The sequence below is a fragment of the Lottia gigantea genome (genome assembly GCF_000327385.1).
Source record: "Lottia gigantea unplaced genomic scaffold LOTGIsca_149, whole genome shotgun sequence".
Classification (NCBI taxonomy): domain Eukaryota; kingdom Metazoa; phylum Mollusca; class Gastropoda; family Lottiidae; genus Lottia; species Lottia gigantea.
The window spans coordinates 399906-469683 of NW_008707778.1; the positions used below are offsets into that span (position 1 = coordinate 399906).

Sequence of the window (69778 nt, forward strand, 5' to 3'; positions counted from 1 at the left end):
AACATGTCAGTGACATCATGTAAGCCTAATTTTATATCAGTTATGTCATGTCAGTAACATCGTGTAACCCTCATTCTATATCTATTATGACATGTCAGTGACATCAAAAGCTATCAGAGACTAGGTAATAGACAGCAAGTTTCAAATAGCTGACTACTATCAACAATAGCTATCAGAGACTAGGTAATAGACAGCAAGTTTCAAATAGCTGACTACTATCAACAAAAGCTATCAGAGACTAGGTAATAGACAGCAAGTATCAAATAGCTGACAACTATCAACAATAGCTATCAGAGACTAGGTAATAGACAGCAAGTTTCAAATAGCTGACTACTATCAACAATAGCTATCAGAGACTAGGTAATAGACAGCAAGTATCAAATAGCTGACAACTATCAACAATAGCTATCAGAGACTAGGTAATAGACAGCAAGTTTCAAATAGCTGACAACTATCAACAATAGCTATCAGAGACTAGGTAATAGACAGCAAGTATCAAATAGCTGACAACTATCAACAATAGCTATCAGAGACTAGGTAATAGACATCAAGTATCAAATAGCTGACAACTATCAACAATAGCTATCAGAGACTAGGTAATAGACAGCAAGTTTCAAATAGCTGACAACTATCAACAATAGCTATCAGAGACTAGGTAATAGACAGCAAGTATCAAATAATGTCAGTGACATCATGTAACCCTCATTATATATCTATTATGACATGTCAGTGACATCGTGTAACCCTCATTGTATATCTATTATAACATGTCAGTGACATGGTGTAACCCTCATTATATATCTATTATGACATGTCAGTAACATCGTGTAACCCTCATTTTATACCTCTATAACATGTCAGTGACATCGTGTAACCCTCATTCTAAATCTATTATGACTTGTCAGTGACATCGTGTAACCCTCATTATATATCTATTATGACATGTCAGTGACATTGTGTAACCCTCATTATATATCTATTATGACATGTCAGTGACATCGTGTAATCCTCACTTTATACCTTTTATGTCAGTGGCATCATGCTATCCCCACTTTGCACCTATTATGATATGTCATTTGCATTATGCCATCCTTACTTTATACCCATTATGACATGTCAGTGATGTCATGCAACCTTCACTCTATATCTATTATGACATGTCAGTGATGTCATGCAACCTTCACTCTATATCTATTATGACATGTCAGTGATGTCATGCAACCCTCAATCTACGCCTATCATGTCAAGTCTTTATCTTCATGCCACCCTCACTTTATACCTATTATGACTGTCAATGACATTGTGTAACCCTCGCTTTATACCTATTACAACATGTCAGTGAAGTCATGCCATGCTCACTATATCTATATGACATGCCGGTGACGTCATGCCACCCTCACTCTATATCTATTATGACATTGTTTACTATCAGTGACTATATTAATCCAGTGAGTAGGTGTATAGTAGTAATATACATTTATTCAGCCAAGGCCAGCTAGTACTTCTGCTATAGTAGTACATTTTTAAGTTGGAGTATGAAAGTAGAGTTAAAAGTAAATGTTATAGAGATTAGGATGATTGAAAAGAAGCCAGTTACTATTGTTATTCAACATTTAACAGAAGGCACTGACACAGAGTTAAAGTAATATGTTTGTTTTTAAGAAGAATTTAGAAACATTTAAAAGCATTCAAGAAATACTATATAGAATCTGTAAAGTGGGAGTATGTACTGTTTTGATTTCGAAGTTGTGGAAAAAGTTAAAAATAAATCAGAAACAAGAATTACTCCCTTTGGATTGGAAGACAGGGTTTAAGTCATATTTTAAGGCGGAGAACACACTTCACCTTTAAAGACCATCAAGCCATCACTGACGTATATGAAAAGAAATGATTGTAGAAGAAAGGGCTCATTGGTCTGGAAGAATCTAAATACCAGAAACATAGAATAAAATGTCTAGCCTATAAACTAATCAGTGTGTAAACCAGGATGTAAGATTGTAGAAGAAAGAGCTCATTGGACAGGAGAAATCTAATACCAGAAACATAGAATAAAAAGTTTGGCCTATAAACAAGTCAGTGTGTATTCCAGGATGTAAAAAAGAGAGCTCACTGGACAGAAGGAATCTAAAAACAAGAAACATAGAATAAAAATTCTAGCCTATAAACAAGTCAGTGTGTATACCAGGATGTAGAAAGTATTGATCGGTTCGTTGGTCTAACTTCAGTCATAACATGAAGGTATCGGTGACTGACTAGTATTGTAGGCGGGACCATACATAGGTTATTAACTCTCTTGGTATAATTAACCAAGTTTCCACAAGATATCGGTGAGCTCACTCAGTCTAGATGTCTCTTGATTTAAGAGCTTGCACTGAAACTCATAGACTTAAAGGGGCAGTCTGCATCTTTTTTAATATTTAAACATTGTAAATTTTACACGAAAATTTTACTAAAATATCATTGTTTTGACTTGATCAACCTGAATTTGTTTTAAAAGGGTTAATTAAAAATGAAGTGTGTTAATTGTTAATTATACTTTTAAAGGGCAGTTTGTAAAATTTCATCATTAAAAACCTCACATGTTATGTTTTACATGTTAAGATTTCTCAAATATTCTATTTACTTCTGTATTTATTTGATCAACCTGAATTTTTTTTCAAAAAGAAGTGTTTAAATTTTTTTTAAATTATTCTTGAAGCAAAGTTCGTTAGTCATTTATGTACATCTGAAACACTTTCATTGCGCCAATTTTAAGTCCTGTTATGGGCAATTGTCTCTACTGTTGTAAAGAAATGTCCTCAATTGCTCACATCATAGCAAGCCATTGTTAGAGTTTCTAGCATAAAAGTGTATGAAATAGTAGGATGTAAACCTTTAATTTATTTTGTATAAAATATGGATTCATTAATTTAATTAAAATAAAGCCTTTCACTTCCTCAATTGAAATGAAATGAAATGAATCTTAACAGAATTTGAATTGCTCCATTGAATTGAGGAAGTTGTTATATAATGAATTAGAATTTGTTATGGTTAGCTTCAGTATCTTAATTATTGTGGAGTCTGTTGCTTCATCAAGAACACTAGTCCTGATGTCACTCCAAGACTATTTCCACTGATGACAACTATGGGTGTAGCACATACCATGAAATTGAGTTACTTAAAGATATTGTAAAGTTGTTTTCTGAACTTTTTGTGTGTATCAGGAACACTGATAGCATGAATATGCAACATTCTAATTTTCAGTGGGTCTTGCAATTAACTTACATATATGAAGTCACTATCACAAAAGTTGCTAATAATTATCAGCAGCAATTGTGATAGTGACATCATGTATAGTTTAGCATTTTATTGGATAGGCTTACCATCCGTTTGTCTCATAAACAGGAATTGAAAGGATTATGTGAATTTCATATGTGGTTAAATATAAGTCATTAGAACGACACTGAGGTAGAAAACTTGTTAGATGACTATTGAGATAAAAGCATCAGAAAACAAATAAAAACAAAGTTGTAATCAAGTGAATTAGTTTGATCTGATAGGAATGTATAGATTAGAATTTAAATGTAGTTTGAATTATATGACTGAATTGTCAGTTAAACAGCTGTTAGTTATTGATTGTGCACTAGTTTTATAGACCTATCATCTGTTTTAGAAGGTCAGGGTCAAGGTCAATTATTATCCATGCTATTTTATCATAAATTCATGCTTTCATTTTCAAATTAAAAAAAAAAATGGAAATGGTTCTTCAATACCAAATTAAAGCCAAAGGGATACAGTTGCCTAAATATTGGTTTAACTTGAAAAGATTTCATTTACCAATTTCACCGAAATCACTGAAAAAATAGCTTATGAAATGTCCCATCATTATCACCATATATTCAGAAAATGGGGCAAAAAATCATTATTTGACAGTTTATTTAAGCATATGGATAATCCAGGTTACATGATTTTGAGTTTTGTGAATGGGGGAAACAGTTTTGAATCATTAATTATTTGACAACTCTAAAGACATTTGGAGTTAATAAGATTTTATTGTATTTTTTGTCCCCTGTTTGATGTAGATATGTACCTTATCTTGGTATTTATACATTGTTAAGAGGTTTTCTAGAATGAAAACATCGATTTGCACCATTGAAATTTGCGTTCAAACCTCTGTGGTTCTAGTTCTTGCAATTCCATTAAAACTAAGCGTTTTATGATGTCCCTTTTGTGATGATGTGATGCCCCTGTTTCATGGAAAAGTAATTATACATCCAAACCATTTGGTATGACTAAACATAAAAGTCAATATGTACCATATTTCACAATAAAATCTATATTTCAGAATGGTCTAAGAATGATGAATAAAGAGAAATCTGTCGTACTGGTTAAGAAAAATGGTCAAAATTTGTTAATGTCTAGTTAAATTGTAAGTTCATATATCATCTATGTCATTGAACCCTTCACATTTGGCTTATGCCACTTTCCTTCCAAACTATACCTTATTGTGTACTGTATTTCTTAAAAACTCTTAGCAGTTGGAAATCAAATAGTAGGCTAATACTGCTTTTCTTGCACTACATGATGAAAATTCAATTTCAATTATTTAGATATTATTGATATACAGTAGAAAAAATGGAAGAGGTAAATTTGTTTAATGCTGTCATCACTTAGAAATATAACCAAAGGTTGATTCTAATAACTGTTGTTACCACGGAAACTTTAAAGCTTTTCACAGTTTGGAGATCAAAACGCTAAAATGGAACTAAGAAATTATTAATTCATTTCGAAATAGTAGTCAATTATCATGTATCTGTTTTTTTAGGTTGTAAATAACAATGGTTTGGTTCCATCAAGACACAGTTCTCTTTATTTCGAATTTCTTCCTTGGACCCACAACATAAAATGATGGGACATCAAAGTCCCAGCTCTCTGGAGCAACAGACAACTACACAGCAGTTCCACAGCACGGAAAGTCAAGACCAGATATTCAGAGTAGAAAGTGTTTCAGAAAGCAGTAATCAGCCTCCAAAGGAACAGTTTTCGCACTTAGAACATCAGTCTCAAAATCCAACATTTTTGATTCAACCTGTTGGAGCTCAACCAAAACCCCTGAATCAAGATTCTGTGGAGACAGAATCATTTGGAAGCAAGCGTCGGGATATGATAGCTCCACGACTCCAGCATCCTACATTTAGTGATATTCGTGGACCAGGATTGTCGGATATGAAAAGTAAAATGAGGTCGGAATCCTTGCCAGAGCCACTGGCAATTAAACGTGAGAAATCTCTACTGTGGACCCGTGAAAGTGAAGAGAGTTACTTTGCCGATAAGTTTTCTGACACATCATCCAGTAACGTAGAGGGCAGTAGTAGCAGTCGAGAAATGTCACCCTTTACAGGGTTTGAGGAATGCACCCAATCTCCTAGTCTGGAACTTTTAGTACCCCCTCGACAACAGTCTTCTGGAAATTCAGACAGTGACGAAAAGGAGGTGAAAATAAAATCAGAACAGTTTGAAGCACCTGAGGAGGAGAGGCCCTCTCATCATGCTGCAAAATTCAAAAAGAGACTTCATGAGCGATATGTGTCTGACATGCAGCAAGATTTCCCAACATCTGGACAATCCTTAGAGACTTTTCCAATGCAATGTCCTACATCGCCTGCTCCCTATCCTAGATCACCACCATATGTTCGTGATTCATCTTCAGAAACAGAGTTTGCCAACATTCGTCGACAGCCAAGTGACTCTCGTTCGGACACCCCTGATGATGTGTTCATGGAGCCTTCACCACCATCCATGGGAATCAAAAGATCGAAGCCACCTTGCCTTCAGCAGAATGAACCTTTGGATCTCAGTACTAGTCTAATCCCTGGATTACCGCCTGCTCCTCAGGTTCAGGAACAAGAGTTAAGTCCCTCAGCAACGAAGCAATTTTCTCCTATGACGTATAGGTCCCCACATCGAATTCCTTACTCTCCTCATGGAATCCTTTCCCCACAATCACCTTTATGTTCAGTTCCTGAGGGCGGCAGGATTTTTACCTTCAGCATGCCCAGTCCGTATGAAGGACCACATTCAGATTCTGATCTCCTGTCCCCCAGTCCAATGTCTCCAAGATTTTTCACTTTTCCGCCTCAGAGTAACATTTTGACCCCGATGTCAGAGGTCAATCGGCTAGCTGTCTCACCACGTGCTCTATATCCGACCAGTCCACTACAATATTCACAATTTCGTGCCAAACATTTGGGACAGAGAATCAAGGAGGAACCAAAGTCAGGGATGTTTGAAAAGCGTTCTTTATCAGAGTCAGATGTGACCCATTTCTGTCCTGTGTGTGGACAAGTGTTTCCTTCGTTCGATAATCTGGCTAAACATATGGCTAAACATTTGCCCACAGAAACAATCCGGTCAGCTGATAATAATAAAATACATTATTGTAAAGTCTGTAATCGGTCGTTTTCACGAAGTGACATGCTGACCAGACACATGCGTCTTCACACTGGATTAAAGCCTTATGAATGTGGAGATTGTGGTCAGGTATTCAGTCGCAGTGATCATCTAAACACTCATAAACGAACTCATACAGGAGAGAAACCTTACCGGTGCCCACAATGTCCGTATGCTGCATGCCGTCGCGACATGATAACACGTCATATGCGGACGCACAACAAGCGCTCAACAAGGCGTGGACGATTCTTGGCTGTGCCTGATACTGAAGCTGAGATACGAAAAAGTTCAATTTCGAGTACGGACACAACAGATTCTCAACATTCTACAAGAACTTGTTCGGCTTCAAGCATGGATAGCATAGACTCGGAATCTGGACATTCTAAACTTAGTCGTAAAGACGTTGTGAATATAGTAGAACCCATGGCGTCTCAAACTCCTTGGGTTTATCGAGGTGAACACAGTGAAATGGGAGATGTACATGAAATGCAGTCGCATAATTTACCCAGTGAAAGACCTTTTGATCCTTTTATGGGATACAGGAAATCTAGGAACTGGTCAACAACGAGCTACGAAAGTGTCGAGTCAGAAGATCACTCTCAACGAGATGCGTTCGTAGATGATGCCTTTACAGATTTATCAGAGCCAGTGACTGGAAGTCGTCCTCTTACTCCAGCCATTGATGCCGAGAGTTTGAAAAAATGTACCATTAGTTCTGACAATCCTACAAATTAATGTAACTTTAGCTAGATATATTTGAATTTTCAAGTTTTTAGAAATTAGCTTATTCATTCCAGTTTTGATGTGTTTCATAAAATTCTTAACTCTGTGATACTGATTTTATTGTCAAATTGTTTTTAAAACTGAAAAAAAACATCATACACATTTTAAATGAAATTATTTTTGCCTGTAACTTTTTTACTTTATGGGTCCAAATTCAAGACTGTATTCAAGGCAATTTGGTATTTAGGTCTCTAAAAGGTTTAGTTTTTTAAAAGTTTAAAAAAAAAATCATGTATTATTTTTGCACTGTTTTTGACCAAGTATCCAAGGTCCATTTTAATCAAGTTCTGCAAATTTGTTCATCAATTTGACTTCATTTTATACCTAATGGTATAAGTTTGTTTTTTATTCCATAATTTAGTGCTGCAAAAGTTCTATTCATATTTCACAACAACTAAAATTCAGGTGATTTTAACGTCCAGATTTCTTATTAGATAATCACATAATAGCAACCAATCAGATAACTTTAATGTCTGGAATTATGATTTTTAAAAGGAATACTACCTCTAAGAATGGACATCAAATTTGGATTCTGGAATTAGGAAATTACTTTAAGAATTTAGTTGTTGTGTAATATGGCCCTGAACTTGTGATTATAATTATAAAATACATCATAATGTTTTGTTTGTATATATATATTTACTATGTGTGGAATATTTTGTTCTAGTGAAAACTTTAGTCATTTTTTAGTTTTGATGGTTTCTTGCCTCTAAATACTTTTCTTGGACAACAAAGAATTTTTCGGACATAATAATTTAGTGCTAGGTATTTCCAATCATGCCACATTTTGATAATAATATTGTGATAAAAAGGATATAATACAAGTATTGTTTCTATTTAATTGTAAATGAACCAATATCAGAAAGCTGAAATTGATCTCTTTCAGCTGTTAAATCAATTATTTTAATAACTGTATCACTTTTGGTTGTGAAGATCAGTATTTCGAGGCTCAGAATAATAAATCCAAACCATCAAGATGATTGTTATTATTCCAACTTATTATTTGGAATTGGGTCGTTTTGAGTGTGTCTCTGGAATAATTTGAATCTTAAATATGTTTAAAAAGGCTGCTTGCTTTGAGATAAATCTGAATCGTAAGGTGAATGTTATAAGAAACAGGGGCTTGGATTTAATTCTCAAAAACTACATATGTGAGCCCTGCGGTCATCTCCAGGAAGTCAAGATGTTAAAGAATACAATATTCTGATTGGCTTAATTCTCAATTTCTCTATTCAAAAACTATTCTGATTGGCTAAAATTAATGAAATCAAAATAAATTTTTATTAACTAATCTGATGAAGTTTACAAAGATTGCCCCCGAATATGACTAGATGAAAGAATTTGTCTTAAGCCAATGTTTTCGAGATGCAGTCAAGCAGACTTATATATTGGTACCAGTATTGTAAAGACAAATGTTTTTATTATTTGTTAAAAAAGGGAGGGGTAGTTGATTTTCCCACCTCTCTCAATATATAAATATATATATATATCATGTGTTATTTGTTATTCTATATTTAATATGTTGGAAAATAAAAGTGCTCTTTATCTTTTCTCTAAGAGTAAGGGTCTGCATAAAATCTTTTGATCAAAATTTGTGGTATTTGGAAAGGCATCTTCACCGTGTCAAGCTTTTATGACTGCAATTGACAGCTTTTTTGTGCAGCCAAGCATAGCCTCGACAGAAAGACTGTAAAATTATTGCTACTTGTTTACAGACTTTCTATTGTGGGCTCTGATTCAGTGGTGTACAATCCAATCAAATTGCTTCATTTACAAACTTCTGTGATACAAGAATACTATAGTGACTGTTGCAGTTAAGGTATCGTAAAGTTAGTAATAGCTTGACAAAGTGAAGATGATGGAAAAGGTGAATATTTGACACACATCCATGTACAATTCTATTTCATTTTTAGGTAGAATAAATAGTAACTGAAACTTGTGTGTAATTGTGGTATTCAGATTTAAACTATTTTGAAATGAAATGGACAGCTCATGTTTATGTTTGAAACACGGCTAGGTGTGAAAAATACCTACAGTGCTTAATTACCACAAATTTTGATTATAAATAAAGATATTGTCCCAATTATCTTTGTGAAATTATTAGTATGTTTTGATGTGATCAAATATAATTTGGTAATTAAGTAAGAAACAAAATCTATTAATTATGTTGAAGCTTCCATGTCAGTCCAAATTATATATCTAAAAACAAAATGAGTTGACATGAACAGTTCTGTAAATTGTCTTATATTTGTTATACCAACTGAAAGAGCTCAATCTCAGCTCCCTTGATACAGATTGCTGAGATTGAGCTCTATCAGATAAATCCTGACTTGTTTTTAAGTTGATCTAAAATATTAAATATCAAGATCACTAAAATGAAACTTTGTAATTTTTTGGCTCTGAAAAAAAAAAAAAAAAAAAAAACATTTTTTAAATATTATTTTGTTAAGAAAATGGTTACAATAATTAAAATAAAGCTTGTCAGGTTTTGTTTGAAGTTTGCTCACAGCAATGTTATAGTAATCTCACTTTCCCAATTTGTGCTATTTTTTCAAGAGAGTCTATTTGACAAAGTTCCCGGTGACTCAATTAAACTTCCAGAAAATTGTTTTATAAATAAAATATATTTTAATTTTTTAAGTTAAGATTTAAGTAGCTGTATGGGTAATTTTACTGGCTTAAAAAATTGAAAAAAGATGAAAAAAGAATTTATGAATCTATTGGATTTATACGGAAGCGTATTAAGGCCATTCATTTTTTTTTTTTTTGAATTTTCAAGTTAGTATGTTGAATTTTCAAGTTAGTATGTTGAATTTTCAAGTTAGTATGTAAAATTTTCAAGGAAAAATCTACTACCTTTGGAACTCTCAAAAAATAGCTTATTTCATAGTACTTTGTTTTATTTCTTTCCAAGCCAATATAAGACACCATATTATAATATTTTGAATCATTTTGTCATTCATTATTTCATTCATATTTCATGAATTCACTTCGCCTTTGAATAATTGACTGTTTCCTTCCTTGGAAGATTTTTTCCTGCTATTTTCTGTATAGTTGCAGATATTAGTGCTATAATTTAAAATAATGATCTGCCACAAAAAATAGGTATTTCTTATAATTTTAATTAGTTAGACATCCCAATAGAGAAACAGTTTATAAACAACACTTTAACGGTTGAGTGCATACTAATCCTCATGCTTCTTACCTCAGACTTTAAAATGGAATAGTCAAGATAAGATCTCATTAGTCTAACTAATGGGATGTCTAACTAATGGGATATAACCTTTTAATGAAATCAAGCTGTTTACAATCTGATAAAAATGTAGATTGAAATGTTTGGTTTTCTGATTTTGCTGTAGGTTACTACTCACCATCCACGATCTGAAGAAATACTTCTGAACATATGCAGTCAATTTTTTAGTTTATTTTCCATAAACACCACTGAGAGTGAACTAACACTACAGTCAAATTTTATGATGAATTTTTCAGAATTACTGACATAGTGTACAAATCAGAGAAAGTAACTTGAACATATCTTCTACAGCAATTTTGTCAGATTATTTGATGATTACAAGTGGTGTCATCCTTAATGAAAGAATTCTTGACAATCTTACTATGGGAATTTCTTATTAACCTTGAAAAAATACAGCCTTACTGATAAATTTAAGCTTAAGATTTTTGAGAATTTTACTCAGAGTGACTGTTTATATAGTTGTTGACAATGTATTGATTATGAATTTGTACGGTGAATTGGGTCTGGGTTGGGTTCCAGTAGATGTGGCTTTGAATTTCTAAATTTTTCTGCCTTTGTGAGATTTTTTCCTGAATAGCTTAACTAAGATAGATTTCAAAAAGGAATACTGTTTCTTAGAATTTAGATTTTCAAACTTGGCTAATAAGAGTATAGATTCATTTTTGGACCCAACCAGTCCTCTCTAATAATCTGATAAATCCATTGTAATGAAACTATTGTAATTATCCTTAAAACTACATATTTATCTGAAAGTGATTCTAAGCGTTTTTCAATATTATTGTTGTTTCATGGATTGGATTTATGATATACAAGAATTCTGATGTATAGTTATGACACCAGGTACATCCACTAATAAATATAGACTCATCTTGGCCAAGTTATGAATTGAAATTGTATGTTCATTTTAAGAGTTTGTAAGATAGAGTCTGTCAAAACTTCTAGTACAGAAATCTGATAGGTTAATTATATGAAATTTTGAATGAGGTTGAATGATGAACTAGTCTTGACACCAGACATCACTGAACTTAGACAAAGTTACACTTAATGATAGAGTAACCAATCAGATACATTTAACAGGAAAATCACAGTTTAATTTTCTTTAGAATGAGTCTTGATTTTAAGTTTAATTTCAACTGAGATATTTCTTTCATCATTTTGTAAATTAAGGCCAGAAGTAAGTTTAAATGATCAAAGGGAAACTACTCCATAATTGGATGTCAAGTTATCAGTTGGGCACATTGTCATAGCAAGATGTTTCGAACCTTAGCCACCAAATTGATTAGTAAACAACAATCCAACTCTTGAATCCCAATAAACCTACTGATAGTTCACAAAATGATATTGACAAGAAAATTCATAGTTCGGCCCTCATATATAAATATTTATTTGGTAAAAAATAAGATTTTGAATTATTTTGGTCAAAATGTAAATAAAATTATATTTTGTTTGTTTTTGTATTTATTTTGTATTTATTTTGTAATTGATTTTGATTTGAAAAATGATTATATTTTTGTTTTTGTTCGTTTTATTTTGAATTGGTATGTCCATTATAATATTATTTTGCAGATGTCATTGAATACTGTCATTTTGTAATTAAGCATGTATTATTCTTATCATTATTATTATTGGATTTTTTGAAGCAAGTTCAGTTTGAAAATGAACATTTTTAAAGTTTGAATAAAGAAATTGATATTTTAAATTATTTTTACTATAGAATGCTGAAAAAATTTGGTTTGGAATTTAGAATTTTTTCTTGTGAAAGAAAAGGAAAATAGATATTGAAACTTTTTTATAACCAAATTACAAATGAATATTTTAATGAAAATTGAAAATCTTTTTTGAGTTAAGAAAAAGAATAAAAATGATTTACTTACATGTTGGGAATGAATAAATCTAAAAATAGCAAAATATCCAAAATCAAAACACAGTATTTTTATTGAATGGAAAATTTGTCATATTCAAACTGAGCCAGGGATTCATCTGTTGTTTTCTTTTGATTATTTTGACTCATGGCGAATGTTAATAATGTTATTTTGTATTAAATTTGTACGGTGATAATAAATTTCCCAGTGATTTTAAATACTTTTCATATTGGTTTCATATTGGGCTCATATTTACATGCAGTCTGGAAACCAACAAAGGGAAAAATAAAGCTTAAAATAAAATTTGTTCTTTTATTTCATAAAAAGCTAGATTATTGCTGGCATATGTCATGATTGAATATTTGTACATGCCAGAGATTTGGTCACCAATGTCCAGTGATACGTGTTTCATGATGAAATTTTCAGAGCTGTTAGATGACAAGCAACAGCAACAGTAGAACTGAGGGTAAAAATATGGGGTAGATTGTCTAAATGGGCGGACAACTGGTAGGGTTGAGATTCCAAATGTGGCACAAACCTTCAGTGGAGGTTGTCTTAAAGAAAAAAAATTGAAAAGATAAATTGATTATGTGATTCAAAATGACGTACCGATTGTTCCTTGTAATGAAAGTTGAATAAAGCCTATTACCTTGTTAACAATCAAGAGGAAATTTTTTGTTTGACAGAACATTGTCTAGTTATATTAATGCCACAAGGTGTGGAAAACAAAGACCTATTCCTAAGCTATTATTGAAATCCAAATAAAATAATAAGGTGCAAAAAATAAGAACCTAAAAATATATATCATTTCATGGTGATAATTTTCTTCCTGCAATTTACTAACCCCATTTACAGTCAGTCAAACAATATTATTAACACATTAAAAAAAGGGGAATAAGGAAACAATTGCATCAATCCTTTGACGCCTTTTTGGGTAAAAATTTCAATATACAAGCATGCTTTTGAAAGAAAATATAATCTAAATTCATATTTTTGGGAACTTGTGCTGATTGAAAACGTTATTTAATCATGTGTCAATTTGCCCAATGACCCATTGTATAATTCATGCCTGGGGCGATTCTGCAGACGTGGCCGAAAAATACAATAAGCGTCTGGATGATGGTGTGTAAAATCACGAGTACTTGCCCTTTAATAGATGACGCTAGTGTCTTTTTTAATCAACGTCATCACTTTTCTTTACCATACTGCATCAAGACAGACAACATGCCTCTCGTAAGTTTTCATTTATTCCAATCTTTAGATTATTTTTCGATGAAATTTATCTGGGAAGATGATTCTGAGAACAGATAATGTTTCGATCATATTGAAGCATTTAATAGTCTCGCTCAATATATTTTTTTTTTTGTCAAATAAAATGACGAAATTGTGGGACTGACTCAGAGTAGACTGACTTTTTAAATTTAAGTTTATGTCTTCGAAACTATTCCGATTTATTGATCATGGCTAATTATGATTTAATTGTTATGCTATACTTTGTGTAACCGTCTTCTAACGCTGTAGAAAATGGGCCATATCCCATTAAATCTGACAAAGCTGACAAAATTACACCCTTTTCTAGTCGTGGTAAACAATAACTTTAACTACTTAACTTTAAGAGTGAATAACATAACATACACAACAGTTGGAAATTGGAAAAGAGTGGCCAAATATGCCCCTATCCTGGAAATATTTCCCTCATCACACACACATTGTAAATTTTAATTAGCCCAATCGGGGGAAAAAAATAGATGTGAAAGTCTATTCATTTATTTTAGACTTTCACTCATGGAGATATTCAGTTATCTATATGACTTAATATTATGTATATAAGTAAAAGTATGGTTTTCTATTGTATATTTTGTAGCCATCCGGAAGTTCAACAAGTGTAGGTTCTGGAGGTAGAACTGCAGCCTCAGCTAAATCGCTATCTCCCAGAAGCGGTGGAACTGTGGCTAGACAAAGGTATGTAGCATGATGATTGAGTATCTTCACAGTTTACAGATTTTGTCTCAATTTATACCTTGACCACAATAGGGAGCCATGGTGGCGCAGTGAGTTTAGATGCTTGCTTGCTAACCTGATGGTCCAGGGTTCAATCCCGACATAGGTTGAGATAATTCCTTCAGATTTTTCAACCCAGTTTCTCAGTGAGTCATGCAGGTAAGAGGGACTGACATGGATAAAGCGTCATAGAAGCCTGCATGTGCTGCAGACTGCATGTTAAGGTCGAAGAACTTGACAGTTGGAAATCTAAAAATACCGCTGTCTTGGCAAAATTTCCCTCATTGCACCCTGCAATAGCTCTTTATAGGAAATCATGAGGCGCTTCCTCAGCATATTGTCCCAATTCAGTGGCAAGGGACACTTATTTAGTGTTTTTGATTTTTTAGCATTGGGTCTTGAAGATTAATACTCAAAGGTTAGGTCGCCTCCAAACATTGTATGGGTTTGCATTTATTTTAAATGGCTCAGTCAAATGCTTAATTACTACAAATTTATTTTTTTAGGAAACCAGGAGGCACTCCCTCAGCAGGTTCCCGTAAAACAGCAGGTAGTAGCGCTGGTATGTGGAAATTTTACACAGAAGATTCTCCAGGTATCAAAGTGTAAGTATTTCTAAAGTGAATTCTACCTCATTGGATGTCCGAAAATTTTAATTCTTAATACCTGACCAGTAAGAATATATATTCATCAGTGGACTTACCTAGTGCTGTAAATAGAGGATAAATCCATACAATAAGGGATTCTGTTGTTTACTAATGACCACTGATGATTGAATATCCTTATTGGCCATGGTTAAGAAGTTAATTTTATGTTCAATTCAGGTAGTATTCCTTTAATGTGTGTTTTGATCTTTGGACTGCAGGAATGTATACTGCAATTTAAGACAGATATATCTAGTACCCTTTTTGTTATCACTATGTAAATTTTGTGGTTAATTTTATCATTGAAAATGGCTGCAATATTCTATAACATGGTTTTCTGATAAGTGGTGCAAATAGCTAAAATTGAGTTAAAAAAATAAAATAAATATAATTGAGGCTAATCAACTGGAAAATATACATGACTAATGTCTTTTCTTGATTCTGTTTTTCAGGGGTCCAGTTCCAGTCTTAGTCATGAGTTTGTTTTTCATCGCTTCTGTTTTTATGTTACACATTTGGGGTAAATACACTCGGTCATAGACCTACAGACTTATTGATTTTAAACGTTCGAAACAAGCAAAAAATATTGACTGAAATTTTATGTGTATTGGTGGAAGGCTATCTATTGGACTTTTCCCAATGAAATGAAGTGGAATTGGAAAAAAGGAATGGTATTCTTAAAAATGGTTTGAATTTAGTTCTTGAGCATTGTATTGGTGGGGGGAGGGGGAATGGTGAACTTGTACTCTGCTATAAATGCTGGTTTTCTATTAAATTTACAGAGTTAGTTAAGGATAATAATTTGGGAAAGGTAAAGGGTGGCAATACAATCATGATTTTTGTTAAAAGCTCATTTTTTTTTTTGTGGATAGAATACTTTCGAAACTTCATTAAATCACTTAAAAATTGTACATTTCAAAATCTTTGTCATAATGTTGTTATATTTTGTCTTTTCATTTATGACAAATTTTATGCAAAAAAAAAATATTTATACATGCTGGTGTTTTAATCATACAGTCCCAAATTTTCAGGCATTTGCCTTTGACATTCTAGTACATATGTCGAAACCCATGTTGGAGATTTGATGGTAATTCCAGTGTAGTTCTCGCTTAGATTGGCAGGTGACTTTTACAATTAATGGTGATGTCCAATAAGTTAATATCCTTCCAAAAAAGTGTTTGAAGGGTGAGCCTAGTGCCCATACACGGCTATTTGAAACATTCATGGAAAGCCAACCATAGGCATTTGTGCTCATCCTGGTGTGATTTTGCCATACACACAAAGACAACAGGGAAATGTTTCGTTTTAAATGTAAATTCACTGAACATTATATTTCTATGTACCCAAAGACATTCTAGGGCAAATGGCATACAGCTGAAAGTTTATTTTGCATATTTATAAAATTTAAAGAAAAAATTTGATTCAAACCTCAATGTAGTCAGAGAGTAGTAATGAATAGTAACTAAATATTGCATATGGTACATAATGTCTTTCCTAAAAAAGTGAATAAAATTGTTAGTCATGTAGTTGGGAAACGCTCCCAGCAGTCCTCAAATTTATTTTCCTGACCCATTATAATTCCAATAGTAAGAACCGTTTTAAACTGGAAGGAATTTGTAACTGTCCACATTTTAAACATATGTGTTTTCTTACTGGAGACAAAACTAAACTTGTCCTTATCACAATTCTACACAAATTTTCTAGCCGTTGGGGATTTTCTTTCTCAAATTTCAGAAAAGCTATCATATCTTTTGTTACAGGTTCCTCAATAGTTTTGTTAAATTCAATCCATTGGCTGGAATCAAATTCAAAACCAACCAGAACCAATTTTTTGACAAATTCATGATGTATAATGCCACTATCCAACAATAAGGTGCTAATTGGTATTTTAAATCTATGTGGTAGGAGCCCAGCGTCCAATAGATTTTCAGCTAGAGTCAAATTTCCTTTAGTCAGAAGAACAAAGGTCATGACAGTCATGTCTACACCGCAGATGTTAGGACGTTTAATGTTCACCATTGCACCAGCTTTAATCAACTTCCGAGAAACACTGATGTGATCATTTTCTATCGCTGACAGTAAGGGGGAATATCCAGTCAGATTTGTAGAATTGACATCTGCTTCGTGCCTGATTAATGTCTTGACAACGTCCTCGTGACCCTGTGATGCCGCGATGTATAGAGGTGTACATTTATTTTTATCAGATATATTCACCCTTGCACCGTGCTTCAGTAAAATTTTCACCACCATATTGTCTCCCGTCCGACTAGCTTCACAAAGGGGCAGACAACCTTTAAAATGGGAGTATCTGTAATTGATGTCAGGCCCTTTCTGTAAAAGGTCTGATAATTTTTCTCTGATATAAATTCTGTCTTCAGGATCATCATACTGAGTCCAATCTAGTCGACAAATGTAAAATATTTTCTTTAAAACTTTTTTTATCTTGTGATCTAATTCCTGAGCCATGTTCTGAAAGATAAAATGATACGGTAAAATATAATGTGAATTTGCCACAGAATTCAATAAAAGGTGGTGGGGGTATTTCTTTCAATATCATCACTGACATCAGTATAAATCAGTAGTAGACTCTCCTTAAGACTAGGTGTTAAGATGGCACAATAATTTTTGGCCCAGTGTGTGTTAAAGATCCTATGAAAGTTGGAAATCAAAAAAAGAGAAAGTTAGAGCCACTGTCCTGACAAAATTTCCCTCATTGCACACTTCATGGATTAGCTCATTAGTTGCAGAACAGCCCAGTTACAGAAAACTTTCTAGCCTAATGAAAATATTAAATATTATGAAAACCAAATAAGAGACTATTTGAAATGGTAAAATCTTACACTTGTCAAAGACTTACTAAAATCATAAAGTTATAGGTAGAAGTTATCATAACCCTATGACTAAAATGAAAACAAAATCAAACGTCCAAAAGGTAAATAAATATGAAAATTATTATCTCCCCCTGATTTCTAGATTTTATACCTTCCCCTTTTTAATGAAAACGAAGTAAAACTTTAATGAAACTTGTCTTTTTATTGAACAACGCGCCTGAAATTCTTAAAGACAGATTCGAAAATTCACTGTTTTTTTCATATTCCAATCATTTTGTATTTCAAATTTGTAATTTCGTGAAACTATTTGTTATTGAATCTTGTTTTTGTACGCAACCAGTTTTTGCAGACGCTTGTCAACAAAATACATCAACATTGCGAAGAAGGTCATTTTTGTGTTCATTCCAGTTTTGATGTAAGTAAATTAATTCTAAATGTTCAACGCAAATCAGAAAATCCCATAAAATTTAATTTGTTCAGTTTATGAAGGGTAGATAATATAGGCTAATTAATTTGCACTAAAATTTTTAGGCCTACTACAGACTATAGTTTTAGTCTTAGTGAAGTGTCCAAACCGGTTCAGAAAATTATGATCGGTAGTCGATAGTTGTGTACAGTATGATGATTTAGAGGGGCATTCTATATTTTTTTCAACTATTTTTTTTATGTGGTTTGGAGCTTGAAATACATAAAACAGCATGCCAATTGCCAACATGTAGATGGAGATGTCCCTTACCTTGTGTAAAAGTTCCAAATTAAAATATCTAAGCGTTCTTACACATAACAGGTATGGTCTTGTAATGTATTAGCGGTGTAAACAATTATAGGGGTATTTTGTGATTGGTCAGTTTGTGACTACATGGCGAAACGTCATCGGTCTAAGGGCACCATGTTTTGGTTGACAACACAACATGCTTCCACCATTTTTTTCATTATTTCTATGAAACTGATACATATTGAAATTCCGTGGCATCACATCACACTGAGCTCAGGACAACTTTATTGTGAACAATCATCATTTTTTAAACACCCACATCTCTCTATGTCGACGTATATTGTCCGCACCCCTGTCCTTCCATCGGTCCGTCAGTCAACATTTGCTTGTAAACGCTCTAAAAACTAGATTTTTTGATAGAATCAAATGAAATTTGGTATGTGTATACATATTCATAAAACAAAGATCAAGAACGAATTTGAGCTATTTTTGACTGTTAGAAGCAGAGTTATTGCCCTTACCCGATTTTGATGAAACTTCAAATGGATGTTACTGGACCTAAATCGAAAGGTTTGAAAAAGTTTACTTTACTTCTGATTAAATTTAAGGCTTTTTCAAGATTTAGGCCTCTTAGCTATTTTCGACCGTTAGAAGCAGAGTTATTGCCCTTGCACCAAAATCTTGAATATTTAACATCCACATGCCGTGGTGGGCGTATATGGCTGTGGTGCACTATCTTTATGTTTCATAATCATGCATGGCAGATTCTGACCACCATACATTCTTGGAAATAACTTAATTATCAGAGTTCTGTAGAAAATGGCTACCCTCAACAACATGACTTATTATTAAAAACAACTGATGATTAAAAATTAATTTATTGCATGAATACAATGACTGAGGATTGGACTCATTGAAAAATCATTGATTCAATTTGATAGGAAAGTGCCATATTTGTTTATATCTGGTACAGGTAATATATTACACAATCACAATGTAAGTGGTTTGAACCCTCCAGACTAAATTTTTACTGTACTAGCAGATATTTGATTATGAGAATGGATTCTAATTGGACTACGGTACCAATTGTTTTCACAGTGTGTACGTATCCGAAAGTGAAGAATTGCAGGTCAGTATCTGAAATACTCTGTTCACTTAAAAGTCACATCATGTAATAGCCCTGTTCATTTTATAGAAATTCTCAAATTTGAGAAAGCCTGGTCAACTTATAGAAACTATACAAAGGATATACATATATTAACACGTATAACAAGTCTACTTCTGCATGTTGACATGTGCAGAAGGTTTTGTTGACAAATGGTGAAGAATTTTTGATCAGAAATATAAAGATCAGCCTTTGTTTGTGTACTTCTCAGGTTGTTACATATAAATTATGGATTTTTATCATTTTAGCAAAATTCACAAAATCACAAAATAAATTTTCAGTCGAAAATATGTTTAGTTAAATGGTTTCATTGGTCCAATCAAAATAGAGTTCTTTTAATCTTAGATATGTAAAATAACACCTCATAATTGGGTAGTTGCTATTTTCCAGAACAGTAAAAATGGATTCCACAAGATTTATTAAGATTTATTTTATCAAATGTGACATAACACTTGGATTTTTCACTTTGAAACTTTCATGAATGGTAAGGGCCATCTTTCTCTACATGTTGGCATAAAGTAATGTATTTTACGATCAAGACCACAAAAACTCATTGAAAAAACCTTTCTAGCACTTTTAGTTAGCCTAAAGCTGTAAAGGGATATTGTTTTTAACAGAGTTATTTGTTTTTAAGTTATTTGTTGACTAAGGAAACTGTAGACTGTAACACAAAATTTATATTTATAAGACATGTCCAATATAACCAACGCCATAGAGACACTTTATCATTTTTTGACTAACTTTTGGTCAGAGGCTTGGTAAGGATTTTACTGATGAAGAAGCAGAGAGGGGGAGGGGGGGAGTAGTGTTTCTTCCTTGGAGAACCGTTTTGAGGATCAGAAGGGGGGTTGGGAGTTTTTCTTTATTTTCTGTTATTTTTTTTTATCATACTAAGGATTAACGATTCTCTTGAGCATTTGAACTGTTCTTCTTCCCAAACTGTTCTTACTCCCTACACTAAAGATTAGATGATTTTTATGAAAAGGGATGTTTTCTAAATATTTGTTTGGTCAGTCCGTAGAGCTCAATTTCAGTTGATATCACATTGCTGAATATTTAACCACGAAAAGCTTTTAATGTCACAAATAATGAAACTACATAATCCACTAATCCATAACACTACACAATCCAGTGATTTGATTGATTGTTTGTTAGCTTCATTTAGTCAGAGGTTAATCTAAAATAGGTATACATGTATTTATAAAAATAACACTTTTCTGTCATTACCATGCCCACATGTTTTCAAGTAATGTAAGGGTGTGTAGGGAGAAGGGAAGTACATTCGGAATGATGTTTACTTTTGTGACGAAATTTGTTCACTCATCTGCAGGCAATTTTTAGACTTTATTTTGTTCTTATTCTACAGGCTACAATTCTTGACAATAATGTTTATCAACTTTTTTTTTGGAAAAGGTAGAGCTTGGCTAATGTTTAGGCCTAGGATCAAACGAATACCACTTTGAGAAATGCTGATCTTGATAGGCTTAGTAATTTCCTTCTGTTAATCATTCACTTTATCCCTGTTTCTAGGCTATTTGGATATTTCAAGATATATCAAGTAAATTGGTGCATACCCCAATAAAAATATGCATTTTACGCTTTTAGAACGGGTTTGTTGAAATATTATACCCCTTTTACACTAGGCCTCGATAAAGAGAACTGGCCTGGATCGGTGCCTGGCTCCGATCAAGACGTCTGTTTACACTGGCGTTCTGTGATCTGGGCCAGGCCCACTTTAAACGGAAATAAGTGTGTGCTCTCTAATTAAAATTATTACAAATGGCCCACGAGGAGTCAAACTGGTAGACAATAACAATAATTTTCGATTGATTCTGGGTATTTTGTTAAATAAATACAAAATACCGGATCTATTATTATGGTCGAGAATATCTCAATTTCTTTTTATAATTTTTTCAATTTCTCCTGGCACTGTTTATCAGTCCTCCGAGGGTAACCTTTCTCAGCCAGAAGATCCGAGAGATTATCATACACCTTGTGTATCCGTCCAACTGGGACTGTATTCGTTCATCTCCCCACAAGGTGATGAAATCTCTCGTTTCTTCTGTCGTCCACCCTTTACCTCTGTCGGAGGATGTTTTATTTATTTGTAGATTTATAATGGCCGCCGATACGGAAGTTGTAAACCCTGCACATGCGCAGAAGAATTTTTAAACAGAGCCAAGCACGCATTCGTTTTACACTAGTAAAATTTAAGTGGGCCAGGCACCGAACCAGACCTGGCCCACATCTTATTGCGGTGCCAGGCCGTGCTAAAATTGGCTCGCTTTATTCCATTTACAATACTAAAATTGAAGTAGGCCAGGCACCAATCAGAGCCTGGCCCACTTTATTGGAGCCGATAAAAAAATATACATTTTGCACTTTTAGAATTTAGGATTGGTTTGTTGATATCTTATACATTAATATATTATAAATTGGTGCATACTCCCATTTAAGATAAGCTTATACATTTTGCACTAGTTTGTTGATATCTTATAGATTAAAAGGGCAGTAACAGTATGCAAATTTATCATTATCATGTTTATTTTACTTAAATCACCACAAAATTTTTTAACAGCTTTCCAAAAAGCTTAACAAACTTAAAAAGTTTAACGCCTGTTTTTTTTTTCAGTGAAAAGTTTCAGATACATTAAGGGACACACATTTCTCTAGATTTTGGTGTATACTTTTAATCCACTTGAGCAAAAAATTTTTAAACCTTAAAAAAAGGAAGCCCTCTTTATTTGAGGTAGGCATTTATATGAAAACTACTGTAAGTTGTAAATTTCTATTCAATTTGATCATTGAATCATAATATTAAAATAATTTTACTCTGTCAGCCATTTAGTTTTGATATTTTTAATTTTGCTTATTTATCATAATTCATTTAGAATATAACTGTAGCATAAATAAAGTTTATTTGTGGCTAGTGAAACTATGCTGTGCACTTGAAAGACACCTTAATAGTTCAAGACTAGTAAGCTGATGCATCTGGCCTGACAAAATTTCCTTCATCGCATACTGCATGTCATTGCCTCTCTTCAATTGCTCAATCTGGAGTCACGTCACTTGACTGCTTATTATAGATAAGATAAGATGAGATTTATAAAATAGTAATTAATACTCAGTAGTTTTGATCCTGAGGATCCTTGGTCCTTACGACCAGAGTGTTAAGATAAAAAAAAAAAAGCTAATAATACATGTAGTAACTTCAATGGACACTTTAAGAAAGGAACAATACAATCTTAGGTTCCCAAGAATCGTTTCTACCAGATCGTCTTTGACCATTGATCTTTCCCACATTTTGCTGCCCATTTACAGCTAGATGGACTGGAATTGTCAACACTCTAACCAGTTGTGCTACAGAACCTCATTATCAATTTGTGCCATATACTATTACACTGAGTACTACTCTAGTACCAGTAATGATTAGTGAACCATAGGTGAACCAGTTCATTCAACCCATAACCTGAATCAGGTCATTGAAACCCTGACCGTAAACACGTATTGACCTACAAAATGCATCCAATATAAATAACTTTTATTGATTGTATTTATATAAGGTTTGAATGACATTTAGAATTGGAGAACACATAAAATAAAAACGACACAAGGAAATATATTATGGCATAACACATTTCGTTACTGTTACTATATTGTACTGTTACTTTGTTATCAAAGAAATGTGTTACCATAACATATTCCTTGTGTTATTTGGTATAGATGATATTTATATTCTGTATTGTTCTTATTGTTGACTAGCTTGAACTTGAATCAATTGATAATTAATTGTTTGTTTAGAATAATGTGATAATTCAGAAATTTGAGTAGCAAGGCTTGTTCAAAAGTATGTCTTGGTCTTATTTGATCATATTACTGTTTTGTTACGTAATTATCATTGCGTGATTAGATTATATGAAAAGTTTGCCATTTTCAGGGCTTAATTCAGGTCTTAAATATGAGCTTATGAGAATAGTCTTCAGAAGTACTAGAAATGTACAAAAATCGCAAAATTCCTTCAAATATGCCTCAAACTAGGCATTTCACTTTCTACAAATTTCTATGTCTAAAGAAAACACTAATAATTCTGGACACAAAGATTTTTTGAAAAAAATATTCAAATTTATTTTAAAAAGATATTCAAATTTATTTAAAAGAAATGTTCAAATATATTAAAAAACTATATTTAAATTTATTTGAATTTATTAAAAAAAAATTTCAGATTTATCAAAACAAATTGTTTAATTTTTTTTAGATGATTATGTATGTATGAAGACTGATATTGAGTAGATTTTCAAGATGCGTGTCAAAATACAAACCATCAAGAGATTAGTGTATGGAGGTTTGGGATTAGGAGGAGTTTATTATACAGCAGTATTCCTTGATAACCGACAGGTATGCTTTTAAATTCATCTCCCATTCCCTTTTATGGCCTTTTGATTTTTTTCTCCAATTTCACAGGAATCAACTTAGTTTAAATGCTCTTTTACCAGCTGATAGAGATCAAGTATCAGTCATCTAGTCTGTTTAACACCCTCAATATTGAACCCCTTTATATTGAACTCTTCCACACATGCATGCCTTGTATAAATGTGAACTGTTTATGTATGATTGGAAGATAAGAAGAGGTGTTTTTTCATCCAGTTTGTTATAAAGATGACACTTTTAATTTGCTCCATCCTGAAAAATACATCTAATTTATAGCCTTTCAAATATGTATTTATAGCATATATTAGCTAAAGAAAAGATCCTATCAAAACCCCTACCAGCTTATCTACCTCCCAGGGATGAACTCCACAAAGCTCTACAAACAGAAGAGTTTGATGTTTTAGTAATAGGAGGCGGAGCAACAGGGTGTGGGGTGGCTCTTGATGCAGTAAGTCGAGGTAAGTAAACAGAAAAGTTTGATGTTTTAGTAATAGGATGTGTAGCAACAGAGTGTGGGGTGGCACTTGATGCAGTAAGTCGAGGTAAGTAAACAGAAAAGTTTGATGTCTTAGTAATAGGATGTGTAGCAACAGAGTGTGGGGTGGCTCTTGATGCAGTAAGTCGAGGTAAGTAAACAGAAAAGTTTGATGTTTTAGTAATAGGATGTGTAGCAACAGAGTGTGGGGTGGCACTTGATGCAGTAAGTCGAGGTAAGTAAACAGAAAAGTTTGATGTTTTAGTAATAGGATGTGTAGCAACAGAGTGTGGGGTGGCACTTGATGCAGTAAGTCGAGGTAAGTAAACAGAAAAGTTTGATGTCTTAGTAATAGGATGTGTAGCAACAGAGTGTGGGGTGGCACTTGATGCAGTAAGTCGAGGTAAGTAAACAGAAAAGTTTGATGTTTTAGTAATAGGAGGCAGAGCTACATGGTGTGAGGTGGCACTCAATCTTATTAAAATTAAATTACAATTTTGTTGAATAATTTTTATACGCCCACATCTCTTTATGTGGATGTATATTTTTGGCACCCCTGTCGGTCCGTCAACATTTGCATGTAAACGCATTTTTGATGAAATCAAATGAAATTCGGTATGTGTATACATATTCATAAAACGAAGATCAAGTTCGAATTGAGCTATTTTCGACCGTTAGAGTTATTGCCCTTGCCCCAAAATCTTGAATATTTACCATCCGCATGCCTTGGTGGGCGTATATGGCTGTGGTCCGCTATCTTTATTTACCTGAGCTCCAGTCAATAAGTGGGATAATACTAGGATAACTACTTAGGTTCACAGTCCTTTCTTCCAGCTGGTCTTTGACAAACAGATCTGGCATTGATCTTTCCTTTACAGATTGGTCAACTTGAATATTTTAGGTTTGAAGACAGGTTTAGTAGAGAAGTTTGACTATTCTAGTGGAACTAGTAGTAGAAGTACCAAACTGATCCATGGAGGTGTTCGTTATTTACAAAAAGCTGTGTTTGGTCTGGATTATGAACAGGTTTTTGCTACTGTATATTTGTGACTATAAGCCAACTACATTAACATTGTTCATTGTATAATTTTATAATATGAATTATGTGTGCCAATTTTAAATTGTGTGCACTTTTAAATATAGCCAAATATACATTATATACATATATTTTGATACATGTTTTTATATTTCATTCAAATTGGATGCCATGTTGTAACATTACGTATTGGTTTCATTAGTCCACATAGCTTTTAATCCAAAATCCAAGCCAGAGGGCTGATTTTAGATTTGCAATTCGGTTGTTCTTAGTTGGATATAGTCGTCTATATTGATAGAGATCAATGAAATTCTGATCATTTACAAGAGACTATAACTGCTAACAATGCTTTTCAACAATTTCTAATGTAGAGACAGCCATTGATGTCACAATTACAATAATATACATATATTTGAAATAAAAGTAACCATAATATTTCTATTTCGTATCCAATTTCAGTATCGAATGGTGAAAGAAGCATTGAAAGAAAGAGCTAACTTGATCCAGATAGCTCCTCATTTAGCTTACCCTTTCCCTATCATGTTACCAGTTTACAAGTGAGTCAATTTTTATATAGCTCCTCATTTAGCTTAACCTTTCCCTATCATGTTACCAGTTTACAAGTGAGTCAATTTTTATATAGCTCCTCATTTAGCTTAACCTTTCCCTATCATGTTACCAGTTTACAAGTGAGTCAATTTTTATATAGCTCCTCATTTAGCTTAACCTTTCCCTATCATGTTACCAGTTTACAAGTGAGTCAAACTTTATATAGCTCCTTATTTAGCTTAACCTTTCCTTATCATGTTACCAGTTTACAAGTGAGTCAAACTTTATATAGCTCCTTATTTAGCTTAACCTTTCCCTATCATGTTACCAGTTTACAAGTGAGTCAATTTTTATATAGCTCCTCATTTAGCTTAACCTTTCCCTATCATGTTACCAGTTTACAAGTGAGTTAAACTTTATATGGCTCCTTATTTAGCTTAACCTTTCCCTATCATGTTACCAGTTTACAAGTGAGTCAATTTTTATATAGCTCCTCATTTAGCTTAACCTTTCCCTATCATGTTACCAGTTTACAAGTGAGTCAATTTTTATATAGCTCCTCATTTAGCTTAACCTTTCCCTATCATGTTACCAGTTTACAAGTGAGTCAAACTTTATATAGCTCCTTATTTGGCTTACCCTTTCCTTATCATGTTACCAGTTTACAAGTGAGTCAAACTTTATATAGCTTCTCATTTGGCTTACCCTTTCCTTATCATGTTACCAGTTTACAAATGAGTAAAACTTTATATAGCTCCTCATTTAGCTTACCCTTTCTCTATCATGTTACCAGTTTACAAGTGAGTCAATTTTTATATAGCTCCTCATTTAGCTTAACCTTTCCCTATCATGTTACCAGTTTACAAGTGAGTCAAACTTTATATAGCTCCCCATTTAGCTTAACCTTTCCCTATCATGTTACCAGTTTACAAGTGAGTCAAACTTTATATAGCTTCTTATTTGGCTTACCCTTTCCTTATCATGTTACCAGTTTACAAGTGAGTAAAACTTTATATAGCTTCTCATTCAGCTTACCCTTTCACTGTCATGTTACCAGTTTACAAATGAGTCAAACTTTATATAGCTCCTCATTTGGCTTACCCTTTCCTTATCATGTTACCAGTTTACAAGTGAGTCAAACTTTATATAGCTTCTCATTTAGCTTACCCTTTCACTGTCATGTTATCAGTTTACAAGTGAGTCAAACTTTATATAGCTCCTCATTTGGCTTACCCTTTCCTTATCATGTTACCAGTTTACAAGTGAGTCAAACTATATATAGCTTCTCATTTAGCTTACCCTTTCACTGTCATGTTACCAGTTTACAAGTGAGTCAAACTTTATATAGCTTCTTATTTGGCTTACCCTTTCCTTATCATGTTACCAGTTTACAAGTGAGTAAAACTTTATATAGCTTCTCATTTAGCTTACCCTTTCACTGTCATGTTACCAGTTTACAAATGAGTCAAACTTTATATAGCTCCTCATTTGGCTTACCCTTTCCTTATCATGTTACCAGTTTACAAGTGAGTCAAACTTTATATAGCTTCTCATTTAGCTTACCCTTTCTCTATCATGTTACCAGTTTACAAGTGAGTCAAACTTTATATATCTTTTCATCTAGCTTACCCTTTCTCTATCATGTTACCAGTTTACAAATGAGTCAAACTTTATATAGCTCCTCATTTGGCTCACCCTTTCCCTATCATGTTATCAGTTTACAAGTGAGTCAAACTTTATATATCTTTTCATCTAGCTTACCCTTTCACTGTCATGTTATCAGTTTACAAGTGAGTCAAACTATATATAGTTCATAGTTGAACCAACCCCAGAAATTACCAGGCTGAAATTGTAAACATCATGCCAATCACAGTTCTGAAAATCCATCTTAAAAAGGTTTTGAACAAAACTAATTTCCTGAAAATGAAATATGGAATGAAATTGTTCAAAATTCATGGGAAATGTGCGAATTTTTTATTTTGGTTTTATTTTGTAGGTGGTGGCAAGTGCCATATTACTGGGCTGGAATCAAAATGTATGATCTGGTGGCTGGAAGAGAGAATCTCAAATCTAGTTATTATTTATCGAAATCTAAGGCACTGGAGTTATTTCCCATGTTAAAAACTGAGAAGCTGGTTGGAGCCCTTGTTTATTATGATGGTGAGTTGCAGCTGCCGGTGTCTGATAGATCTTTGTCAAAAATGGTCTGGTCTATTGTTATATTCTAGAGGATACAGCCAAATCAAAAGCCTTGGAGTTGGGGGTTCATTCAAAGCAGAATTAGAAATAATACTTTTTGAACCCTGATCATTGATGTAGGTCAGATGAGCTGACATGGAAAAAGCTTAATAGGACATAAAAAAGGGCTGTTCACAAGAAAGATTCTATGACAGTTGGAAATCAAATAGAGTAGACTTATTGTGGTGTCTTCATTGGAATTTGTTCTAAGTAAAAAATCCTCCTGTCCTGGCAGAATTTCTATTATTGCTCACTTTAACAACACTGATGCAGGATATACAAAATAATTAGCTCTTTGGGACAAAACACATGGATGAAAACACCTGAACAGTAATTTTTTATATGTATCAGGGACACTGAAACGTTTTACACCATTTCGTTTTCAATCAGATGTCTGTAGTTTTCGTAATTCCACTAAATCAAGCGATTTATAACGTCACTCTCGCAAAAGATCCTTTTAATTCATTAGAACTTTTGTGATTGTGACATGATAGAAAGCTTAGTTTTTAAAGAGAATCGTAAGAACCACCTGATCGGAATGGTGCAAATTAATAATATCAATGTCTGTGATACACATAGAAAATATAGACCTAACAATCCCTGTACCAATAAAAACAAAATGGTGTGTATTTATTATAGGTCAGCATGATGATGCTAGAATGTGTTTAGCACTAGCTCTGACAGCTGTTAAAATGGGAGGAAAACTCACTAACCATACAGAATGTATTGAAATACTGAAGCAAGATGATGGCACCGGCATTCCGAAAGTTTGTGGGGCAAAAGTTCGAGATATACAAACAGGTGAGAGAAGTTTTGTTTAGATTTAGTTTGGACGGATATTTGGTTAAGAACTGTATCAACCCTTGTTTTTGATGTTTTTGATGTGCAAACCATCTTGAGTCAGCTTACAGAGCTCTGTCAACACTTGTTTTTGATGTACAATCCATCTTGTGTCAGCTTACAGAGCTCTGTCAATACTTGTTTTTGATGTACAATCCATCTTGAGTCGGCTTACAAGGGCTGTGTCAACACTTGTTTTTGATGTGCAATCCATCTTGAGTCAGCTTACAAGAGCTGTGTCAACAATTATTTTTAATGTGCAATCCATCTTGAAGAATCACTGATTCACTTGTATCAGGCATTCATTTCATGGATATAAACATGGCAAGAATAAGCCAATTAATTTCATTATAATATTATTCTGTTATCATCTGAGAGATACAGTAGTGAACAGCTAGTACTATTTAAATAGCATTCTAAAAAGTGACTGAGATTGATTGGGAAATGTAAACATTTAGACCACTATACATGTATGCCTTTTTATATGCCCACATCTCTCTATGAGGACGTATATTGTTGGCACCCATGTCCTTCGGTCGGTCCCTTGGTCTGTCGATCCGTCCATCCCTCAACATTTGCTTGTTAACGCTCTAAAAACTAGATTATTTGATGGAATCAAATGAAATTCATTATGCGTATACATATTTATAAAACGAAGATCAGGTTTGAATTTGAGCTATTTTCGACTGCTAGAAACAGAGTTATTGCCCTTGCCCCAAAATCTTGAATATGCTATTACTCTCTTAGTTTTCAACCGATTTTGATGAAACTTAAAATGGATGTTATTGGACCTAAATGGGAAGGTTTTAGAAAGTTCAGTTTACTTCTGATTAAATTTTCAAGATTTAGGCCTCTTACGTCAGTTTTGAGGAGTTATCGCCCTTTAACCTCTATACAGTAAGTGCTTCTATCAACATCAATTGCTCGTAAACACTCTATAAACTAGATTTTTTAATGGAATCAAATGAAATTCGGTATGTGTAGACATATTCATAAAACGAAGATCAAGTTCAAAGAGTTATTGCCCTTGCCCCAAATATTTACCATCCGCATGCTGTGGTGGGTGTATATGGCTGTGATCCACTATCTTTAGATATTAAAATGTTGTTTGCAGGCAAAGTGTTTGATATAAAGGCTAAGTGTGTGATTAATGCTACAGGACCTTACACTGACTCTATCAGACAAATGGGAGATCCAGATGTGAAGTATATTTGTCAGCCCAGTTCAGGGGTTCATATAGTCTTACCTGACTATTATAGGTAGGTCAAGTCAAACAAGATGTTTTTCTAGAAAGATTTCTGAGCTATCACCCCTAAAAGGTATTGTAACAAGATTTCTAAACTTTATGTGTATCAGGCACAAGTCACTAATAGCATTGATTTCCATTTTCTGTCAGAAGTTCCTGTGGTCTGTTAGCATGATGTATTGGTGAATATATTTATATTGTTTCCCAAATTGTGTTTTGATACTCGGCGATACTCTCTGATTCCAAAAAAAAATTAGTGAATAATATCAAAAATTTTTCTTTACTGAAATTGAAATCTACTATCAACTACAAATATACAAAATATCACAGTTACAAAGTAATGAATTAATGAATATTTTATTTGAAGTTAAAATGTTAATTGTTATCCTATTACACCATGATAAGAAATGAATGTTGTTTTTTCAGCCCAGAGAGTATGGGTTTATTAGATCCCTCAACAAGTGATGGCCGCATTATTTTCTTTTTGCCCTGGCAGAAGGTTACTATAGCAGGTAGATAAAATCATGTCCCTTGGTACACAATATTTTAAAAAAATGATCTTAGTACTAGGATATCCTAGAAAGAATGTTAGATATTAAGACTCTAGGACATCCTAGTACTAAGATTGTTTCTAGTATATGTGGCCTGGGAAGTTTCACTTAGAAATGTGTCAAGTTGTTAATTGAAAATCTGGACCTTTCATGCCACAAGCATGTGATTTATCCAATAATAGCGATTGATAGATTTTAGGCTTTAAATTGAACTGTCATCAGGGCAGTAGTGACTCATTTAGTAAGACTTGCTATCTGACCTAAGGGACCTAAAGTTCTAAACTTGTTTTCCCCATTGCCCCCTGAAAAAATGTGTCTATTTGTTTGGATGTGAAGTGGAGCCATCAAGTACTACAGGCTGCCTTTAATTAGTTGAAAATGGAAAAAGAATAAGTTAATGCAGCTTATTTTCCTTATTGCACACTTCATTGTGTCTCATCTTCATTAGCCTTAGGAGAAGTGAGAATATTAGATCTCCTGTTTAGTGAAAAGCACACAAATTTTGGAAAATCAGTTTCAATAAATTCAAAGCCTGTAAATTTCAGGAACCACTGATAACCCGTGTGCTGTGACAGACTTCCCCCAACCTACAGAGAAGGAGATACAGTTTATTTTGAATGAAGTGAGAAATTATCTGCATCCAGATGTCGAAGGTAAACTAGCATGTTTTATCCAATCATCATTCTGTGATACAAGAAAGGTGGCTATTGCAGTCAAGATATAAGTTCGTAATTGTGAAGATGAATCAAGAATTTGTTCCATTCATTAGTGAGATAAATTCAGCATTTACAGAGCTGCTGAGATTCTGAAATTTGTATGTGATTTGTCATGTGTGTCATGATATGAAACTCTTTAAAAATTGGATAAAAACCTTCGTATTTTTAGAATATTTTTGTATTTTTTTAATGTTAGTTCGTCGAGGAGATGTACTATCAGCGTGGAGTGGTATGAGACCTCTAGTAGCCGACCCTAATAAATCAGATACTCAGTCTATAGCCAGAAATCATATTATAGAGGTCTTCAAAGATAACCTCATAACTATAGCAGGTAAGACTGATATTATTTTATGGATCACATTGTGTAATTTTTTTTCAACATAGTTTCCTGCTATTAGTGATGTAAACTAGTGTCCAAAAGAAACGATACCAACTTATTTTCAAAATTGTTTTTTACTAAGTGAATTGTCTAATATGAAAACATGCCAATTTGTATTGCACATCCCAAACACAGCATAGTCGATAAAAATACCGGGAACACGTGATCACTTCCGGGAAAAAAAAAGTGACATTTCCCTCTCTAGCATGTTCTGCACGTGCATAAAAACTGTATAAAATGGCTGATCAGACACGTTGATATCACAGCAACAAAAAGAACACAAGATATGCCACGTTTGACAGCCATCGAGAGAGAGAGAGCCGTTGGAATGGTCCAACAAGGAGCGACACACGTCGACGTCGCCAAAAGGTTGGGCTGCGCACGCATCACTATCACCAGGTTGATGCAGCGGTTACGTCAGACAGGTCAGACGTCAGACAGGCCCAGGAGTGGAAGACCACGAGTAACCACGCCCCGTGAAGATCGTTACATCCGGGTATTACACCTGAGGAACCGCACCTTAACAGCGACGTCCACGGCGGCTACAGCACTGGGACACATGATCAGTCGACAGACCGTCTACAGGAGATCACGGCAGTATGGTATCCGGCCACGTCATCCCTACCGCGGACCGCTCCCGACGCCTCGACACCGGAACAACAGACTGATCTGGGCCAGGCGAGTTCGACGTTGGCAACGGCGGGACTGGGCACGTGTTACGTTCTCTGATGAGAGCAGATTCCTCATCTTCAAAAATGATGGACGGCAGCTTGTATACCGACGATTTGGTGAACGTTTGGCGCCTAACTGTATCCAACAGGTCCGGCCGTTTGGAGGTGGAGGGTTAATGGTTTGGGGTGGCATATGCGGTGACGTCAAAACGAGGCTTGTCGTGGAAACCTGAATGCACAGCGTTATATTGATGACATCCTACAGCCTGTTGTGGTGCCCTTTATTCAGCAACAGCCTCGTGGACTCCTTTTCCAACATGACAATGCAAGGCCACACACAGCAAGATTGAGACAGAACTTCCTTGCCAACACCAACGTACAGGTTTTGCCATGGCCCGCATGTTCACCGGACATGAATCCCATCGAGCACTTATGGGACCACCTCGATCGGCAAATCCGACGTCGCCGTGTGCCTCCAGTCAACGTCCAGGACTTGGAACGATGTCTCCTCGAGGAATGGCAACGCATCACTCCCAACGTCATCATACGTTTGACGGCATCAGTCCGTAGGCGTGTTCTGGCATGTATTGATGCTCACGGTGGACATACCCGCTACTGACTTGACTTTGTGACGTGTGGTGTGACATTTCCCGTGGTTTCTGTGATCAGTGCTCTAACGAAATGTTCTTTTTTCGACCCCACCCATCTTTAAAGGCTTGTCATATTGGTTGAACAGATTTTATTGAAATGAAATTTTTGTACAGATGTTGTGAAAGGATTTCTCAAAAGCATAACACCAATCCTAAACTTCTGCATTGTTTAGTTTTTCTTTTATGTCGTTGCAAACAGGTGGTATCGTTTCTTTTGGACACTAGTTTAGTTTAAAGAGGCTGACATGGAAAACGCATTTAAATAGGACAAAAAATGGAGTCCCTGAATGGATAATTACATGGACTATGTTTATACTCAAATGCTGCTTTCCTGTCAAATTTCCCTCATTGCACACTGCATTGTAGTTTATCTGAAGCATTCAAGTAGGACATCAAATTTTCTTTTACTAGGTGGAAAATGGACAACTTATCGACATATGGCTGAGGAAACTATAGATAAAGCTGTAGAAGTGTGTAATTTACAGCCGAAGTCTAACTGTCAAACTGCTGGTCTGTTATTAGATGGTGCCCATGGCTGGTCCCCCACCATGTTCATTAGGCTAGTCCAAGATTTTGGACTGGAAAATGAGGTAAGAAATTTGTTATTTTGTGATTTTTGTGTTATTAATACAGTCGGGTCTTGTTAAACAGATCCCCCACAATCTGGGAACGAAAAATTATTTTGCTTTTCGCATGGCTGTGATTGTCAGTCAATTGTGGAACAGCATTATGATCCAAAACTGTATGTTTACGGATCCTCCAAGCTAACTATTTCAAAATCAGAAGAATTAAAAAAAAACAACTTTCATCCATTCATCATCTCATTATTAATCAAATATATTATTTAATTAAATCAATTCTGAGAAAACATCAATCCTGGCTTTCATAAAAATTCTACTTTCCTCCTAGAAAATGAATTAATTTTTATCTTATCTTTCCTGATTACATTGTTTTCAAAGTAACTAATTGAATTTCTGTAATGTGTTTCAGGTCGCTCAACATTTAGCCAACACATATGGAGATAAAGCTTTCAAGGTCGCAAAGTTAGCCAATCTGACTGGCCAAAGATGGCCTGTTGTGGGGAAAAGATTACATCAAGAATTTCCTTATATTGAAGCTGAGGTAGGGTGAAAATCAGTCAGGGTTTTCTTACTTCTATTTTTCATTCCTTGTTTGATAAGACTCTGGAATGACTGATCACATGTTTTTTGTGGTTTATATAATCATAAGGGATAACATCTAGCATATTACTAATAATAAAGATATAATGGCTTACTCAAGCAATTTGCATATCTTTTTAGAATGGATATCGTGCATCTTGTTTGTCTGCAATTAAAAACGTACTGACATTGTGCAGTTAATATTGATGATACACTAACAGTAATATCAGTATAAGAGGATGTTAGTTATTGCAACATTGACCATTAAAATGTTTGACAAGATTATACATGTGGTGCTCACTAGCACCTTCCTGATTCACAAATACAATCTATTTGAAACTTTGTTTCCCTTTTGTTTATATAAGCTTTTATTTTTACTTAACACTCCAGTTAAGATCTAACAAATTCTCTCTATAACTTTCATACTGATTCATAACACTACCAGCCAATCACATTTTATGTCTCTCAAATGGGATTATGTCACAGGAACAATAGTAATTTAAATTAGACTATGTCTACCTCTATTTATGATGTAGAATGTCTATGTTTATATTGTGTAGGTACGCTATGCCTGTAGAGAGTATGCAACCTCTGCTATAGATGTTATTGGTAGAAGAACTAGACTTGCCTTCTGTAACGTACAGGCTGCAGAGGAATCTCTACCAAGAATTATAGAGATGATGTCAGAGGAACTAGGTTGGAATAAAGCCAGACAACAGGTTGGTTGAATAAAATTAGTGTTAGGTATTGCCAATCATGCCATAATACGATACGTATCGTGGAACAAGAGTCATGATATGATATGTATAATGATACAGAATAATAGGGATTAAAATTAATATTTTACCTTTCAAGCAACTATGATATTTGGTAATGTAGTTGATAGGCATTGTAGTTTTGTGGCATATGATATTCAGCTACATCAATTTACCAACAGAGTTTTACACCCTAGTTTAGAAAGTATATAGATTTTTAATTAAATTGTTTTTATAAGACTTGCCATGCTGTGTACAGCACAGAACAAGAACTGCATCAAAAAACTCACAACCCTTAGATCATAGGGTTTGAAACCTACCAGTTGTTAAAAATCTGTCTGACCACTGGTTGAAGACACATTAATTTCAGCCCCCTTTCCGTATCTACTATTTGTATGCCTATTTATTACATTTTTAGGAAGAAATGGAGAAAGTGAAGAGATTTTTACGTCGAGAAATGGGACTAGATATTAAACGAGCCAGCGAAAGTCAAGTACCCATCAATTTCAGCAAGGATGAGATCAACATGTATGTCAAACGATTCAATTCCTTAGACAGTGACAATAAGGGATATATTACCATTAATGATCTTCGCAGATACTTCAAGGTATGCTTCCCCAAAATTTTGAATCTTATTAAGACATGCAGGAATTTGGAGCTAGTTTCAGATATTTAACTTGTATTAAGTATTTCAGTTTTTGAATTTAGCTTCTCTTATCCTCAAAAGCTTAACTTAGCACCATTTTACATTTCCAGTCATCTGATTAGTCAATCACTAAAATATATTATATTACTTTGTCCAATCAGGATACCTAGGTTTATCATAGCTAAGTTTTCAAGAATAAGGCCCCATAACTTTAGGATAACTGTAAAGCCTTATAATTTTATGACAAGAGTATTAAGATCTTCGATTGGTTGAAGCAATTGAGTGATATTTTTGGACAATCAGATTTCTTGAAAAAATTCAATTGGCCTTGACCACTGTTTTGCCTAAAATCACAAGTGATCAGGGTTGTTGATATGGTAGCATTTGCCAGTCATAAAGATGATATCTTAAATGGTTTTAAGTCATTTGTTTTTAAAATATGCCTGTATGGTCTGAATGGTTGATTTTTTCGTTGTTCCCCAAAAAATCATTTTTGAGTCTTTTTTTTGAATTCTTAGAGAGATATGATGATGAATATCAGAAATTGAATGAATATGCATTATTTAATTCCTAACAAATTTAATAGGGTTGCATTTCAGTTTACATGTCATGTTCAAATAACATCACATAGAACACTATTTACATATAAACTATTGATCTCTAATTGTTTGCAATACCATGACCGAGTTCAACATCAGCTATCTGTAGGACTCATCAGAATGAAAATCTAACTTCGGTTCCTCTACAATTACATGAACTGTAAAAATGGACTAAATGTTTTATGCTATTGACAGCTTTTGTTGTCACTTATTGATTTGTAGACTAGTGGAGTGTCAGAATTCCCTTCTGAAAAGTGAAACAGATAGCTGAAATCAACCTTAAGATTTGATTAGATGACTAGATCCTTTTATTGACAAGAAATTTGTTAGTTAAGCAGGTCAAAGGGGCTGACATAGAAAAGGCATCTAGTCGTTCGAATGGGACAATTAACTGATACCTCTTGTCAGTTGAAGATCCTTTGACAGTTGGAAATTGAAAATGAGTAGGCTAATGCTACTGCCTGGCAAAATTTGCTACATTGCGTAGCATTGTTGGTCTTCATTCCATGCCTTATAAGAGATTTAAATTGCCAACAATTAAACTTGCTTCACTATCATTGCCCTATATGTATGTTACAAATTTTAAACCTTAACCATTACTATTCAGAAGATTAGTTGAAATTGTCAAAATGAGAATGATTTATGAATTAAACCAGAAATTCAATGTTTTGCCTGTTTATATTTCAGAAGCAGGTATTTGTGACTTTGATTTTTGACTTATAACAATTTGTTTTAGTGGTTTTAATGTAGTTTTTCTTTTTCTCATTATGTTTATAAAAAATATTAGTCTATGAGTAACTCACTTTTCTAGCTATATCTTTCTCTATATTCTTCAAATTGGGATGGATTTTAACATTGGTTAAGACAGTACAATATAAGTACTTTGCTACAGGCTGTACACATTGATGACAGTTGGAAATCAAAAAGACTATCCTGATGATGTCTGTTCAGGGATCATTTTAAGCAGTATCACATAGCAGTTAGCGATATAACCCCTTTTTCCAACCAATTTTTCCTATGATTAGCCAAAATTAAAATTTATCACGACGATTTCTGAGTCAAATAAAATTGTATATTTTTCGTTAATTTTTTTTGTCAAATCTAGTAATATAAATGGCAACTCATGCCAGTCTTTATATCCTTAAGAAATTAACGTCATTGGTAATATCAATCTAATCTTCCAATGTTCAAATGCGAATCAAAATTTAACTTGATTAGCCAAAACTGAAATTTGCTATGATCAATTGCTAATCATTCTGAATTGAACCCTATGAGTGTATATCAGAAACGTATGCCAACAGCTTAAGATGAGCTGTTTTTCAACATCCATATCTATATAAAACAGCATTTAAAGTTGACCAATTTACTTGACTTATATATTATGAAATATCTATATTACAGTCCCAAAGGATTGTAAAAACTTAAAAGGAAATTTAAAAAAACCAATGGATGTTTTTGAAAGAGATAAAAGCAAATGAAGTTCACAAAACAGTGTTTCTCCCTGTAGTGTAAAAACTAAAAAGCTGTTTTTTACTGAGCTTGCACACACTTTCCTTTTAACACAGCTCAGTCAGAAATGTTTTAAATGCTTGGGGCACACTAACTGTTGCTAACGACACGAATCTTGAAATTAGCCCGCGCTACCACAACACGATTATCATGTTTCTGACAAGATTTTGAACATCAAGCCAGCTTGATTTTTTGTTTGTATTTTTTTTTCTCGTTGGTTAATGACGTGACAAGATTCCACAGAACGTCATCTTCAAATCAGAGTCGTTCTATATTATTTACTGTTGAATTTCACACAACATTACACACAACATCACAAAGTATTGAGAAATCTTCTGTCTCCTCATGTGTGCAACTGGGCTGTGAAACGCTTGACAGGACTCTGGTCTGCGTCAAAAATTGCTAATTAAAACCGTTCATGTGCCCCAAGCATTAGTGAAATTTTCTATTTTCAATAAGAAGAGCACAAAATGAATGTAGATGATGGCTGGGTGTAGTGTTATTTTCTTCTATTCAAAATTTGATAATACTGGGTGTGATTAACAACAAATAATGTCTTAGAATTAACCTCTACCAGTCTAAATTCTCAAAATGAAGATAGAACTAATTCACAGTAAAAAAAAAATGATTCCAACAAAATGCACTTTAACCAAATTTTACATATTTTAACTCATTGTAAGGGATGCTGTCAGCTCAGATAACATAGTCCTAATACCTTAATCACTTTTCAAAAAACAAATCTTGCTACAGTTTCATCTTCAATGAAATTAAAAAGAATGTACTATCGCTAAAAATTGATGTAATGAAAATAACAGCCTGCTGGTTCTATTTAATTCTAGAACTGAGCAATAGATTTATAATCTGAAAAGTGACACAGTTGGTTGAAATTCAGCTGATAAGCAATATCTGTATATCCAACTGGCCATTTGTTATTTTGATTAAGATTATTTTCAATTTTTCAATTGTAGCTTAATATAAACAATAAAACTAAAATATTTGAAGGATTTTTTTGACAACACTTAACCCTTTATTGAACACTTCTGCATGCACTTCATCAGTTTTGATATGATACAGTGTTTGCAAGTATTCCTTTATCAAATTAAGGGTGTTTATGTCTTTGTAAAATTATTTTATTCAATTTTCTTAACTGCTTTCATTTATTAGCATTCCTTAGGCTTATTGCTTGGTGTTTATGGATCTTGCTACATTTTCCAAGTTTTGTATCTACCCAGTGATAAAGGAAAAATTATTAATTGCAGAAAATTGGTGAAAAGGTAACAGAGGATCAGTTGCATGAGATTTTAAATGAAGTAGATTTGAATAGAAATGCTCAAGTTGAAATGGGAGAATTTTTACAGGTACAATTTCATTTCTTCATTCCATTAATTTATTGCTCCGTCCGTCCACATTTCTTGTAGCTTTATACAATTGTATTGGTAAACAAATAGTATGCATGTATATATTAATTAGATCTTGGTTAAGTTTGATTTTGGTAATTATCAGAAAAACGGTTTTTAAGTTATTTCCCCTGACTTTATAGAAACATTTCAAATTTGGGTTGTAGAGGCTACAGTTTTTATCCGATCTTGATGAAACTTGGTATGTATATTTTGATAAGATGTCAGACAAGTTCGAATTTGGTAATTATCGCAAGAATGGTTTTGGGATATTGCCCTTGAGTGTTAAATTTGGATTGTATCCACAATAGAGGCTACAGTTTTTATCCGATCTTGATGAAACTTGGTATGCATGTATATATTGATGAGATCTCAGTCGAGTCTGAACTTGATAATAATTGGATGAACGGTTTTAGAGTTATTGCCACTGTGTGTGCGCCGATGAAACCTTGATAAACCGTTTTTGAGGTTTTACCTTGACTCTTGATTATTTAAAAATTCATTATTAATCCACTTTAGATTTTGTTATCATTTCTGACAGTTAGTAGTAGGTGTATGTTACCTTGCCTGGCAAGCTATCTTTTTTTATTCTTCCAAGCTTATCTTTATTAATCCATTTCATTTATTCATTCATTTTTGTTCTTGTAGTTGATTTTTATTTTGTCACAATTATGCTATGCATTTGTTGGTAATTGTGTGGTAATAAAGTATTCTCTGTATTTAAAATCTGAGTTTCAAAGGATAAGATTGTGTTTTGGTTTTGTGATGTAGGTTTTAGAGTTTCTTCGACCTTGCCATAAAAGCATAGTACAAGGCATCTTCACAATGTCATACTTCGTCTTATACCATGACTGCAATAACCATTATTCTTGAATCACAGTATGCACTGATTTGATTGGAGTGTACTCCATCAAATACAAACAATCAGAGCCCTCGATGAGAAGACTTAAGAGACTTTTCGTAGGTATAGTATCTTGCCTTGACAATGAAAAATCGTTTTATTTTTCAGTTGATGAGTGCATTAAAATCAGGTGTATTAACCAATAATCGATTAGCTAAGGCCTCAGAATTACCTGATGAAGATAGAATACCTGTAGAAAGAAGTGGCGGCGGAGTCTAAGACATTGGGGAGCAGTCTAAGAAATGGAGAGGAGTCTAAGAAATCTGGAGGAGTCTAAAATGACTGACAATGCATCTGCCCACTGATGTTGTTGAATCACATTTGACAGTTTTGTTTGAAAGAATTGAAATATCAGCATCATTTTTTTGAGATTTCCTTTTTTTGAGAATAAATTTGTTATGGACTCAAACTTCAAAGAAAAGTACACAACCTTAGAAAATTTTGTTTTGAATATTTGTGAATTATGAGACCAAAGTGAATTCAGTAATGACAGTGGTTGCAGAGTATAACTGAAAATTGTACAGCCTAGCCTATTTCATCTTTTGTAACAAAATGAAATCAATTTCCATGTACGTTGTGCATCAAGGTTAGATATTGTCAGATTGACTCATATACTCAATGGATCCTGAAACCTAGGTCCTGTTTCATAGATATCTTAAGATTAAATTTATTGTACAGAGAGTATGTAAAATTCAATACTTACATCAAATTCTTATCGTAAGATTTTTTTGTTAAAGGGACCTAGGGTCTAATGCCATTTATTTATAACAATCGCAAGTAATTAGATGCCATATTTCTGTTACTCGTTTACAAACTTGTATTATATATTACAGGGATTCAAATTGAGCACATCAGTTATATGCTATCATTAAGGTCCAGTTAAATTTCTAGGGGTCCAGTCGAGTTTTGAGGGGCCCAGTTAAATATTTACACATAGAGGTCCATTCATTTTTTAGGGGCTCAATCAAATTTTCATGGTCCAAGAGAATATAAATGTTAACATTTACAAAAATTGATTTAATATATATAATATTTTATTATAAGGTGTTGTGGGATTGAGAATACATAACAATTTTTGAACTGGACGATTTCTAATTTGAACTCCTGTATTATGTATATTTACTCACCTGTATATCGTAATTTGTATTTTTGTGTTTTGGATATCTTTTATTCCAATATGTTTTGAAATCTCAAAAAATACACAACAGAATTTTCAAAAGTTTTGTTTCATTTATAGATTGTTTTTCTAGATTTTGGTATTTAAATTTGTTAAGTTTTCAGATATTTAAGTTAAAGTAAATATATCATTTATTCTCATTTCACAACTTCAAACCACAAACCTCATTTAGTTTAATGTTTTATATTTTTATTGACCTGCATTATTCAAATATTTCTGTTATTTCTATTCTTATTTACCTAATATAGCAAGAAAAAGTTTGCCACTCTCAACTATATATCAGTATTTATCACTCAAATTGAAGTAAAATGGAATTTTTTATTAAGCCTTTGTGCAAGGTACAGAGATGCACTCTCCTCTAAATATCAATATTTATCAAACAAGTTCAATAATGTCATTTTTAGGAATTTGGCATGATAAAGATGTCCAAATATTGCATTGGTTTTGGTTGAGTAAAATCATAAAATTATTTGAATGCATTTATTGCTAACTGACTGCCATCATGATTCTAAAGGACAACTTTGAATGATATTATCAAAGCGTTGTAAGGATCAGCAAAAGATCTGATTTTCATTTGTATTTTGATCAATTTTTTAAGTAACAAAGTTTTGCCTCATTTATTGTCTATTTTTTCATATTCTGTAGCATTTTGTCACTTTTTTGTAAAATATCTTTTTAATAAATGTTATTATTTTCTCGAACAGAGCATTTTGTGTAACATAATAACTAGAACAGGAATTCATTTTTACAAGAATTAGTAGTAGTCTGACTCCTTCAGTGGAGAAATTGATTGTCGTCTGACTTTCAAAGGGGAAGCAACCAACAATTTGTTTTGTTGAAGATTGACAGTGAACAGCTGGTTGTTCATTTTCGAGAAAGCAGTCCAGATTGAACTAGAAATAAGGTAAAAAATAAAAATGTCCATGTCAGTGACTATAAATCCTTGTTTAAGTGAATAAGTTTTCACATGCTTGAAATCAAGTAGGCCTACATTCCTGCTTACTATGGTTTCTATATACCTGTAGGGCCTACCGAAATGAATGAAGGTAGGCTAACTATACTTGTTTGTTTTGAAGTTTTGTATAATACGGTGCAGGTTAATAATAGCATTTTGTGGATATACCTCAGACAATCACTAGTATGGCGAAAAAAAAATTACACAAATTTCTACTTACATTAATATAAGTACAAACCATGCCCCCTTTTCAAAAAGATATAAGACCTTGGTTCACCTTATCCAAATAGATTTTTAGTAGGAATGGAATATAATTTTGTATGAGAAAATATATAAATCATGAGTTTCATGTGTATGCAGATTTAAAAATCATTTCACATCATGAAAACTTATTATCTGTCCCAAATATCAGGTTTCCGCTATAGTGAAACAAGTTAGTTAGACGTTATGGTTGAAATATATATAGCTGTCAATGGCAGCAACAGTTTATACATGGCAGACATAAATATGTTGTGCTTGTGAAGAACCTCATTACTTTAAAAGCATAATCATAAATTCCAGTTTTTCAAGGAAGTATTTGTTCCAGTTCCTGTACAATCAGGAGAATCAAATCGTCCCAAAATACAGAATGTCATATATATGTATATATATATATAGGCCAATATATATTTGTGCAGAACAAATTGGGCCAAATTGTGTGGTACCTGATACAAATATTGGCATTTACAACAACTGTTGAAATGAGTATATTAAGGCTGTATTTAGGTCCACACTTAAATTCAAGTTGAACTAATTTGGTTATTATAGCTAGGTCAATAGTTTGACATTTAGACAGTTTGAGGAGTTTGAAAAGGGGATCATAAATCTGGAGGGTACATGAACTTTGTATTCCTCATTAGTTTTTGGAAAATGGACAGCTCAGGGCTGATTATAATTTAAATTGTTCTATTCAGTCTGGCAATATTCTCAGACATGAAAAGACAGTAGAAAAAACAGTAGGGATTTATAGAAGAAGGGAGGTAATGCAAAATGATCAAGGATCTTGAAAGAAGTAATGGAAAGAAAAATCATAAAATGCATGCAATTCTACAGAAGGAGCAATAAAATGCCAATAAATTCTCGAATATTTTAACTTCATTATCAGTTTCTAACATCTAACATGAATTCTTTTAGCCATAAAGAACTGTTCTTGGAACAATGATGGGTTTCAGATTGATAAAAACTTACACTCAGACTTCACATAAACCTAAAACTTTTTACTCAACACTCATATTGTAATAGTATACTGAGTAATATATTATATCCTGCTGACATTATAAATATGTTTATTCATGAAGTAATTACTATATTTTCACTTGCTGTATACTGTCACAGATAGCCATTCATTCAGAACCTCCATTTATATTAGATATATTTATTGAACATTGTTGACTCATTTCTGTTGTCTGTGTTTTATTTTATTATCTCCATGTGAGATCTGGATTTGAATGACAACATTGATACAGAGCACAAACTATTTTTTTATGACAATTATCTGACTGACCTGATTATTGGGACATCTATGATACATTCAAACCATAGCACATTGATTGTTATATTTTGTGCTAAAATTTTGTGGCTCTGTGGTCACAATTTAAAGTAGCTTTCTTTATGTGACAACTTGATACTGTTTTGTGACTATTTGGTCACTGTTTGATAACTGTTTTGTGACATGTTTTGTGACTATTTGGTCACTGTTTGATAACTGTTTTGTGACTATTTGGTCACTGTTTGATAGCTGTTTTGTGACATGTTTTGTGACTATTTGGTCACTGTTTGATAACTGTTTTGTGACATGTTTTGTGACTATTTGGTCACTGTTTGATAACTGTTTTGTGACTATTTGGTCACTGTTTGATAGCTGTTTTGTGACATGTTTTGTGACTATTTGGTCACTGTTTGATAACTGTTTTGTGACATGTTTTGTGACTATTTGGTCACTGTTTGATAACTGTTTTGTGACTATTTGGTCACTGTTTGATAGCTGTTTTGTGACATGTTTTGTGACTATTTGGTCACTGTTTGATAACTGTTTTGTGACTATTTGGTCACTGTTTGATAACTGTTTTGTGACATGTTTTGTGACTATTTGGTCACTGTTTGATAACTGTTTTGTGACTATTTGGTCACTGTTTGATAGCTGTTTTGTGACATGTTTTGTGACTATTTGGTCACTGTTTGATAACTGTTTTGTGACATGTTTTGTGACTATTTGGTCACTGTTTGATAACTGTTTTGTGACTATTTGGTCACTGTTTGATAGCTGTTTTGTGACATGTTTTGTGACTATTTGGTCACTGTTTGATAACTGTTTTGTGACATGTTTTGTGACTATTTGGTCACTGTTTGATAACTGTTTTTTGACTATTTGGTCACTGTTTGATAGCTGTTTTGTGACATGTTTTGTGACTATTTGGTCACTGTTTGATAACTGTTTTGTGACATGTTTTGTGACTATTTGGTCACTGTTTGATAACTGTTTTGTGACTATTTGGTCACTGTTTGATAGCTGTTTTGTGACTAGTTTGGAACTATTTTTTGAATATTCGATCACTTTTTTTTGTGATGTTTTGATTACTATATTCCATAAAATGGAATCCATATACAATCTGTTTGGAACAGTCAATAAGAATTCAAAACAGCTTTGTAAAAGCATTTCTTTGACTTTGGAATAGATCATCGATGATTGAAACATCAAATCAAACAGAAAGCCTCTGTATGAAGGTTGAGTTTTAATGTAAAGAAATGTGATGTATTTACAGGAGGTGTTTTGGGTAGTGATAAATGGAGACTAGTGAGAGTGAAGAAGAAGAAGACACTATTTACTATACACCAGAAGGTACGTCAATTTCTTTGCTTAATGGGATATGAAAAAGGGACACTTAAAATGAATGTGAAATATTTCTACATGAATATTTTTTTTACCTCAATCCCTTATACAAGATTTACCTGCTAAAGTGAAACACAGTAAAAATTTTGAAAAGTTCTGATATGTTAGAATTTCAAAAACACAAATATAATCATGAACATATTTACAAAAACAATCAAAGGACAAGAAATGGGTAAAATTATACTGTGACCCAAGACATTGAAAAACCGACCTGTTTTTTCAGTTGATTTCTGCATTTGTCATCAGTATTCTATAGACTAAACAATTTATACAGAAGCAAATAATAACCAACTATGGCTAAATTATGTTCAAATTAAACTTGTGTAGTAGGGCCATTAACATTATTATATATATCAAGTCATACATGAATAACTATTAACCAGCAGAGCATGTTATAGATATATGAATAACAAGTATACTCTAGCAATGGTGGTTTTAGCTCTGTGTCAGTCTGTGTCAAAAACTTAATACTGTCAGTTGGTTGTTTCCAATTTTTGCCAGTGACTTAATGTGTTTTTTTTTTTGGTTACCGGTACTTTTAAGATTAAGATATATATTCTAAGTGTATAAATAAAGTTCATGAACTTTTGCTTAAATGATTGACTGGATAACCATTTCTAGCTACAATGATAGACATATCTGGTTACAGTGATAGACATTCCTGGTTACAATGATAGACATATCTAGTTACAATGATAGACATTCCTGGTTACAAAGATAGACATTTCTGGTTACAATGATAGGCATTCCTGGTTACAAGGGTAGATTTTTCTGGTTACAAGGAATGTCTTTCTGGTTACAAGGATATCCCTTTCTAGTTACAATGATAGACATTGCTGGTTACAAGAATAGTCATTTGTGGCTACAAGATTGTCATTTCTATTTACAAGAAAATCATTTCTGTTTTCATGAATCATTTCCGGTTACAATGAATGCCATTTCTGGTTACAAAAATAGCCATTTCTAGTTACAAGGATAGACATTTCTGGCTGGCCATCCCAGTGACATGGACAGACACAAGATTGCCATTTTGGGTTGTAAGGGATAGTCATGTCTGGTTACAAGGATAGTCATTTCTGGTTACATGAATAGATTTGTGGTTACATTGATAGCCATTTCTAGTTACGAATACAGACATTCCTTGATTGTACCTCAGTTTTAAAAATAGATGTTCGGTAATTCTATTTCAGATAAGACCTTGTTAAAGTGTAAGACAAGACACAGAAGTCATGAGTTTCAGATAAAGGAAAATAGAGTGAATCAAAATTGTCTACATGTAAGTAAGACTACATACATACATGGTTAATTTTCTGTCTTTATTGAATGTTTCATTGTAATTGCATGCTCTAAGTAAAACATTGTTACAATTCCTTATGTTATATAAAACAATTTAAGATATTGTAAGTTTGCTAAACTTGTGTATCAGGAACACTGATAACATCAATCTCCATCATTCCAATTTTCAGTCACACTTCTTGCAATTCCACTAAAACTAAGCATATGATGTCACTAAAGCTGTTATATAAACTAAGATCTTTGCGATAGTAATGTCATAAACACAATGGATTAGTGGAATTGCAGGAACCACAGCCATCTGACTAAAAATTGGAATGGTGTAAATCAATGCTTTCAATGTTCTGGATACACATAAAAAGAAAAACTCTTTACCACCCGTTTAAGTAAATGCTTTTTTTTTCAGAAAATAATGGGAAACTCAAACTTTCCAACGTGTGTATATTATATTTTGGGCAGTGAGTTTTGTGAACGATTCAGTTATTATGGTTTAAGAAGTAAGTCATGATAATATTTTTTACACAGTAGCAATGTGCTGATATATTTCCGTTATTGTGTAAACTATTCCCTTATCAATAAATAGATCAGACCATGGTTCACTTTATCCAAATAGCTTCATATTTACAAAATAAACAGAAAATAGAAGTGTTTGTTAGTCAATTTGAATCACATGACATCATGAATGTTTATTACCTTATACTAGGTTTGATTGCTAAAGAGAAACACAGTAGAAATCAACAGCCTTTTAGTATGATAGGCTTGGCTATAATGATTTAAACAATATTATTCTACTGCTTTTACTCATGAAATTGGAAACAAGCTATGGCTTATGCTAATCTGTCATCCAGCCTAGAAAATAAAGTTAAATCAACACCCTAGACAGAATAGGATGTAAAACTCCATTTCATATCATTTCAGCCATATTGGTTATCTATTTAACAAAATGGCTGCTATACAGTAGTGACGATGCTACCATTATTTACCATTCTTTCTGTATGTTATGTTATCTCTCTCCGCTTCTTGGTGCCATCATTGCAGATGGATATCTTGGAAGATACAAGTAAGTGTGACTAGAGAATAGAAATTATTGAAAAATAAATCTTTTAACTTGTTGACTCTATATCTGGTTTGTGGTTTTCTAAATATTTGTTGACTCTATATGGTGTTTTTAGAAAATATTCATATGTGGTTTTCTAAAAACTTGTAGACTCTATGTGGTCTTCTAAGAGCTTGTTGACTGTATATGTAGTGGCTAGCCTGAATCTGTATTTTGTGACAATGTGGGTGAATTTGAGTACTCAAGGGAAATTTGTAAGAATTAGAAGCCTGCAAACGCCATTTCATGCCATCTTAGACATTTTCTAATGAAATGTCATCATTTTTTAGTGATGAATCAGTGCTATGAGGATAAAAGAGATAAAAGAGAAGAGTTTCTGTATGTCACCCCCTATCTCCTTGCCAACCCCTCCATTGTTAATATAGTATCTTGTTGTTATAGGACTATTATGTATTTAAGTATAGTATATGCCATTGGTAATATAGTGTTATCATTAACTGCTCTACCACCAACAGAAGTGTAAGTACCATCACACATTTACTACTCAAAATATAAACAATCCCTTGGGATGAAGATGAGGGACAATATTGGCTAATAATAAGCCGATTTCTCAATTCCTTTTAGATACTGAGTAAAGTATTGTTTATTATAAACAAAAGAGTCTGTCAAAATTTATTTTTTATTGCTATGATGTTCTCTAGAATACACAGTTCTCATGGTATGTTAAAGGGATTATAAGAAGGTTAACTAAACTTTTTATGTGTATTGAATACATTGATTTATCTAAAACTGCGTTTCCACTGACAATTGTGAAGGAAAGCTAGCTCTAAGCTTTTATTACGTAGCTATCATGTAAGCTGCTATTGTTATACTGTAAGACAATAGCACAGTGATAGTGACTAAAGCGTATTTTATGTGGATTTGCAAGAATCACAGATGTTCAGCTGAAAATTGGAATTGATGCCATCAGTGTCTAGAAAACCTGTTTACTTATTGCCTTATTTGATCTGGGCCCTGATTTAGGCCTGGACATTTTATTCCTTTTTCTCAAATGGCATTAACATAGGATATTAGTTTTTGTTTTTATACGCCCACATGAAATGGGGGGCGTATATTGTCGTCACCCATGTCCGTCGGTCGGTCCGTCCGTCCGTCCACAATTGCTCGTAAACACTCTATAGGGCACAATTTTTGACGAATTTTAACGAAACTTAGTATTTGTGTTCGCAATCACCCAAGGATAAACCCTATTGAAAATCAGCGAAATCGAAAAATATTTAGCATGAATTATTGCCCTTGTTAATTTTTAGCTCCTAAACACTCTAGAAGGCACAATTCTTGACAGATTTTGACGAAACTTGGTATGAGTGTTTGTAATCACCCAAGGATAAACCCTATTGAAAATCAGCGAAATCGAAAAATATTTAGTATGAATTATTGCCCTTGTTCTTGCAAACGCGTTCAATTTTTAGCTCGTAAACACTCTAGAAGGCACAATTCTTGACAGATTTTGACGAAACTTGGTATGAGTGTTCGTTATCACCCAAGGATAGACCCTATTGAAAATCAGTGAAATCGAAAAATATTAAGTATGAATTATTGCCCTTGTTCTTGAAAACGCGTTCAATTTTTAACTCGTAAACACTCTAGAAGGCATAATTCTTGAAGGATTTTAACGAAACTTGGTATGAGTGTTCGAAATCACCCAAGGATAAACCCTATTGAAAATCAGCGAAATCGAAAAATATTTAGTATGAATTATTGCCCTTGTTCTTGCAAACGCGTTCAATTTTTAGCTCGTAAACACTCTAGAAGGCACAATTCTTGACAGATTTTGACGAAACTTGGTATGAGTGTTCGTTATCACCCAAGAATAAACCCTATCGAAAATCAGCGAAATCGAAAAATATTAAGTATGAATTAATACCCTTGTTCTTGAAAACGCGTTCAATTTTTAGCTCGTAAACACTCTAGGAGGCACAATTCTTGACTGTCATAATAGTAAAATTCAATTCTTTTCTTGTCCTTATTAGCCAAGACAGCTGCAATCAAGTATACTTACAAATCCATTGCATTTCATGCAAACTAACTAAATCTTCGAGAAAAAAAATGTTAGGATATAAAAAGATTAAATTCAACAGGAGAAAAAAGGTGGTAAATATTAGCAACTCCCACCTGTCATAAACTCGATACATAAAACTTCTAAAAAAATATTTCAACCTAATTTGCTTGAATATAATCTGCAAATACACAATTCATGACAGACTTATTGAAATCACCCAAGGATAAATCTGATCAAAAATCTTGTAAAACACGTAATTTTTATTCTACAAAGCAGAAGTCTAAAACAAATTTGACAACTTGATGAAATTGATCACAATCAAAACTAAACCTTTTGAAATATAAAATACAAGTTTTTGCCGTTATTCTTACAAATGTGTTTGATTTTTAACTTGTGATGGCACAGTTTGTGATGGATTTGGGTATAAGTTGAATATTTCCTGGTGTCTATGTTTGCTATTTTCTAACAAATATTCAATTTCAAACAAAGCTATCAGTGGGCGTATATTACCTTGCCTGGCAAGCTATCTTTATTATAGATATGGTCCTATTATTGGTTTGATATTAATAGGGATAGGAACTGGAGGAATCAAACCATGTGTATCAGCTATGGGAGGGGATCAGTTCTCTTCAGATCAGGTAATATACTAGTGTTCAAACAGTTACTAGATAGCCTGTTGAAATCCAGCAATATTATCTTAGGCATAGGAACATTAATCAGCGTCAATAACTTTTTTGGGTGTCAATTTTGATCTTTCTTGGTCTATTTTAAGTATTCTTGGTTCATTGTGGCTAAGTTGCCTAATCTGGATCTATTGATAGAAAATGTGTTTTTTGTAGGTGAAAGAAAGATTGGCGTTTTTCTCCTTATTTTACTTTATGATTAACTTTGGGAGTATGTTATCAACAGTTATTTCCCCTGTTCTACGAGGTTAGTACTAAGCTGTATCCAATACCTCTCAAACAAATGAAATTAGAATGTTTCCCAATAGGAAATGGAATCCAATACTACTAAAATGAAAATTACAAACTTTGTACTTATACCTTAACTGCAATAGCCACCTTTCTTGCATCATGGAAGTTTGTAAATGAAGTGATTTGATTGGATTGTACTCTGGACAGCTGTTATTAGATTTAATTGTATATTTTTGGCAGCTGATGTACATTGTATAAAAGACAGTTGTTATCCATTGGCTTTTGGTGTACCAGCTTTACTCATGATCATTGCTTTAGGTAAGCACACCAATATATCAATATATACATACCATATCTTATAAATCAGAATTGGCTTGCAGGACTCCAAAATTACAATAACAAAAATATTTCCATTGTTAAATTAGTACTCATTCAATCAATTGTAGAGCAGAACCTGAAAACTTGTTGTTACTCAGAAATTCACACTGTGTGATCTAAAGAGAAATGACTTTTTGATCTAATGTCTGTACCTTGAGATCAGTTTGGATTGTTTGTGTAAAGAATTGTACTGTGTACTCAGGGGACTTACCGATTTTTTTAGGCAATTACACTTGACTGTAGAAATTTGTTTTTTTTTTGTTATAGTGATATTCTGGGCTGGGAGAAAACAATATAAACATGTACTTTTAACAGGTAATGTTATAGGCCAGGTAGCTGCCTGTATCATGGTAAGTTCTGTATTTAAGATTGACAACTCATTTAAAATTTTTGTATCACAGAATGAAGCAATTTCATTGGACCTCGACTGTAAACATTATGGTTTATTGTTTACTGACTTTCTGTCAAGGATTTGCTGTATTTGCCAGTGTACAATCCAACCGAATAGCTGCATTTACAAACTTCTTTGATGAATAGCAGTCAAATTATAAAACAAAGTTTGTAATAGCTTGACATTGTGAAGAGTGTAAGAACCATATGACCCTAGTAAAGTACTGCTGTGTCTATCTTTGTTTTAACTTGTAGCATGCCCTCAGACAGAAATGTAGAAGTATTAAAACAGAGAAGAAGAAGAAATCTCATTGGTTGAACCATGCTGAGGACAAATATGAGGTAAGCATCACAAAAATTGTAGCTTTGAGAATTATAACATACACATAAGAACTATACTACTATAACTCACGATATATTGGTTAATAATCTTCATTATGATAACATTAACCAATCAGGTTTCTTTATATTGTATGTTATGATTATATTAAAGCCTTTCCTCTCCACTGCCTTTCCTCTCTCCTCTCCACTGCCTTTCCTCAATCCTCTCCACTGCCTTTCCACTGCCTTTCCACTCCATTGGCTTCCTTCTCTTCACTTCTTCTTTCCCTTTTTCTTCACAGACCTGCTTTGCTTCCTTCTGTCTTCTACTTGGCTGCCTTCATTGCTAATTACTTTCCTTGTTTTTCTAGGTAGAGTTTATATCTGATGTTAAACAAGTATTAAAAGTTTTATGGATATTTTTACCATTACCAGTATTCTGGGCTCTGTTTGATCAACAGGGGTCACGATGGACTTTACAAGCTGAGCAGATGGATGGACATGTGGTGAGTACAACTTCAAGGGACAAAGTGGGCTATATGTTCTTTAAAGTCTGTTCGCAATCTTCTGGGGTTGATTTGGATCTTGAATGTATGTAATTAGAACTTATAAAATTGCATGAAAATCTATTCAAATATACCTCAAACTACAAATTTCACTTTTCATATATGTCTTTTCTATATATGACAGTCTAAAAAAGACGAGTCTTTCAAATGCGGATAATTCTGTACACACTTAGATTTGATTTATTTTCAGGGAAGTTTAGGGAGAATCAAACCAGATCAACTCCAAGTTTTAAATCCAATTCTTATTTTGATTTTCATACCAATTTTTCAACATATAGTATATCCCTTGTTAGATCGTTGTAAGGTTCCAAATAGGTGGGTACTTGTTATATCAGTCAAATGCCTTTTAGGAAAGAACCATGGAACTGCTGCAGTTACTGTTAAATTAGACAGGAAATTGAATTTGAATTAACTGCATCTGCCATGAGTTCGTTATGCAATTTGACACCTTGCCCAATATATTCTTAACAATTTTGTCAGATCATAAATGGCCAGTTGAGTCACACTAATAGGAAAAAAAACAAAAAATATATATCAAAATTTGTATTTTAATCAGCTTGATTTTAAATGTCTTTTTTTATTAGACCAATACAGAAAATGGTGGTTGGAATGATATTTGCTTGTGGGGCTTTCATCATAGCAGGCTTTGTACAGATCAAATTAGATGTAAGACTTTATAGTAACAAGACAATATATGCAATGGCGTTTCTAAGCATGATTAAGCGAGGAGACATGTAGAGTCCACAGAATTCTCAAGGGTGCTCACTGGTCCCCATATGATTATTGCTGATAATGACTGGAAATCTCATAGTGCTTTAAGGGGACAATGTGCACAAAATTACATTGCATATTTTGAAATATGTCTTAGTCTAAAAGCAGAGATCAAACTAAATGTCATCAGACATCGTCTTTTTTCCCTATTTTGGGAACATTACCATTGAAATTTTAGATTTGTCAGTTGGTATTTGGCTGTCTTGGTGATGTTCAGCTTTGAAAAGACATCTATAGAGTTGCCTCCCTTGTGGAAAAGTGTGAGACTGGATAATCTCTATTAAGTGCCTGTTGGATTACAGGTATCTGTCAAACTGGTATCCCAATCATTAGAACACCTCTACTTGTGCTTGATATAAGTATGAGCAGTGCAATAATGGAATACACTGTATATTTATAAATAAATGAAAATAAGGGAACCCATCTTTAACATTGACCAAAATCAATATATCATATATTTTGCCTGAAAAACGAAAACCCCAGTATGAATTATTATCTGTATATTTTTTATAGACATATAAAGTTAAAGCTTTTGAGGAGGGAGAATCTGGTACAGCCTTTATCAATACTGCTAGTTGTAATTTATCATTTACCTCATCTATATATAACTCATCTTTAAATCACAATCAGGTAGGATCATCACTATAGACCATTGCTTATCATTTTGGGGATACAATATATTAATAGTCAGAAGAAAATGCACGAAAATGACATAATCTATTCATATATACTTCAAACTAGAAATTTAAATTTCTATTTCTGTTTTTTTTTATAAAAAAAATGATGAGTCTACATTTTACCAGATAATTCTGTAGACACAAGGATTTGAAGTCTCAAAGTTAGATTGACATGTGAGCTCTATTACTGATTAGCTTATTTACACATTTCTGAGACTAATGTATGATTGGTCAAACGGATGGTGAACATGTATCTTTAATACCTGCTCAAAATGAAAGTATACTGAGTCTTCAGACTAATTCTTCAAGAAATGACATGAAATAAAATAAAATTTCATGTGCTTTTCTACACCTGCTATTGAAGATGTGCAATCGGGGAAATTTTGTAAGGACAGTGATATTAGCCAACTTTTTATATTTCCAACTGTCAAGATATTTGTAATGGCACAACCTTATTGTCCAATCCAAACGAACAGGAGCTTATTTATGTTACTCCTCTGATCTCCATTATTCTCCAAGATACACACTGTATGGCATATCCTGTTTTATTACTTTTTTTTGTCCAGAAAGGAAAGCATTTAAGAAAGTAGGATATAAAACTCAAGTTCTTTTCTTTAAGAACAAAAAAATAGAATGTAAAACTCAAATTCATTTCATTTTATGTATCAGAAACAGAAAAGTAAGATCTAAAATTCTATTCTATTTCATTAGCTCTATCAAGACAGAAATGTTGGATGTAAAGCTCCATTCTATTTCAGATCTCAGAATTCATTACATTTGAATCAAAAGAGGTTTCAATTCTTAGTAAATGTCCAAAAACTGGATTCTCTGCACAATATTCTGGAGATTTTATTCAAAATCAGCCATATATAGTTGTAACCATGGAAACAGATCAAAATCTTCAGATTTATCAAGTAAGTATAAGTATCAAATAAATATAAACTTATTTCAGCATATGATTTTTTTTACTATTATGACACTTTTAGTCAGACTCAGACTCAGGTGTTTATACATCAGATCTGACATGAAAAAAACAAAACTAAACTATACTATAAACTATTTACACTGGCTTCAGTCTGACACAGCATGTTACAACATGTTACAACATCCTCTCAAATGACAAATCAAAATAGAAAAATTTATATATTATGATGTGTCATTCTATATTTTCCACAAATATTATAATATTATATATTAGGCCATACAAGATAAATAGTCTGGTTTACAGGCCAAAAAATGCCTGATTGTTGCCTTAACATTAAATGTACATTAAATTTGTGATAATAAATGCTTTGGCTCGCTCCGATTTATTCCAGTTGAAAATCTAAAAAAGCGCTTATAAATAATGAATAATAAATAATAAATTCACCCTCTCACCCCGATTTTTGAAGAAAAAGGCCTTAAAACAGACTATTTATTTTGTATGGCCTAACATTTGAGGTGAAGAGACTGCAGCAACATTTTATTATCATACTGTGATGTGTAATAAAAGATTGTGTTGTGTCATACTGTGTTCGGTCTGATGTATAAACACCCTAGACTAAGCATTTTGTACACAAATATCTTGTCTAGATTCTGAATGGAGTTACCCTCCAACAAATTATAGAACAAAAGCTTTAAATTTGTATATAGATAAATTGTTTTTTTTTTGCAGTTTAAAATCAAAGGGAAAAAACCAAAAGCTGGAAAATCACAAATAAGGTACAGTTTCTGTAAACCATCATAATTTGGTCTAACCTTTCAGCAGCAATCTTTTTATGGATTATTAGTATTTAATTTACATCTGGGTTGACTACATAATGAGTAAAGCTGACTAATTCAAGGTCATCAGACTTTCAATGAGAATATCATCCTGCTGTATCAAGAATTGGTTGTTGTCAGACTCTTACACCTTTGTTAAATCAAGAAAACATTGCTGCTTATATTCCTATTCTTCTATTCTAAAAATGAAATTTAAATCCAGTAACAGTCTATGTTCATCAGTGGACTTACCTGGTGTTATAAATACTGTATACAACAGAATCCCTGCATGATCTGAAAATCAGCTGTGGCGCTGGCACTGATAGGTACCTATTGTAGTATACCTTACATTTGGTATGTTTTTTCAGTATGATAAGTTACCTACCTCTCCAAGAAGAAGTGTCAGTAGATATAAAATCCTCAGAACATATATACAGTATTAATATAACACATAGTAATATCAGTCAATATCATTCTATAGAACCTGGCAGGTCAGTTTTAGTTTATTATAATTTATAATGGAACAAGTATCTGAATGAAAACAGGGGCAGGGATTTTTAGAGAGACTTTAGGAAATATTTGGAGAAGTACCAATATTATCCCCATTATTTTATTGGCACCCATGTGTGTCCATTAGTTCATCTGTTCACATTTCTTGTAAGCACTATTGTAAGCAAATCTACAGGCTTCAACTGGTTTGTTATAAACTTTGTATAGGTCCTCCAATTTTTAACCCTCTTGATACCATACATTAAATGCTATAGCTATCATTTATTTTCAGCTATGGAATCTATTTACCAGACCAAAATGGAACTAGTAGTTATAGTTATCCAGTCACATTAGGTAGTGGAGCTGTTTATACTTTAATTTTAACAGCCAAAGATCTCCAGAATTATGATCCAAGATCTGTAAGTACTTGCAGAAAAGATGGATGAAAAACTCATTTCAAAATGTTCCTATCTACCAGCTGAACCTAGGCCAAACCTTTGGCATTGATCTTCCCAGATTATTCATACTCTTTTACAACTGAATTCTGAGTAAAGATGGCTTTTAAAGATCAACGGACATGCTGACCAAGATTAGAACCAATGAACACCATTTGTTCAATGCAAGCATGCTAATAATATCGAATTCTAACGTTGAACTGTAGTCCATCCATCTTCACTATGTCAAGCCATTACAACCTTCAGCTTATACCTTGACTGCTATAGCCACCTTTCTTGTATCTTGGAAGTTTGTACATGCAGTGATTTGATTGGATTGTACACAAGTAAATACAGTAAATCAAGAGACCTTAATGTTTTATCTTTTTCTGTCAAAGGCTCTGATTTGCTGTATTCACTGGCATACAATCCAATGAAATTGCTGAATTCCATGATACAAGAAAGGTGGCTATTGCTATGTTGAATTCTGACCCCATCTTATAAAGGTTGATATTTTGGTAATATATTTCAGGTTGATATTTTGGTAATATATTTCAGGTTGATATTTTGACCTATACCAGTGTAAATGTAAATGAGATGTCCATGTTGTATATGATACCTCAGTATATAGTTATTACTATAGGAGAGATCTTGTTCTCTATCACTGGTCTCTCTTTTGCTTATAATGAGGTAAGATCTTGAGCAGCTGTGGCTCAGTGAGTTAGAGGCTTGCATGCTTACCTTAAGGTCCAGGGTACAATCTCATAGATTGAGATAATATCTTCCTCCAGTCAGTGATACAGGTCTGAGTGACTTAACATGGAAAAGTTCAGACTGGACAATAAACCTAGGCCCCGTGTACATGTTATAGTTCTCTTAATAGGCGAAATTGAAAAAGGTAGACTACTACCGTTGCTCTGGCAAAATTTCCGTAATTGCATGCAATTTTTGTTGTTTTGTAGGCACCTACATCAATGAAATCAGTGGTTCAAGCTGGTTGGCTGATGACTATGGGTATTGGGAATCTCATCGTGGTGTTTGTTGCTGAAATCTCTCTTCTTCCTAGTCAGGTAACGTTGCCTATCTTTTTAATGTCATGGAGAGCCACTGTGATGAATACGACAAATGCTTGCTAACCTAAAGATCCATGATTTAATAATGGCAAATGTCAAGATAAAACTGTCAGGTTGGAGGTGCTGATTTGGGAAAGTGTCTAGTCATTCAGAGGGCAAAATCCAAGTGTTGGAACTGGAGTTGACAGTTGAAAATTGTAAAGAGTATGCCAATGCCACTGTTTTAACAAAATTTAACGCATTGTCGGTCTTTATTGGCCTATTATGTGCAGAAAAGTAGAACATAAACCTCTATTCATTTCATTTCATTTTTTTCTGTTTTCAGACAGCTGAGTTTTTTCTATTTGCCAGTTTAATGGGTTTGGACATTATAATATTCAGTATCATGTCATGTTTTTATAAATATTCTTACACCAGTTCCAATACAGACGATGATTTAGACCACTTGGTTCCTCCTGATACAGCAGAAGACATTCCGCTAAGTGACTCTAGTGACGGCAAAACAAAATATTCTTGATACTTGGTGTACTTTTTATGCTTTAAAGGAATAGAGTTATCAAAACATTTGATTTTAGACCAATTTTTGCTACCTGTGGCACTTTTCAAAAGTGAAATTTATGTAATTTCCCTTCCTTCGCCCAATTTGGCTAATGAAGTGTGCAATGATGTAATTTTGAGAAAGATCTTTAAGGTGCAACTGTACATGAGGTGTGTCACTTTTCATAATGAATAGTTGTGGCAGGTTCATCAGAATCTTGCAAAAGTGACCAAAGTCTAGATATCAAGCCTCTATTTGTCATTTTAATAGGAAATGCTGAAATTAAGAGTGGCGCTACTTCAGCCAGTATTCAATTGCTTACAAACTACATTTTGTAGTTACTGAAATTGAGCTCTAGAACTGTTGTGATCTCTATGATAGATTTGTAGATTGTTCAAAAAAATGTTGAAGGGTTTGAAATGCTCTTTTTAAAAGGGATACAGTTGTCTAAATATTTTCTTAACCAGCAGACAACTGTATTCCTTTAATTTCTAATTTTTATACGCCCACACGTAAGATGGGCGTATATTGTAATCACCCCTTCCGTCCGTCCGTCCGTCCGTCCGTCAGTCCGTCCGTTCACATTTGGCTCGTGTTCACTCTACAGGCTACAGTTCTTTATGAATTCTTTTGATTTTTATTTTGTGTGTCAATGTCATTATGAAGATGATCCCTATTGATTTTCGTGATGATCGGATAATCTTTCACCGAAATATCATGTGTGACTTGACGTTTTTCTCTATTAGCTATATTGTACAACTCGTGCTCACTCTACAGGCTACAATTTTTTACAGATTCTTTTGATTTTTATTTTGTGTGTCAATGTCATTATGAAGATGATCCCTATTGATTTTCGTGATGATCGGATAATTTTTCACCGAAATATCGTGTCTGACTTGACGTTTTTCTCTATTAGCTATATTGTGCAACTCGTGCTCACTCTACAGGCGACAATTTTTTACAGATTCTTTTGATTTTTATTTTGTGTGTCAATGTCATTATGAAGATGATCCCTATTGATTTTCGTGATGATCGGATAATTCTTCACCGAAATATCGTGTCTGACTTGACGTTTTACTCTATTAGCTATAGTGTGCAACTTGTGCTCACTCTACAGGCTACAATTTTTTACAGATTCTTTTGATTTTTATTTTGTGTGTCAATGTCATTATGAAGATGATCCCTATTGATTTTCGTGATGATCGGATAATTTTTCACCGAAATATCGTGTCTGACTTGACGTTTTACTCTATTAGCTATATTGTGCAACTCGTGCTCACTCTAAAGGCTACAATTTTTTACAGATTCTTTTGATTTTTATTTTGTATGTCTATGTCATTATGAAGATGATCCCTGTTGATTTTCATGATGATCTATCGATTTTCATGATGATCGGATAATTTTTCACCGAAATATCGTGTCTGACCTGACGTTTTACTCTATTAGCTATATTGTGCAACTCGTGCTCACTCTACAGGCTACAATTCTTTACAGATTCTATTGATTTTTATTTTGTATGTAAATGTCATTATGAAGATGATCCCTATCGATTTTCGCGATGATCGGATAATATTTAACCGAAATATCGTGTCTGACTTGACGTTTCACTCTATTAGCTATATTGTGCAACCCTGTAGTCACTAAAGACTGTTTAATCATTTCTGACAGCTGCCAGTGGGCGTATGTTACCTTGCCTGGCAAGCTATCTTTAATTTTTAGGTTTTAGAATTGCGTGGCAGTTATCACTGTATTTTCCTGGCTTTTAAAATTTGAAAAATGATGTGATGTCTTTTCTGGTAAATGCTCAAATTATTCTGTTTATTTGGTGTTTTTTTTTGTTTAAGTGGATTCAAGAGAGATTTTCATTCATTTGTATTTAATATGCTTCTAATTGCAACATTCCAGTTTCTGTTTTGATCTCCCTCAATTCCAGAAATACTATTATTGAGTGTAACCTTTAATATATTTTATTGTTTTGATGTGTTAAGGGGAGAAGTAAAGATATAGACTAGTGGGTATCAGAGGAAGTTTATTTTAAATGTGGACAGCAGATGTATATTGAATTGCCTGTGTCCACCTGTCAGTCCATTTCCATTTGAGTTCCATTTTCACAAATTTTTCAGTAATTTTTTTTTGAGTTATTGCCATTGATTTAGCCCAAATAGGTCAAAATTGAATTGTTTATGTTGTGATGTATTTACTATAATACTGTGACTAGAACATGCATATGATATTTAGTAGGAGATTGCTTACCATACGGTACACTAGCTAGTCACGTGACACGCATTCCTTAGTGACGTAATTACTTGTAATGTAAGCCGCTATTTGTAATGGCACATGTATATTATTATGCCAAATAAATGAGTCCTTACACTCTATGTCCACAACAATTAAACGTGACATTGGCGACGAGAGATAAATAGAAGGTTTGAGAACGTTTTGAAGACATTTTAACGTACGATACTCCACTTTTTAACGGTTAAAATGGCATTAAAAGGAACACTGTACGAGGAATTCGATGTCAAAGATGGCGACATTTTCTGTTACTTAGCAAGATTGGACCAATTTTTCATTGCCAACGATGTTGAAAATACGATAGCCAATGCCGCTAAACGACGTGCAATACTTTTAAGTAGTATTGGAGGGACGCCATTTCAAGTTTTGACTGATTTATGTTTTCCTGCAGCTCCTCACGAGAAATCATATGATGAATTGAGTACGTTACTAAACGAACATTACAAATCGCCCAAGATTCCTGTCACAGAACGTTTCAAATTTCACAATTTTAAACAAAAGGAAGGACAGTCCATAACAGATTACGTCAAGGAATTGAATCATATGGCAACCAATTGTGAATTTACTGCTGGAACTTTGGAAGAAAATCTGAAGGACAGATTTATTTGTGGTTTGCTAAACACTAGTATTCAGAAGAAACTTTTGTATGAAAATAAAGATTATCATGAATCTGTGAGACTTGCCAAAGCAGAAGAAGCAGCCAGGCAAAATGTCAAAGATATGAATAAAAGGGATAACTATAATAGTACCAGTACGACTACTCCTGTAAATAAAGTTTACTCCAGGAAACCTAGGGATTCTCCTTCACAATCTCAGTCCAAACCTGATGGATTCAGATCACGATGTGACAGATGTGGATTATCCAATCATTCTAGAGATGATTGTCATTATAAAAACTTTAAGTGTTTCAAATATAAACAAATAGGACATTTACGTTCAGAATGTCGTGGTAGAAGGCAGAATGATTCTAGTCAACGAGGTAATAGGCCTAGACAACGTAATAGAAGTAAATCAAACCAACGACAACGTATACGATATGTAGATAGTTCTGAAGATTTTAACGACACATCTGATGATAATGTTAACAGAAATGACAGTAAAGAAAACGGTGAATGTGCTCATACGATTTATAGGGTGAATATGTTTAAAAACTGTAAACCAATTAAAATTGATGACTTTATCAGGTGTTTTACTAACTATGGAACTTGACACTGGTGCTGCAGTGACACTTATTAGTTACGAAGATTATGTGAAATATTTTAAGAATCATAAACTGGAACATAGTAATAAACAATTGCATACTTACTATACTAAAATAGAAGTCTTTGGTGAAATTGTGGTCAATGTGAGATATGGAGAACAATTGTTTAAGAATTTGTCTATTTGTGTAACGCGAGCAGATCATTACGCACCCCCATTACTTGGTAGGGACTGACTGAACATAATTAAATTAGACTGGAACAACATATTTTCACAATCACAAGGGCAGTTCACAGTAAGCCGAAATCCTTTACAAGAATTGAAGTCACGATATGCTGAAGTTTTCACAGAAGAATTGGTAGGAGTTAAAGGGGTGAAAGCTCATCTTTATATGAAACCAGAGGCACAGGCAGTGTTTTGTCGACCGCGACCTGTGGCGTTTGCGTTAAGACCTCAGGTTGAAAAAGAACTTTTGCGCTTACAAAAAGAAGGAATCATAGTACCGGTTGAATTTAGTGAATGGGGTACACCTTTAGTTTGTATAGCTAAATCTGATGGAACAGTTAGAATATGTGGTGATTTGTGGTATATTGGTATTTGTATTTTGGTAAGAATTGCTCTCCATACTGTAATATTGATATGTATGTCAGACATGCGCAATAAGAACTTCCTGAGCATGACTTGCTTCCATGTGAGAAGAATATAAAATAAACTCCTATACTTTGTTTCTTACATCTTACATTAATTCGATACCCTTCTACCCACGCAAGATACAATATGGCGACGAGAATGGTTTGTACTAAATAATTGAGTAAAATGGGTCTTCATCCACCAGCGTTTTTCCTGCCATCGCCAGGAAAACCGGCTGTTCCCTGGACCGCATGTCGGGCTAACTTCGAGAACTACTTGGTTGCATGTGGAGGAACCGACTATGCTGATGGTCGGAAGAGAGCCTTACTTATTCATTGTCTTGAAACTCATGGTTCAGAAGTCTACCATTCCCTTACTGATGCAGGCACTTCTTACAGAACATGTATGCAAACCCTACAAGCCCATTTCGGTCCTAAATTCAATATTAGTGTTGAAAGGAGCCACTTACTCAATTCTAGAGAGCAACTACCTGACGAATCAATAGATGAATACCTAGCCTTTCTGAGAAATTTAAGTAAAAATACCCAGTTTGGTGCCATACTAGACGAAATACTGCGAGATCTTATTGTTGGTAAAGCTTATCACAAGCAGGTTCGAGAACGCTTACTGATGGAAGAAAATATTACTCTACAACAAGCTTTAACTATAGCTCGACGAGTGGAAATAGCCCTGAAAGAAACACAACAGGAGCCTACAACTAAAGAGACAAATACAACAGATGACTTATCTCCTGTTCAGAAAATACAAAGCTCAAGGGATAACCAAAAAGCTAGCCATTTCCCTTCACATTCTAGAGACCAGCCCGATTACCAAACTTCAAATCGAGACAATTTTAGGCCTAATACCAGAAATACAGACAACAAATCTTGCTACCGATGTGGAAGCTATAGACATCGAGCTAATTTTCCTCAGTGTCCTGCCAAGGACCAGAAGTGTCGAAATTGTTCTAAGAGTGGACATTTTGCTCGTGTTTGTCGATCTGATACAGTTAATTCAACCTACCAAGATCAAGGACATCATACTGTCCTCTCCGTCAGTAACAAATATCACGTAAAGAAGCTTACATGTGATGTAACCATTGATGCTCAAAATACTCGATTATTAATTGATACAGGTTCTCCTATTTCCATCCTAAATGAACATACATTCCAGCGATATTTTAGTAACAGGACGCTCCATACATCAAATACTAACCTGAGAAGTTACAATCAAACACCAATTACTGTTACTGGTATGGTGAAGTTACCTGTTAACTTTAAAAATCGTCAAACCTTTGGAACATTTTATGTTGTTCCTGAAGGCGACTCTATTGTTGGTTTGGATTTAATAGCAGACTTGAAGATGACTATTCAGGTTAATACTTCTACACACACTACAACTGATAGAAACTACATCACTGTAAATCGTATTCAGAGTTTCACTGCATTGAAATCTAAATTTCCAAGTGTTTTCAAGGGCCTTGGCCGAGCCTCAAAGTTTGAACACAAGTCTATAGTAGACCCCAAAGCTGTCCCGTTCGCACATAAACCAAGACCAGTCCCATTTGCCTTAGAGAAAGAATTTAAAGAAGAAATAGACAACCTACTACAGAAAGATGTTATAACCGAAGTTGAACATGCTGAATGGGTGAGTCCTGTAGTTTGCAGTCGACGCCGAAATAACAAACTACGTCTATGTGTTGATCTACGCACTGTAAATAAAAACATTGTTCCTGTGAAATACCCTCTACCTAATATTGAAACATTGATCAGCTCTATACAGTCTGCCAGCTTTATTACAAAACTCGACATGAATGAAGCCTACCACCAGTACCCTTTACATCAACATACTCAAGAGCTTACCATATTTACAACACCATTTGGTCTTTATAAATACACAAAATGTCCATTTTGTTTAGCAGATGTTCCTGGATCGTTTCAAAAAATGATGGACATTATTTTAGCTGGTTGTAATGGTGTTTATAATCTTTTAGATGATATTCTTATTGTTGCTGAAAATGAACAAGAGCATGATGATAGAATACGAAGGGTTTTACAACGCTTACAGGACAATGGATTAACATTAAGCCCAGATAAGTGCTTCTTTAAAGTTCCAAAAGTCGAATGGCTTGGATTTTCAATTTCCTGTGAAGGAGTACACATGTTATCTGAAAATGTCCAGGCTATCAAAGATTTCCTTCCCCCCAGAATGTAAAAGAATTACAAAGTGCCTTAGGTTTTTATAATCACTATTCACATTTTATTCCGAACTATGGTGACATCACTGAACCCTTACGGAAGTTAGTTCGTTCCACCAGTGAGTGGGAATGGACAGATACTCAGCAGAATGCATTTGATAAACTGAAAACAGTATTTATATCTCCACCAGTGCTTGCATTCTATCGACCTTATCTAAAAACGTATGTTATCTGTGACGCGGGGCTTCACAACAGCAAGATAGTGAAGAAATTAGACCAGTAGCATTTGCTTGGAAAATTTAACTACATCAGAAAGAAACTACAGTAGTGGTAAAAAAGAAGCCCTGGCGTGTACGTGGGCTGTTAAAAAATGGAACCGGTATTTACAAGGTAGACCCTTCAACCTAGTTACAGATCATAGATCACTAGTTACACTACTCCAATCATCACAAGATACGACATGCCATGAGCCAGCAAGAATAGCCAGATGGGCTGCAACTTTACTCGATTATAATTTTACTATTTCTTATAAAAAAGGATCATCCAACATAATCGCTGACGGTTTATCAAGATTACGAAAAGTGAATGAAAATAGTGAAAGTGAAAATTGTGATGTGTCTATTGATGAAATCATTTTGTGTAATTCTCTTACTACTGATACAATTCAGATATCACCTGCTATTGTGGCTAGGGAAACTGCGAAGGATCCTGTTTTAAAAATAGTGCTTCAGTATTTGAATACAAAATGGCCAAATAAAAGTGTTATCGACAAGAATGTGATGCCTTACTATAATATTAAAGATGAGTTATTTATTTTTGGAGATTCGTGCATCGGCAGAAATGAACGTACAGTTATACCAAATAGTCTACAGAAACAAATACTAGATTTAAGTCATACTGGACATCCTGGTATAGTGAAAACAAAACAAACTTTGCGTTGTGTTGCTTATTGGTACGGCATGGATAAAGATGTCGAAAATTTTGTCAATGCTTGCAAGATGTGTGCTGAAAGTGGTAAATCTGTTAAAACTCATATAACACCGTTAAATCCTAAAATACATTCGGATCAACCTTGGCGTGATTTAGCTATTGATATACAAGGACCTTTTGAGAGTGCACCTCAGGGTTCAAGATTTTTGATTAACATTATCGACTACTATTCCAAGTGGCCAGAAAGCTTAATGACTGATACAATAAATTCAAACACTGTAATTAAATTTTTAGATAGACTATTTTCTGTTTGGGTCATACCTGAAACTTTGACCTCAGATAATGGTACTCAGTTTATTAGTCATGAGTTCACTGATTTCCTTCATAAATTAAATATACGTCATATTCGCACCCCAAATTACCATCCAGCAGCTAATGGGGCCATCGAACGTTTAAATGGGCCAATTAAGTCATTGATTCAAGCAAACATGAGAGACAAAACGACTTTCGCAACTGCTTTACGCACTGTATTACAAACTATTCGTTCGACAAAACCTGCTACTACTAATTGTATCCCTTATTACTTAATGACCGGTAGAGAAATGCGAACTAAATTGTCTGTAATTCAACCCCCTGAATCTTATACTAAAAATGTTCAAGATGTACATGATAATAATTTATCTAAATATGTTGCTAAGAAACAGTCAAATATGAAAAAATGGTATGATACAAAACATAATGTCAAAAAAGTTAAATTCAATATAGATGAAATTGTTAGAATTAAGGTGAAAAATTTCAGAGGTAAACATAAATTGAGTCCAAAATATTCTAATCCAACTAAGATAATTGATATTAAGGGTAATATTATAACTGTTAAAGGGGGGAAAAGATGGCATAGAAATGATATTGTTAAATGTAGACTTCCTGAAGATCATAGATTTGACAAGGATGAGAATGATACTGATACACATTTGTTTGATTTTGAAGCAAATGATCATAATGAGGGTCAAGGGGATAATTTAGATGAAAACACTAATGTTGTTAATAGAAGATATCCTAGAAGGAGAAGAAATCTTCCTGCATATTTAAGACATTATGTTTATTAATATGCAGATTAAGTTTACATGTATTAATGTGTTCAGGTTGAATTGTTTCCATAATAATTAATATTGGCTATGTAGTCTAGGCCTACTTTGTCTGACTTTTGTAAGTTAAGTTTCAACATAAATGAATTCAAGCAGATACTAAAATCAAGTTAATTCCAATTAAGGTATAATTGTATAAGGTTTAGTTTTATTTATCCTGTGGGGAATATGTGGTATATTGGTATTTGTATTTTGGTAAGAATTGCTCTCCATACTGTAATATTGATATGTATGTCAGACATGCGCAATAAGAACTTCCTGAGCATGACTTACTTCTATGTGAGAAGAATATAAAATAAACTCCTATACTTTGTTTCTTACATCTTACATTGATTCGATACCCTTCTACCCGCGCAAGATACAATATGATTATAAGGTGTCAGTGAATCAACATATTAATACAGAACAGTATCCGATTCCAACGCCAGAAGAAGTGTATGAGAAGTTATCAGGAGGTCAAAAGTTTTCGAAAATAGATTTACGGTGTGCTTATCAACAATTAATCCTAGACGAGGAATCACAGAATATTGTTACGATTAATACGCACAAGGGACTATTTCGTTATACAAGATTACCTTTTGGTGTGTCATCCAGCCCTGCAATATGGCAACGTTTTATAGATCAAGTACTTTCGGGTTTAGACAATACCTGTGCAATTATGGATGATGTATTAGTTACTGGAAAAGATGACGCAGAACATTTTGAGAATTTAGACAGACTGTTCAAACGATTTGAAAAGTATCAGTTACGTGTTAGAATTGAGAAGTGTAAATTTTTACAAGACAATGTTGTATATATGGGTAGAATGTTATCTGCTGATGGTTTACGACCTACGGAAACTAAAGTTGAAGCGATACGCAAAGCACCTACTCCTACGAATGTTACTGAACTGAGATCATTTTTAGGTATGGTGAATTTTCAAGGACAATTCTTACCGAATTTATCAACGAAATTATATCCACTGAATGAACTATTAGGAAATCGTGAGTGGAAATGGACAAATGATTGTCAAACGTCATTTGACACTGTGAAACGACTTATTAGTTCAGATAAACTATTGGTTCATTATAATACCAAGTTACCTTTGGAACTTGCTACGGACGCATCACCTTATGGTGTTGGTGCAGTGATGTTTCATAAAATTGATGGTGTACGTAAGCCTATAGCTTATGCTTCTAGGAGTTTGCATAAACATGAACGTAATTATGCACAATTGGATAAGGAAGCATTATCAATTATATTTGGTATTAGACGTTTTAGGAATTAGGTATATGGTAGACACTTTACAATATTAAACGATCATAAACCTTTAGAACGTATTTTAGGATCGAAGACTGCTGTTCATACGCTAGCAGCACAACGTTTACAACAATGGGCAATTGAGTTATGAGCTCTTGATTATGAATTGAAATATATTTCATCTAAAGAGAATGCTTATGCTGACGCATTATTACATTTACCACTACCTGCAACAGTCAATAATCAATCATTAGAGGTTGATATGGTATACAATATTCAGGATAAAATATTGGATAGTTTTCCAGTTACTAGGACAGATCCAGTATTATCGCGAGTTTTACATTATACGAAAACTGGATGGCCAGATGCTGTAGACGATGAACGATTAAAGCCTTATTTCCAACGACGATTTGATTTAACAATTGAACAGGATTGTATTCTATGGGGAATAAGAGTGGTTTTACCAGCTAAATTTATTAGTGACATTTTAGCAAAATTACACGCCACACATCTGGGCATTGTTAGAATGAAGGAAATCGCACGTAGTCATGTTTGGTGGCCGAATATAGACAAAGACATTTCTGACATCGTAAAAGGGTGTTCTACATGTCAACAAACCAGAAGTTTGCCAGCTTCTGCACCATTAATGCCATGGTTGTGGCCAGGTTCACTATGGACTCGTGTTCATATAGACTTCTCTGAAAAAGATAATAAGAACTAGAGCCACTCGTGGCACAGAGTGGGACTTTGCAAATGTAGCAAATTGCGAGAGACCCCGAAAAAATCATCCTTCCACGATAATTAGATCAAGCGCAAGAACAAGTCTAAAGTTGAGAAATTTTCATTTTTTAGAAGATTCTAATACCGGAAGTAGACGTCAGACCTCATAAATGAAAGTATCAGCAGATAGCCAAGGTCAATGACCTTTGATCTTGTAAAAGAGAAGGTCTAAAAAGGTCAAGATCAAGAGATATACGTCATCAAAATTTCTAATTGCACACGACTATAAAACCGGAAATTGACATAGGACAGCAAATATGAAAGTACAAATAGATAGCCTATGCCAATGACGTTTGATCCTACAAAGGTCAAGGTCAACAAAGGTCAAGGTCAAAAATTGACAACCGAAATTCTGAGACAAAGTGGCTCACAATATGAGGTAATTGTATGCAAAGTTCCATTTTCAACAAATGTATACTTTGCGAGTTATGCCCCTTGCCAAAAATGTCAATAATGAGTAATTAAACCCGGAAGTGCCACGCCCAACTCAATATTTTTTGAATAAGTTAATCAATATTCAAAATGTTACGTTATGTTCCAAATGTCAAGTTCCTACATAATAGAGGTCAAAAGATATAGGTCAACAAAAGTCAACAAAGGTCAAAATCGAAAAATGAAAATATCCAAAAGTTAAAACCCGTTCCTTTTTTGAAACTATAAAGCTGAAACAAGTGAGCTGTTAATACATACTGGCCAAAAGGATGAGGTAATTGTGTGCAAAGTCTCTTTTTGAACAAACGCATCCTATGCGAGTTATGCCCCAGCCCCAAAATGTAAACAATTAGTAATTCAACCCGGATGTGCCACGCCCACATAAGTTTTTTTGTCATAGGTGAATTCATATTCAAAGTGTCTAGTTATATTCCAAATATCAAGGTTCTACATCAAATTGATCATAACATATACATACACTAAGCTCAAAAGGTCGCAAATATTGTAAAAAAAAAAAACTCAAATTTGAAAAAATCACGAATTTCAATTTTGCTTTAAAAAAACGATTGTTATATATCTATGTAAAGTACACGAGAAGCACATTAGGAAACCGAAAAAATTTACTCTCTAGGTTAATTAGGTCACGTGCTAGAGCAGTCCAAAGTTGCGAATTTGGATGTTTTTGGACAGCTATAAAAGCGAAAGTAGACGTCAGAGGTCAAATATGAGAGCATAAA

General features: G+C 33.7%; 5 protein-coding genes across 5 annotated transcripts; 4 read left to right on the forward strand and 1 right to left on the reverse strand.

The window, feature by feature from the left end:
- Positions 1–6357: 6357 nt before the first annotated feature.
- LOTGIDRAFT_140603 (hypothetical protein) lies at positions 6358–6648 on the forward strand (the record flags this gene model as incomplete). Its single annotated transcript, XM_009050310.1, has 1 exon — positions 6358–6648. A coding segment is annotated over one exon (291 nt), but the record flags the coding sequence as incomplete, so codon positions are not given.
- Positions 6649–14200: 7552 nt separating this feature from the next.
- Positions 14201–15512, forward strand: LOTGIDRAFT_140618 (hypothetical protein; the record flags this gene model as incomplete). The annotated part of the gene is made up of 3 exons (XM_009050311.1): positions 14201–14289; positions 14835–14933; positions 15425–15512. Coding segments are annotated over 3 exons (276 nt in total), but the record flags the coding sequence as incomplete, so codon positions are not given.
- An 8470-nt stretch (positions 15513–23982) lies between these two features.
- On the forward strand, positions 23983–40840 carry LOTGIDRAFT_238523 (hypothetical protein; the record flags this gene model as incomplete). Its single annotated transcript, XM_009050312.1, has 19 exons — positions 23983–24078; positions 24410–24569; positions 24600–24653; positions 24768–24821; positions 24852–24905; positions 25488–25612; positions 26082–26179; positions 28168–28331; positions 29049–29210; positions 30364–30508; positions 30922–31007; positions 31592–31699; positions 31959–32093; positions 33874–34052; positions 34453–34584; positions 35183–35341; positions 35796–35984; positions 39391–39489; positions 40538–40840. The coding sequence occupies 19 exons, from the start codon at positions 23983–23985 to the stop codon at positions 40646–40648; spliced, it is 2310 nt and encodes a 769-aa protein (XP_009048560.1). The 3' UTR covers positions 40649–40840.
- A 3369-nt stretch (positions 40841–44209) lies between these two features.
- LOTGIDRAFT_140598 (hypothetical protein) lies at positions 44210–45202 on the reverse strand (the record flags this gene model as incomplete). The annotated part of the gene is made up of 1 exon (XM_009050313.1): positions 44210–45202. One exon carries the CDS (start codon positions 45200–45202, stop codon positions 44210–44212), a length of 993 nt encoding a protein of 330 aa, XP_009048561.1.
- A 2008-nt stretch (positions 45203–47210) lies between these two features.
- On the forward strand, positions 47211–58073 carry LOTGIDRAFT_92134 (hypothetical protein; the record flags this gene model as incomplete). The annotated part of the gene is made up of 18 exons (XM_009050314.1): positions 47211–47280; positions 47702–47843; positions 48282–48359; positions 50426–50540; positions 50742–50832; positions 51057–51134; positions 51462–51553; positions 51879–51926; positions 52277–52408; positions 52662–52786; positions 53056–53150; positions 54396–54655; positions 55574–55620; positions 56028–56150; positions 56441–56567; positions 57141–57272; positions 57545–57652; positions 57981–58073. Coding segments are annotated over 18 exons (1956 nt in total), but the record flags the coding sequence as incomplete, so codon positions are not given.
- Positions 58074–69778: the final 11705 nt, after the last annotated feature.